The 52,824-nt window shown below is 46.1% G+C and overlaps 3 protein-coding genes across 4 annotated transcripts; 1 reads left to right on the top strand and 2 right to left on the bottom strand.

Annotated features, from left to right (window-relative positions):
* Nucleotides 1-22,341: 22,341 nt before the first annotated feature.
* On the top strand, nt 22,342-25,609 carry LOC136533367 (tubby-like F-box protein 11). Of its 2 annotated transcripts, none has more exons than XM_066525924.1 (6): nt 22,342-23,050; nt 23,785-23,872; nt 23,974-24,097; nt 24,222-24,398; nt 24,608-25,076; nt 25,331-25,609. In XM_066525924.1, exons 1-5 carry the CDS (start codon nt 22,700-22,702, stop codon nt 25,068-25,070), a joined length of 1,203 nt encoding a protein of 400 aa, XP_066382021.1. In that variant the 5' UTR covers nt 22,342-22,699; the 3' UTR covers nt 25,071-25,076; nt 25,331-25,609. The 2 variants fall into 2 exon arrangements, with proteins under 2 accessions (XP_066382021.1, XP_066382020.1); XM_066525923.1 differs by having other exon boundaries at nt 22,344-23,050; nt 25,334-25,608.
* Nucleotides 25,610-44,189: 18,580 nt separating this feature from the next.
* Nucleotides 44,190-46,149, bottom strand: LOC136533371 (inactive beta-amylase 9-like). Its single transcript, XM_066525928.1, has 2 exons — nt 45,333-46,149; nt 44,190-45,240 (listed from the first exon to the last, which is right to left on the bottom strand). Exons 1-2 carry the CDS (start codon nt 46,044-46,046, stop codon nt 44,362-44,364), a joined length of 1,593 nt encoding a protein of 530 aa, XP_066382025.1. The 5' UTR covers nt 46,047-46,149; the 3' UTR covers nt 44,190-44,361.
* Nucleotides 46,150-48,472: 2,323 nt separating this feature from the next.
* LOC136533368 (zinc finger protein CONSTANS-LIKE 13-like) lies at nt 48,473-51,533 on the bottom strand. Its single transcript, XM_066525925.1, has 4 exons — nt 50,792-51,533; nt 50,427-50,660; nt 48,961-49,358; nt 48,473-48,879 (listed from the first exon to the last, which is right to left on the bottom strand). Exons 1-4 carry the CDS (start codon nt 51,338-51,340, stop codon nt 48,786-48,788), a joined length of 1,275 nt encoding a protein of 424 aa, XP_066382022.1. The 5' UTR covers nt 51,341-51,533; the 3' UTR covers nt 48,473-48,785.
* Between the last annotated feature and the right edge of the window lie 1,291 nt (nt 51,534-52,824).

Genomic DNA, 52,824 nt, shown 5'->3' with positions numbered 1-52,824 from the left:
CTAACGTAGAGTGGAAATTGCATGTTCCATATGTTGGGCCCGCCAGATTCCGGCTTCTTCAGAGAGACAAATTCAAGTTGAATTCTGAACTCTAGCTGAACTCTGAAGTTTCATTCTAGGCAAAGTGTTTCGGCAGCACGGCCAAAAAATAGCATCCAGAGTATGCACAGAGATCACATGTGCATCTCCTTCCACCTTTCGCAGAGAACGGACAGTGACGTTCCCTACACCTTTCGGCCTTTTCGGTAGGCTAGCTGGGTTGGCTGGTGCTGGGCTTATCAGCCCGCCGTTTGGCAACTCAGTCCCAGCCGCTCCAGCCGAGCGGCTGGTGTTATAAGCTGTAGCGTGCGTCGGCATCTCTCACTTTCTCCCCTTTCTCCCGTCGGTGGCTAGGGTTCCCCGCACAAGTGCCGCTCGTGATCGTCTCTCCGCATGTTTCCCGGCGGTCGCCTGCGCCGCATCGCCGGGCACCGTCGGTGGCCACCGGATCCGGCCGCGGCCGCCTCTCTACGCCGTCCTCCTCGCGGGGGCTGCGGTGCTAGTGACGTCCGCCTCCTTCCCCGACCCCGCCTTCATGGACGGCGCCTTCGCCCAGCAAGATAACCCCCGAATCCCACGCCGCCGTCCTCTCACCTGGCCGCCTCTAAGCCCCAGCTGTTCGTCTTGTAGTTTGATCCCCACGCGGCTAGGGTTTCCCCGCAATCTCGCCGGGCCTCGAAGACAGTGCTCTCCACCTCTCTCTCCGGACCCCGCCTCCATCAACGGTGACTCCCTCCAGCACGGTAAGCCCCCCGGAACCCGGCGCCGGCACAGTCTCACCCGACCGAATCTGAGATCCAACATGTATTCATGTCTTTTCCTGTATGTGTAGGATAGAAATCCCCAAATCTTGTGAGATTGAATGTACGTTTATTTGAGGAAGTTTCTGATATGTGTTAGAACAGCTTGTAATGAATTTTACAGATTTGCAAATAAATGCAAGGAATTCCGGCTGTGTAATGAATTTGCGTTGTTATTTTTTTGTTTCTATATTACAGATCTGCTCTACCTACAGATCCATGTTTTAGCTTACTATACCGTATGCTCCACCTCCGCCTCCCACTGTTTTCGAGGCCAATCCATGTTTTAGCTTACTATACCGTATGCCAATCCATGTTTCCAAGGCCAAATCAAGTTGCCACAGTGCCCATCTAAGATTGGTTCTATTTATGTTGGCTCTTTTTCAAATGATGAGAATGAGAACCACTACAAATCAATCACAGTCTCACCTTGTCACCCACACACTTTGACTGGGATTTTGTGGGCACTGTTGGAGTTGGTATAATTCTAATGTCGACCATTGGGTCCTTTGAGTATATTTCTTCTCGTTGCGGTCCTATACCTTGTAGTTATATAGTTTATCCGTAATTATTGAGCTAGGAAATTGGACCCAAGCATATTTTGTAGTAACTCTTGGCCTAAGGGACCTCTACATCAAACTGACATGGTACATGTCATCCTTGTACATCTGATGTGGTTGTTTGCTTTCAATCAAAGTATACTAGTAATTAATATATTTAATGCAATGTCGAAGGTAGTATGATTATGCAAGCAAATTATGTATTCCCTTCCTTTCTTTTTTGCTTGTCGTCCTATAATGTGCACCTGAACTTTGCAAACTAAACATGGAAGTATGACTAATGAATTAACAGCACTACTGTTCCATTGGTCAAAATGTGAGACAAGGAATTTTCTGTTGATATTCTATTTTCATATTATGTTTCACATGACACATTTAATGTTCTTCACCACTACAAATGTTCTATTTTCATATTATGTTTAACATCTTACAAGTTGCTCTATGTTTGCAATGCAGACATTTCAGGGACGTTTCGTCCGGTGGTGACGAACGCTGCCCAAACTGGCAGCGTCGTTGACTTTGTCTTGCTCTCCACCTGCTGGCAGCCATTACAACCTCCGCTCAAAACGCCGCAAACAGATCTAAAAGGCAAGTTCTCTTTTCCGTCGCCCACTCTTAGCTTTGCGTACTGGAACTACCCTCCGTATGACATAACATATGCATCCATGTATATAATCCCTTCGATTGTCGATCATTGCATCAGATGAGCCAAGACCGTGCTTGCTGGGATGACAGAACTGTGGCAGAACCGCCTAATCTAATGCCTCATAGGAGTGCTCGTCTTCCATTAGACACTAAACACTCGAGGGAGAATACCAAATTACTCGGTTCCGTCGAGCACACCCCAGGGGAGAACCCGAAAATCCACATTTTTGCCATCAGGATCACAAATGAGAGAATAAAGCTTACAACATTTAACCATTTCTTACATCACTTTTAACACAACATCAGAGTATAATATTTATTATTATAACAGCGGAATGTAGGCGTATTATCAGAGTTATGAATCATTCAATTAAACAGCGCAATATAAACATGTGAATAGAGTTACAGCGGAAATAAATATCTAAAGATGACATAAGGAAGTATTGAAATATAAACTATGACAACAGATTATAAAACTTTCGTTTATAAAAGCATTTAGTGAGAGTTATAAATAAAGACTACGATCGCAGCGTAAAGGAATCCTCGCTGAGCCCACCAGGAGGTATCCATACACAAGGGTTAGCTCTAGCATCCACCTGTCACCTGCAACAGGAGGAATAAAACCCTAAGTACTCAATTGTACTCAGCAAGACTTACCCGACAGGAGGAAAAAAAAAGACTCCAAGGATATGCAAGGCTATCTGGCTTGTGGGCTTATTGCATTTGCAGGAAGCATTACTAAGCGTGCGTCCTTATATTCGATTTTTATTAATAGCCACATTGGTTCATTAGCTAACCATTCTATGTAAGCACCTGTGCTACTTTTAAGCAGGTGGTAAGCAACTAGATTTTCTTTTTCCATCTTCCATCTTTCAGCTTTCAGTTCTTACCATGATGCTAAACCGTAGACAAGCCGTACCGGATCGCCCGATGATTCGCGAATCAATGCCCCCAGCTGGGTACCCTGAAAACACACACCCTACTTGTACCCCAGGCACAAGCAGGACCAACCCATCACTCTCCTGTCCTAGGTGTCCAGGTCCCCGTCCAAACTAGGACTCTAAGCCCCTGCCCTTGAGTCCCAGACTCAGTACGGTGCAAGGACCTTCTCCACCAAAATAAAACCCTGACAGTCAGTCCGGAAAGAGCCAGATCCGCGATAAGAGAGCAACAAGTCTTCCAAGCGCCCATACACAAGTATGTGCTCGGAATAATAAGTCTGTGACTTGCCTAAAATCTTATACAACGAATGGTCCTTAACCGACCAGACAGGAAACAACGGTGTAACCAAGCTATGACCCGCATCCGCAGCGACACAACTTCTTACACCCACCAATGCCCAAACCATATCCCTGCCCGGTCACTATTTTTCCTTTCCACCATTTTATATATTCCAAGTGATAATCATATAGTAATATATTTCCTATATCTCACGAGTGACAGGCAATCACTCGACTTCTATCGGGGTCCTATAGCATAGCAATCTACATGATCCTGTCATACTAGTAAGACTCATAGGATAAAGATATATATGCAAGTGGGTTTTATTCAACTCCTTAAAACTTAATGCACAAATATAATTTAAACTGCAGAAAAGTAGGGGATATGCACTGGGGCTTGCCTAGGTAAGATATATTAAAAGTTAGTATCTGCATCTGCCGATCATCCATCATCAACTAAACAGAAAGCCCATTGCATCATCTCCTGAAGAGAATACCATTACACCATCTTCGGATTCCCAATCATCCTTCAATTGATCCGTTGATCTATCATCGTACCTATATAAGATGCAATGTGATGCAAATGCAAAGACATAATTAATCGACTGCAATCATGACTCGTAAAGTACAATTTACGCCTCTCAAGCTAACGGGCTCGATCTAACGATGACCGTACTTAGGCTACATATACCCATCGTCGGATAAGGCATATTTCCCAACAATTATTTTAGTTATATAAAACTAAGTTGTTTCTTTATTTTATTCTATCGACAGATTCAACATTATTATCAATTCATCATAATAATTCCTACAAGTTTATCTTCTAACAATATTCCACGCTTTAAAATAATTAGAGCAACCCTAAAAACATATGGAGCCTATGCGAACGAAATACCCTATCAGATAGACCATGATTTTAGAAACTTAACGGAACTAGTTTGGCATTTTTACGATTTTTCTACGATTTACTTTGAATTTTATAAGTTTACTTCAGCTTAATTAGAAAACCCTTAAACAAGAAAAGGGGTCGGTGGCCTCTACTGGCCCAGCAGCCCGGGAGCATGACGGCCCAGGCGGGGGAAACCAGCGGCCGGCCCAGCAGAGCGTGGCGACGGCGCAGGTGGCCCAACGGACACGCGGCCAGCCCACGCACAGGAGCCAGCCCAAGCGGGGGGCACATGGCCCAGCAAGCCGACCTAACGCGACGGTAGCCTATCGGCCCAGCGCGGCCTGCCCACAGACCGGCCTGGCGATTTATGCGAAAATGACCCTGCTCTATTCGCTAATCAACCCGAGGTCCATACCACTATTTATATGAGTCTCGTAATTTACACCTAGACCCTCGAACAATCTCGTATTTGCGTTCCTACGTCCTCACCTTCTCACCTTCTCCTCTTCACAAGAATAGAGCACTGCCAGGAGATCCGGTCGGCGACCAAATCTGACCGTGAGACCATCGACGGCGATGAGGAGGAGGCATCGCGGCATGACCGCTGCCGGGTGTATCCACAGGTGGGCACAGCACGGCCGAAGGCAGAGCATGGAGCTCCGGCCACGTGCGTCGGCGCTCGTGACCGAGCGGCTCCATGGTGCGGCATGGTGGTGACGCGGGACGATGCTGGATGGCCACTGTGGTGGCGCGGCCACGACGAGGACGGCGGACATCATAGCCACGGTGGTTACGGGCGGTGAGGTGCTGTGGCTGGGAGCACGGGAGGGTGGCTCCGGAGGAAGGAAGAAGCAACAACGCTGACTGAGGGCGTGCGCGCGCGTGGGAAACCGGAAGAGGCAGCGGCGAGCGCTGCAGCGGGACGACACGGGTCCCGACGGGGCAGCAGGTGCTGCGGCGGCTCAACGCGCAGCCATGGCGCGACCGGAGGGAAGAGCCATGGAGCAGCGGGCAAAGCTGCATGCGGTCAAGACTCGCTCGCGAAGAAGGAAGAGGAAGGCACTGGAGGCTTAGCGTGGCCATGGCGTGCTGCAGGGCAGCGGGCGTGGTGCACACCGACTGGCGTAGGCAGGCGGGCACGGTGGTGGTAGCCATGGAGCAGTAGGCCAACACAGTTCGTGGGCCTACGCACTCGCATGCATACGTGAAGAAGGCGAGGCCGGCGGTGGATGCACGAGCGACAACGGGCCGGCCCACGACAGGGCGCTGTAGTGCTCTGGGCAGCGCGATCAGTAGCGGCTTGTTGCCTGCGCGCTATGGACAAGTGACAGTGGGCGTGGCCTGAGCTGATGCTGCGGGCTCGCACGTGCGCCAGGCGGCGGAGAGAGTGCCGGCGCACGGGGAAGGCGCCGTGGTGCTACGGCGGCTAAGAGCGGGGAAAGGAGGGCAAGCTGGGGAGGGGCAGAGCTATAGGACCCGCATGCGCTCATGCGAGGGAGAGAGGAAGAGCCAGCGTCGAGCAAGCAGAGAGAGGCGAGGGAAGTGGAGTAGTTTGGTCCGGCTTAAGGCGTTCGAGGCAGCAGACTAGAGCACCAGGCAGGCGTAGCGTAGAGACAACGCAGAGACAGACAGAGACCACGGAGGCAACAAAAAACAAGCGCGCGAGAGGAAAAACGACGAGCCTGGTGTAGTGCAAGGTCGGCAGGGTAGCATGGCGTCGGGCGCAGAACCGAGAGACATGGACGAGATGACTCAACTCGACGGGACGCGAAGACAGCAAGCAAACAACAGCGACCGACCAGCTAGCTCAGTCCATCACAAGCGTCGTACCACGCATATTATATTCAAAGTTGATGAAAGATAACCATGAAAGGAAAACGCTAGCGAGAGTTCAAGAGGCTAGCTCTCAGCGCACGATTTCCAACCACCTCTGTGTCACTGCTCTCCCATCATTCTAGACTAGGTGTACTGGAGGCTTCAATAGTGCATGCCTGCCTTGCTATGTGATATATGGCTAGTAGCGTGTTCATGGTAACAATGGCATGCATAGTTTATAATTAAGGAGATCATAAGCCATAGTGACCATCTATGGATCAAAGTCACCGTGGCAATAAAATTCAAGATGTTGGTAGGCGAGCTAAAAGACCAGTGGTACTTTCGTTATTATTTTAGCTCTCAATTATTCATTTAACGAGCCGACTATTATATTTTTGTTTATAAACATTGTTTTCACGTTCAATCCAACAGAACAAGCCATTCGCCATTTACTTGCTAGAACCGTTATTGGACACTACTAAATATTTCTATGCACTGCGTAATTTATCTTGAGCGTTTATTTGAGTCCACAAAACTAAGTCATATAGGATTTGCTTATCGCATCAAGTACCTTTTAAATAAAAGTTCCGAGAAACTCGTTTCGAAAATTTTATTAGGCCTAAAACACGGTGCTAAAAGTGATCGTAACACCGGGGTGTTACAACCAACCCCCCTTAAAAAGAATCTTGTCCCATGATTCGAAACTGGAACTAGAAAAGGGGAAATGCGATTACATTCTGGAGATCAGGGATTACACGAAAGATTACACGACTTCGGATACTAAACCACACGGGGATCTAGGGATACATGGTTAAGAGCAACTTGGTACAACCGAGACCTACTCTAGAAGTCGAGATAGACGAGGACAATGGAGAAACAACAAGAAGATGATTATCCAAAACATGGCATAGCACCATATGGTCCAGAAATAGGACTCCTAGAACTCAAACATCGTGAACCATAAGACCAACTAACCAAAGGGAACTTGAACTTCTTCGAAGAACAAAATCATTTTTCCTCCTCAGATTACACCATCACCTTAGACTGACGAGCCTAACTCCACGAGTGACGACTGGATCTCGTAGCTCTACTCTGAATGCGAGGGAATGGGATGAAGAAGAAGAGCAAGGTCCAAGGGGATTTTATAGAGGCGAACAGAGGTGGGGAGCAACACACCAGAGGTGGGTGCGGCGGGGGTGGGATACACAGGCGGTTCATGCTGTGGAGATAAGATTGAAAACATGGTGCGCTTCTTATGCGAGTGGCGGAGGGGGAAATAAAGGAGAAGAGAGGGGGTCCGCTCGACGAGGCAGGCGTGCGGGCGATCGTGTCACCAAAAGAAGAAGGAAAGGAGAGGGAAGGGGGTCCGGTACGAGGGACAAGGCATGAGAGTCGAGAGTCGATCGGATGCTAGGAAAAAGGAGAAGCGCATAGTGCACAAAGACAGCGAGCACTGCACGATGCTACGGCCACGCGAAAACGGGATGCTACAAATCCCGACATAGGCGGCGTTTGTAGGGCACGCAGCGAAATGACCCAGCATGCGTAGCGTGGTCAACTAAGCACATGGCTTAGGACAAGACATCCACTCAGACTTTTCAATTACTCCTGACTATCCACTGCTAACTTTCCTTACTACTCTTCTTTTTTTTTCCTTTACTCGACCACATCCGGCTTTCAAGTAGACTAAGACCATGTCATACTTTCTTCCTCCAAAACCACCTCTTGTTTACCTTGAAAAAACACTTCTGCATCACCTATTATGGATTTCCCGTTTGAACACCTGAACATTTCCAAGGAGAAAATTTATAGCAAAAGTGGTATGGCGGTGTAACTTGGTACACGTACTTGGTCAACAACCTCGATACCAGCGCGTGCCGAGCAGCGTCACATGTGGTAGCTGTTTTATAGAGAGCCCTCGGTTTCGTCGTGGCACCATAAGCTTTTAACCAGGCAACTATTACCAACTTACACGCCCTGAAGGTGGTGGGGTCATAGACCACAGAGTAAGAGGAGTATTGCAAGGGAAAATTCAAACAACAAAGGTTCCCTCCACAACAAGGGACAAGGAATTCAAATCCAACAACGGATTTGTTTTAAAGAGATTCAAGTGTTCTGCTGGGACATCTACAATTAGTCGATATAGTGTCCAATATTATCCAATCACGGCTGACCTGCTGGCATTTGAATGTCAACTTCTCTTGTAACTCACTTAACATCGCCCTTGAAAACTTGGAGCACATCTAACGAGACTTTAAAGTAAATGAACGTAATAAACACAGTGAAATAATTAAAATGCATATTCCAACGATCTTATACGGGTACAGCGTATAGGCATTTAGGCTCCATTCACGACATAGCATTCGCCTACGGTTAGACGATCTCAACCACTACGGATGACGAACAACAGGCAAGAGTACAATACCGGAGGATAGCAACGAAAAACACTACTACTACGGATACACTATCCCAAGACAACTAATCTACATCTTCTCGGGGCAACGGCTGAGCGAGAGGAACCAAGGGCTCGACTTCTGATACTTCCGAGGGTGGAGGTACCGGTGGTTCTACATCACCGGTTCTCCTTCTTTTGGGCGGGTGGATAGGGATCTCCTCCAAGATTGGGGCATCCTGCCTATCAACAGCCAGTGCCCTCCACCTAGCCCTAGTGAACAGATAGGCCTCACCCAGCTGATGGATATGCCAATCTTCAGCCTCCTTTAGAGCTTCCTCCATGGCAGCCTCCCAACTCTCAGCAGTTGTAGTATTGGCATGCGCTTCGATGAGCTGCACCTAGAGCATCCGGTTGAAGACCTCGGCCTCCTCGACACGCCGAAGGCACGCTGAAAGGTCCTAATGGCTAGAGGGGGGTGAATAGCCTAATAAAATTTCTACAACAACACTTAACCAAATGGTTAGATAATTATGAGGCGAAGCGAGTGTTGCGCTAGCCTACTCAAAATGCAAGCCACCTACCACAATTCTAGTTTAGATAGTGTCAATTCACACAAGATCAATGACACTACCCTATGTTAGTGTGCTCTCAAAGGCTAACTAAAGAGCCACACCAACCAAGCATGCAAGCTCTCACAACTAGCTACACTAAAGAGCTTGTCAACTAGTTTGCGGTAAAGTAAAAAGAGTGATCAAGAGGGTTATACCGCCGTGTAGATGAATGAACCAATCAATCATGAAGATGAATAACAATGATGACCAATCACCTTGGAATCAATGATGAAGACAATGATTTTTGCCGAGGTTCACTTGCTTGCCGGCAAGCTAGTCCTCGTTGTGGTGATTCACTCACTTGGAGGTTCACGCGCTAATTGGCTTCACACGCCAAACACTCAATAGGGTGCCGCACAACCAACACAAGATGAGGATCACACAAGCCACAAGCAATCCACTAGAGTACCTTTTAGCGCTCCGCCGGGGAAAGGTCAAGAACCCCTCACAATCACCACGATCGGAGCCGGAGACAATCACCACCTCCGCTCGACGATCCTCGCTGTTCCAAGCCATCTAGGTGGCGGCAACCACCAAGAGTAACAAGCAAAATCCATAGCGAACCACGATCACTAAGTGCCTCTAGATGCAATCACTCAAGCAATGCACTTGGATCACTCCCAATCTCACTATAATGATGAATCAATGATGTAGATGAGTGGGAGGGCTTTGGCTTAGCTCACAAGGTTGCTATGTCAATGAAAATGGCTAAAGATGTGAGCCACAGCCGGCCATGGGGCTATAAATAGAGCCCCAATCAAATAGAGCCATTATACCCCTTCACTGGGCAAAACGCGCTCTGACCGGATGCTCCGGTCATACTGATCGGACGCTGGCCCTCAGCGTCCGGTCGCCCGATGGACGCCACGTGTTATCACCTTCAAACGCTGTTCGTCAGATTCCAACGGCTACGAAGTTGACTGGATGCTCCGGTCAAAACTGACCGGACGCTGAAGCCCCAGCGTCCGGTCGTTTCCAGTAAGCTTCCCGAGGCATGTTTTTTCGACCGGACGCGTCCGGTCCACCTTGACTGGACGTAGACCAGCGTCCGATGCTCAACCCTACCCACTATGCCATCTGACAGCTCGACCGGACGCAGCCCTTCAGCGTCCGGTCGCTGAGTGACCCAGCGTCCGATCAGTAGACCGACGCCAGTATCATTTCGATCAACTCCATTTCAACTCTAACTTCTTCACCCTTGCTCAAATGTGCCAATCACCAAGAATTTTGCATCCGGCGCAATAGAAAATAGACATTTCATTTTTCCAAAAGCGCCGAATCCCGCCTCGCAAGCTCAGCGGGAGAGAGAGAGGGACCCAAACCCATCTCAACCCTGCAAACACCTTGTGCACATGTGTTAGCATAGTTTCACAAATATTTTCAAGGGTGTTAGCACTCCACTAGATCCTAAATGCATATGCAATGAGTTAGAGCATCTAGTGGCACTTTGATAACCGTATTCTGATACGAGTTTCACCCCTCTTAATAGTATGGCTATCAAACCTAAATGTGATCACACTCTCTAAGTGTCTTGATCACTTAAAATAAAATAGCTCCTATGGTTTATACCTTTGCCTTGAGTTTTTTGTTTTTCTCTTTCTTCATTTCAAGTTTAAGCCCTTGATCATCGCCATGCCATCACCATTGTCATGCTATGATCTTCATTAGCTTCTTCTACTTGAAGTGTGCTACCTATGTTATGATCACTTGATAAACTAGGTTAGCACTTAGGGTTTTATCAATTCACCAAAACCAAACTAGAGCTTTCACACGTCCCCAGTTCCAAGGCTTGATGGCCATATGGCTCATCTAGAGCAAACAGGTATGTGGTCAAGTGCACCATGGTGGGACTGTCCTCATGCGCATCCCGCCCTTGCAAAGCCTCCATGCGAGTCCTCCATACCCGTCGGTTCCTATCCAAAGGTGGAAAGAACCGCATGGGGGGTACGGGCAATGGGCTCCTCATAGATCTAGCAGAGGTACTACAAGGCTTTGCGGGCCACAACCTAGTAGGTGTCAGTGAAGCTAAACCCGGTGGTGGTCACACTTCAGGCTTCAGTGAGGTCGGGGAACTCTTCACTCTTCCCGATGTAGACGGTAACCTCATATCGCTTGGTGCCATGTTCCTCATACTCATGGCCCTCATACGCAGGATGATCTTTGACTCCGAGCTTTTGTAGGGTGGCATGCAGGATTCTAGGAAAACCCTCAATGTTCAGGTAATAGGTACTAACTCAGGCTCCTGCCATCTCTAGCGCTGGTTGCAAGGAAGGCTAAGCGAAAAGCTGGCTCAAGGAAAAGCTAAGCGAGCTAAAGTGCGTCGAGTGGTGATACCAATAGCTAAGTCAGGCTCTACTTATAAAGGCAGAATGTTCAGTGGTCCTGGCACGGTTCACCAGGGTTCCCGTGTGGGGTCACTATGACGAATCGACTAATTTCCGCGCGTTCGAGGTGAGCGATGTGCGATGCCATTCCTGACTAGTACGACTGTAGGGCATGGGTCCTACAAGAGCATAGAAAAGGGGTATGAGGAGACATGGGTCACGACTGGCACGAACCATGGGCGAACACAAAACATGAAGCCATAGTGCAGACCTAACTCTAGGATAGGAACGAGTCAGACGTGCACAATACGACACGCGTGACACCTATGGATGGCGTATCTATTAGCAATACGGCACTACAATGCACCAACAGGATATGCATGAATGCACATCCTATACGTCCTTTCACTGTTGCCAACATATAGGGCAACCGTTCTCAAATTTCTAGCACAACGTTCTCTCCCTATATCTAGTCGATACTATCGAATTATGCTCGAGTTAGTGTACCTACAGAAACTTGATTAAGTCTACCTGAGTCAGCAGAGTGCCATCTATCATGGATACATAACCATAGTAATAGGGCTACTCATATAACTTCGCATACAAATGTCCTAACTTTTTGCAAAAATGGGTTGTCAAATCTTAGCTTAGAAAAGGTTTTCGAAGCCTTATTTCCTCATTTGCACTCTGATACCACCTGTGGCAGAACCACCTAATCTAATGCCTCACAGGAGTGCTCGTCTTCCATTAGACACTAAGCACTCGAGGGAGAACACCAAATTACTCGGTTCCGTCGGCACACCCTAGGGGAGAACCTAAAAATCCACATTTTTGTCATCAGGATCACAAATGAGAGAATAAAGCTTACAACATTTAACCATTTCTTACATCACTTTTAACACAACATCAGAGTATAATATTTATTATTATAACAACAGAATGTAAGCATATTATCAAAGTTATGAATCATTCAATTAAACAACGGAATATAAACATGTGAATAGAGTTACAGCGGAAATAAATATCTAAACATGACATGAGGAAGTATTGAAATATAAACTACGACAACAGATTATGAAACTTTCATTTATAAAAGCATTTAGTGAGAGTTATAAATAAAGACTATGATCACAGCATAAAGGAATCCTCGCTGAGCCCACCAGGAGGTATCCACACATAAGAGTTAGCTCTAGCATCTACCTGTCACCTGCAACAGGGGGAATAAAACCCTAAGTACTCAATTGTACTCAGCAAGACTTACTCGACAGGAGGAAAGAAAAGACTCCAAGGATATGTAAGGCTATCTGGCTTGTGGGCTTATTGCATTTGCAGGAAGCATTAATAAGTGTGCGCCCTTATATTCAATTTTTATTAATAGATGCATTGGTTCATTAGCTAACCATTCTATGTAAGCACCTATGCTACTTTCAAGCAGGTGGTAAGCAATCATATTTTCTTTTTCCATCTTCCATATTTTAGCTTTCAGTTTTTACCATGATGCTAAACCATAGACAAGCCGTACTGGATCGCTCGGTGATTCACGGATCAATGCCCCTAGCTGGGTATCCTGAAAACATACGTCCTGCTTGTATCCCAGGCACAAGCAAGACTAGCCCATCACTCTCCTGTCCCAGGTGTCTAGGTCCCCGTCCAAACTAGAACTTCAAGCCCCCGCCCTTGAGTCCCGGACTTAGTGCGGTACAAGGACATCCTCCACCAAAAAAAAACCCTGACAGTTGGTCCAGAAAGAGCCAGATCCTCGACAAAAGAGCAACAAGTCTTCCAAGCGCCCATACACAAGTATGTGCTTGGGATAATAAGTCTGTGACTTGCCTAGAATCTTATGCAACGAACGGTCCTTAACTGACCAGATAGGGAACAACGGTGTAACCAAGCTATGACCCGCATCCACGACGACACAACTTCTTACACCCACCAATACCCAAACCATATCCTTGCCCGATCATCATTTTTCCTTTCCACCATTTTATATATTCCAAGTGATAATCATATAGTAATATATTTCCTATATCTCGTGAGTGATAGACAATCACTCGACTTCTACCGGGGTCCTATAGCATAGCAATCTATACGATCCTATCATACTAGTAAGACTCATAGGATAAAGATATATATGCAAGTGGGTTTCATTCAACTCCTTGAAACTTAATGCACAAATATAATTTAAACTGTAGAAAAGTAGGGGTTATGCACCGGGGCTTGCCTGGGTAAGATATATTAAAAGTTAGTATCTGCATCTTCCGATCATCCATCATCAACTGAACAGAAAGCCCATTGCATCATCTCCTGAAGAGAATACCATTACACCATCTTCGGATTCCCAATCATCCTTCAATTGATCCGTTGATCTATCATCGTACCTATAGAGATGCAATGCGATGTAAATGCAAAGACATAATTAATCGATTGCAATCGTGACTCGTAAAGTACAGTTTACGCCTCTTAAGCTAATGGGCTCATTCTAACGACAACCGTACTTAGGCTACATATACCCATCGTCGGATAAGGCGTATTTCACAACAATTATTTTAGTTATATAAACCTAAGTTGTTTCTTTATTTTATTCTATTGATTTAATCCTTATTCGGAATAGGGCCTCATTATCCATTTAGCAAACCAATTATTCTAGAACTACAAAAACTACGGTGAGTACCTAATATTGCTAGGAACCTACTGTAAAAATTTCAGATTCAACATTATTACCAATTCATCACAATAATTCCTATAAGTTTATCTTCTAACAATATTCCACGTTTTAAAATAATTAGAGCAACCCTAAAAACATATGGAGCCTATGCGAACGAAATACCCTATCAGATAGACCATGATTTTAGAAACTTAATGGAACTAGTTTGGCATTTTTACGATTTTTCTACGATTTACTTTGAATTTTATAAGTTTACTTCAGCTTAATTAGAAAACCCTTAAACATGAAAAGGGGCCGGCGGCCACTACTGGCCCAGCAGCCCGAGAGCATGACGGCCTAGGCGGGGGGAAACCAGCGCCTGGCCCAGTAGAGCGTGGCGATGGCATAGGTGGCCCAACGGACACGTGGCCAGCCCACGCACAGGAGCCGGCCTAGGTGGGGGGCACATGGCCCAGTAAGCTGGCCTGACGCGACAGTAGCCTATCGGCCCAGCGGGGCCTGCCCATAGACCAGCCTAGCGATTTATGCAAAACCGACCCTGCTCTATTCGCTAATCAACCCGAGGTCTAGACCACTATTTATATGAGTCTCGTAATTTACACCTAGACCCTCAGACAATCTCGTATTTGCATTCCTATGTCCTCACCTTCTCCTCTTCACAAGAACAGAGCACTGCCAGGAGATCCGGTCGGTGACCAAATCTGACTGTGAGACCGTCGACGGCGATGAGGAGGAGGCATCGCGGCATGACCGCTGCCGGGCATATCCACAGGTGGGCACAGCATGGCCGGAGGCAGAGCGTGGAGCTCCGTCCACGTGCGTCGGCAGTCGTGACTGGGCAGCTCCATGGTGCAGCATGGTGGTGATGCGGGACGACGCTAGATGGCCACTGTGGTAGCACGGCCACGACAAGGACGACGGACATCGTAGCCACGGTGGTTGCGGGCGTGCAGCGGCGTGGCCACAGCTAGATGCGGGCGGTGAGGTGCTGTGGCTAGGAGCATGGCAGGGCGGCTCCAGAGGAAGGAAGAAGTGGCAGCGCTAACTAAGGGCGTGCGCGCGTGTGGGAAACCAGAAGAGGCAGCGAGGGTGCTGTAGCAGGACGGCATGGGTCCCGGCGGGGCAGCAGGTGACGTGGCAGCTTGACGTGCAGCCATGGCACGACCAGAGGGAAGAGCCGTGGAGCAGCAAGCAATGCTGCACGCGGTCGGGACTCACTCGCGGAGAAGGAAGAGGAAGGCGCTGGAGGATCGGCGTGGCCGTGGCGTGCTGCAGGGCAGCGGGCATGGTGCACACCGACTAGCACAGGTAGGCGGGCACGGTGGTGGCAGCCGTGGAGCAACAGGCCAACACGGTTCGTGGGCCTACGCGCTAGCATGCATACGCGAAGAAGGCGAGGCCAGCGATGGATGCACGAGCAGCAGCAGGCCGGCCCACAGCAGGGCGCTGTAGTGCTCCAAGCAGTGCATTTAGCAGCGACTTGTTGCCTGTGCGCTATGGCCAGGTGACGGTGGGCGTGGCCTAAGCCGGTGCTGCGGGCTCATGCGTGCGCCAGGCGGCGGAGAGAGCGCTGGCACACGGAGAAGGCGCCATGGTGCTGCGGCAGCCAAGAGCGGGGAAAGGAGGGTGAGCTGGGGAGGCAGAGCTACAGGACCCGCGTGCGCTCGTGTGAGGGAGAAAGGAAGAGCCAGCGTCGAGCAAGCAGAGGGAGGTGAGGGAAGTGGAGTAGTTTGGTCCGGCTTAAGGCGCTCGAGGCAGTAGATAGGAGCACTAGGCAGGCGCAGCATAGAGACAACATAGAGACAGACAGAGACCATGGAGGCAGCAGAAAACAAGCGTGCAAGAGGAAAAACGACGAGCCTGGTGCAGCGCAAGGTCGGTAGGGTAGCATGGCGTCGGGCGTAGAACCGAGAGACATGGACGAGATGACTCAACTCGATGGGACGCGAAGGCCACAAGCAAACAATAGCGACCGACCAGCTAGCTTAGTCCATCACGAGCGTCGTACCGCGCATATTATATTCAAAGCTAATGAAAGATAACCATGAAAGGAAAACGCTAGCGAGAGTTCAAGAGGCTAGCTCTCAGCGCATGATTTCCAACCACCTCTGTGTCACTGCTCTCCCGTCATTCTAGACTAGGTGTACTAGAGGCTTCAATAGTGCATGCCTGCCTTGCTATGTGATATATGGCTAGTAGTGTGTTCATGGTAACAATGGCATGCATAGTTCATAATTAAGGAGATCATAAGCCATAGTGACCATCTGTGGATCAAAGTCACCGTGGCAATAAAATTCAAGATGTTGCTAGGCGAGCTAAAAGACCAGTGGTACTTTCGTTATTATTTTAGCTCTCAATTATTCATTTAACAAGCCGGCTATTATATTTTTGTTTATAAACATTGTTTTCACGTTCAATCTAACAGAACAAGCCATTCGCCATTTACTTGCTAGAACCGTTATTGGACACGACTAAATATTTCTATGCACTGCGTAATTTATCTTGAGCGTTTATTTAAGTCCACAAAACTAAGTCATACGGAATTCGCTTATCGCATCAAGTACCTTTTAAATAAAAGTTCCGAGAAACTCGTTTCAAAAATTTTATTGGGCCTAAAACGCGGTGCTAAAAGCAATCGTAACACCGGGGTGTTACAAGAACCTATTCTCTGCTTCTTGACCTAATCATCAAGCAGAAAGACCTCTGTCACTGGAACACCACTGGTCCAACCTCACTAGGGTGGACCAATGTCGTTCGTGGCTTCAACGAAGTCACAAGGCTCGAGTACAATAAGAAAATGTGCTAGAACAAGTACAACGAGCTAAAACGTTTGTATTTCAAATGGCGCGATGAACAGACCCATACTGGCCTAGGCCGTGATCCGTTTACTGGAGAGGTTACAACTGACCCCGAGTGGTATGACGCTAGCCTCGGGGTACTAACTACATGCTTTTCCTTGACTTTTTTTTAGCAATTAGGTTCCCACTAACTCAGTACTAACTTTGCCATCACTTAAACACGTGCAGGAAAGTAGCCAACCCGCTAGAGACAAGTTCAGACGCCCCCAATGATGTGAGCAACTGATCATGATTTTGGAACGCACCCCACGTGATAGGGGTGAGTTGCTATCGGCGAGGGGCCATCAACCCATGTGATAGGGACAAGTCACTCAGTAGTGGAAGCCCTCACACTCCTCCATCCTTATCGGACGAGCTGGTCTTACCACATAGTGGTGGTCAGCCCTCGAAGAGAGTCCATAGGGAATATTCTATTAACAGTCCTCGTAGTAAGAAGAGTAGCCAGACTCCATCCATAGAAGACTACCTTGAAGACCTAGACCACATTATTAGGGAGGCTAGATCCTAGAAGGCCCGTCAAAGCACTGATGCTCAGGAGTTGGCCTAAGTCCATGAGATTCTGTTGCAAGATGGTATCAACGAGACTGATGTAGTATTCGTGCAAGCCCTAAACCTTTGCAACAACATGCTCCGTCGTCAGGCTTTTCTTAATATGAAATCTAAAGAGGGCCAGTTGAACTAGATCAATGTGATGTGGGGGTTCGTGTGCTCCACAAAGTCCCAGTGATCAGCACATTTGTTTAGACTGCGATTTTTTCTACTTTTTTCTATTTTCCACCATGTGCATGTTGAGTTGATTCTATTTGTTGTTTCGTTATGTTCGTTTTGTTTGTTTAAACAAAGACCGTTGCAGAGAACTAATGTGCATGTCGTTGTCTCGTGTTTTGAATAAAATATTTGTGTCATGCTGTGAGCATTGTAAGACCTTATGCATGTATCACTTTCTCTTGTTCATTCCTTACATATATTTGTCTAAGGTGGTTGTGCCACCTACCTAGTTTAGGTATCTTGACGTGTTCACTTATTAGCAAATGTTTTTTCCCAATATATGCATTAGCATCTTACTGATTTCTACCCATTTGCGGGTAGCATAATGAGCAGCACTGATGAGTCATCGTACAACGATACTTTCAGTGATGGGCCGAGCACTGTCACCTTGGCGAAGGCAGCAGTCATCCTTCTAAGGTTGAAAGGTATTATGTTGTAGCAAATGCCTGAGGTAAATCCTCCTTGTCCCATTCCTAAGCTATCTGGAGCCCAATAGATGCAGCTTATCCTTGCCGACCAAACCAAATGTATAGACAATTTGCGCATGACGTGTGATGCCTTCATGCATTTGCATGACACCCTGCTGCCGTTTGGCCTACCGGCAACAGATAAGTGTACCTTGGTAGAAGCTCTAGGCATGTACATCTGGACCTGTGCCCACCAATTTGTAAGTAGAGAGTACAAAGGTAGGTTTAAAAGGTCTTTAGATACAGTTAGCAGAAAAATAACATCTGTTGCAGAAGTCATGTATAGGTGGGTAAATACTGTCTTAGTGCCAGCAGATAGGAACTACGCACGCGTAAGCCACAAACTTGCTGCATATGCACCATGGTTCGATGGATGCATATGTGCTATAGATGGCACACACATAAAGGTTGAGGTTAACCGTAAAGCAAAGGCTGATTTTTTCAATAGGAAAGGTGAAACAACAATTAATGTTTATGCCATCATGGATATGGATGGCTATTTCACATATGTGGGGGCCGAGAAGGTAGGTGCATGTCATGACATGGCGGTGTTGAAAGACCGTCAGGGCAACGGTTCATTCCCACACCCCCAGTAGGTTCGTGATGCCTTGATGTTCACATTCCATAATTGTTTGCTTGTACTAGATGTTTTAAAGCATACTTCTGTTTAATTTGCTATGGCAGCTGATGCCTATATATTGTCTCCTTAAACATTTTGAAATTTGATTTCTCAATATGACAATACAACATATATGAATTCTCAATACAACAGTGCTGATGTGTTTCTGTTCTCTATGGCTTACCCAAATTCTGCTGCCCCTTTGATGTAATTTGTTATGGCACTTGATGCCTACATATTGTCTTCTTATTAAACAATTTGCAATTTGATTTCTCATTATGATAATACTAATATATGAATTCAATACAACATTGCTGATACATTTGTGTTCTCTATGTCATATTAATTAAGTTTAGGATTGCGAATGATGAGATTGTCATGACTGTACGTAGTAAGTGAACTGTTGACATGACTAATTAGTGAACTGTTGTCATTTTTTGTAGGCCGGTACTACTTAGCAGACGTGGGTTACACGAACATGCAAGGTTACATGACACCCTTTAGAAATACAAGGTATCATATCAACGATTTAGGGTGTAGATTTGCAGCAGTTGTAGAGGGAGAAAAAATTCAACTACATTCATGCGAAATTGCGAAATGTCATTGAAAGGAGGTTTGGGGGGTTGAAAGAACGTTGGTATATTCTAAACGGGGTGCCTTACTGCAAGAGGATAAAGCAGGCTATGATAATTATTTCATGTTTTGCTTTAGAAAATTATTTGTGGATGCGTAAGTACGGAGTTGATCCACCTTCGTATGAGCAGCCGGAGTGGGTTGAGCTAAATCGGAGAACCCCAATCTCTAGAGTTAGGGAGTTAATATCTATAGTGGTGTGGAGTGGTGTCTGATTTAGGAAAGTTGAGGTAACGCAGCTGCTTTTTATCTGCCTGTTGTTTATAGTACTTGGGCTCCTGGCATGCATGAGCTTTTGGAAGCTATTTCATGGTTGGAAATAAATAAGATACTTTGCAATTTAGCATCTATGACCAATACAAGTGTTCTAGTTATGGACTTCAACTCTATGAATTGTAAGATCATGTTTACTGCTCGTACAAAGCTTCATGCATCATCAATCATTTTTATGCATACATGCCTGAATGCCATATTGTGTATCTTATTTCAGGGAACTCTATGCTGTATCAATAGTTGATCCTTTCCCAACAATAGTAACTAACCTTTTGGATTCAAGAAAATTATAAGAACCTTTCCTTGCCAGTCCTGTTTCATTAATATTTTCGATATTAGCATCTAGGAGGACATGGTTGTTTATGTATCATGATGACTTGATATAAACTGATTGGGTTCATGTTCTTCATATACCTATTGTTAAGTGTCTGTTGGTTCAAACAGCTCAGGATATTGTAAGTATGGATTTTCTTTGTGCATACTGAGTCTATGCTTTCAGGTCAAGATGTTTGCACTTTAGAGCATTTTAGTTTTTGCAACATTGAACATAAGTCTCTTTATTCTGTGCAATACTCTATTGTCCTCGGATAATGATAGCCCTTGGATCAATGGTGCACCAATACTACTTTCTTGCACTTTGAGTCCATCGCTAATTTGAGTGTAGTTGCTCTTCACCTAACCAAGTGTTCTTATGAACTTAGGAATCTGAGGTGGAATAACCTTCAAGATGTGCTTCCATCTGAAATTGGTGAACTGAAGAAACCGACACTTATAAGTTCATTTTTAGAATGCACTTAGTTTATGTGGATACATAAATGTTCACTTTTGATTTTTCTAAGTGTTATTGGAAATTTTTAGGTATTAGAGCTTCAATAACTTCAAAGGCGAGATTCCAGTGAAGCTTGCAAACCTACATTCACCATGAGCCTGTTGTTGTTGCTGTTGCTGTTGCTGTTGCTGTTGCTGTTGCTGTTGGTTGAAACTGTTGCATTCAGCATGAGATTGCAAACCAGCATCTAGCATGAACCTTGTTGCAAAATGTAAATTATTGGTTCAAACTGTTACTGTTGGATCTAATTTTGAAATCAGCGTGAGCTAGAAATGGTTGGTAGTTTGAATCATGAGCTAGAACTGGCTGGAAAGCACCTGTTCTTGCTGGTGCCATTATTTGAACTTTTGAAAACCAGTTGTTGGCTGGAGCTTGGAATTGGCTGGCTGGGCTGGCTTCTGCCAGCCAATTCAGCCCTACCGAACATACAGTTTGTTTGGTAGAGCATCAGCCAGCCAATTCAGCCATGCCGAATAGGCGGTTTGTTTGGTAGGCTCGTAGCTCTGCATGAAGACGGACTGACTGAGATGTGGATTTTGATAAAAAAGAAAACGTGGTTAGCTGGATGTTGCAAGTGCAGCGCTTTAATAAGAGGTGTTTGGATCCAGTGACTAAAATTTAGGAGGTGTCACGTAAGGGTGTCATATGGGGTGTTCGGATACTAATAAAAAAATAAATTACATAATCCGTTAGTACTCTACGAGACGAATTTATTAAGCCTAATTAATCCATCATTAGCATATGTTACTATAGCACCACATTGTCAAATCATGGACTAATTAGGCTTAAAAGATTCGTCTTGCAAATTAGTCATAAACTATGCAATTAATTTCGTAATTAGTCTATATTTAATACTTCATACATGTGTCCAAACATCTAATAGGACAGCGACAAAAGTTTAGGAGGAGCAATCAAACACCCCTAGATGTTGGAACAGTAGCAGGAGAGTTTTCTACCTCACCATCAGCTCAATGATTAACAACTCCAAACTGTCACAGACAAAGAGGTCTTAGGCCCAGTTTAGATTGCGAAAAATTTGGCAAAACGACACTGTAGCGTTTTCGTTATTATTTGGCAATTAGTGTCCAATCATAGTCTAATTAGACTTAAAAGATTCGTCTCGTGGATTTCGTCTAAACTGTATAATTAGTTTTATTTTTTATTTATATTTAATGTTTTATGCATGCGTTTTTATATTCGATGTGATGGGGAATCTCGAAAAATTTGGTGTTTTGAGAGGAAACTAAACAGGGCCTTACTCCCGGCTGTCCAGCTTTTACGGTTCTGGAAAAGGTTATGTTATCTTGCAGTGCTGGTTTTTGTCCAGTTTGATTTCATAATAATAGTCTAACAACTAGCATCCATTCTAGCAAAATTGATAAGAGATGAAATAATTCTTTAGCCAAATTCACGGCTAGCTGTTAGCCTATTAGCGAAAACACAAGTAGTACTAGTAGCTAACAAGAACCAATATTTTATTATTATTGTTAATCAAAAAGGTTTCTTGCTGGTTGATGATCGACACTCAGAGAGCTTAGTCAATCGTCATGTCATAATCATCATCAGATTATAATGGCAGATCAACCAGCATTCGGAGTTTGTGAAACTAGTGCTACGGAATGGTGGGCTCTTTCGGTTGACGGATTCGTATTGTTGCTGATTTATAAAGAAGTATCACGGACTAATTTGTATAAGAGAAAAATACTATTCAATCGTATAAGACAAGCGCGAGCCCAACGAACATGCTTAGATTTTTTATTTTCTGGTGCGCTTTCACACGCTGTTGATTGATTGATTGATTGAATGAAAGCGATAGACTGTTGGGTGCCCAGCTACAGCTACAGCTACAGCCTACTGGCCTACTGTTACCTTTTGTTCCTCCAGCTTCCTTCCCTCTCCCTCACGCGCAGGTAGTGAGATACCCCATGGAGTCATGGCCAAGGAAGGCTCCACGTCCTTTGTCCGTGTCCACGCGCAGCCCCTCAGCTCACAGGCCCAATTCTTCCCACGTCCATATCAACACAGCAGCTCAGGAAGGAAGCTTCCCATCTCCCTCCCTCCCTCCCTCCCACCGCCTGCTATCTGAACTCAATGGCCTGAACCCTGTCTGCCACAGTTCACAAAAAAGGTTCCATTTCATCGCCCAATGCCTTGCTTCGGTTGAAAGCCGCGCGCGATATCCGCTGCTGCTTTTGTGGAGTTCTTGAGGGGACAGACCGTAGGCAGAAGAGTTCTTGAGGGGGCGGTGGTGGTTTTGGCGAGGAGGCCGCGCGCGAAAGGCAGGCGATGCCTTTCAGCAGCATGATCCAGGAGATGAAGGGCGAGATCGGCGCCATCTCGTCGCGCGGCCTGCTGCTGTTCCGGTCGGACCGGCCGGGGGGTCACGCCGCCGCCGGGCGAGCGCCGGCAGCCGCCGAGCCGGACGAGGCGCTGCGGGAGAGCTGCTGGGCGCAGGTGCCCCCCGAGCTCCTGCGGATGGTGCTGGTCAGGGTCGAGGACGAGGAGGCGCGCTGGCCCGGCCGCAGCGCCGTCGTGGCGTCCGCCGGCGTCTGCCGCTGCTGGAGGGCCGTCGTCAAGGAGATGGTGCGCGTGCCGGAGGAGTCCGGGAAATTCACCTTCCCCATCTCTCTCAAGCAGGTTAATATGTGTTCGTTATTAGTCTGGTGCTTTGGAAAAAGTTGTTTGTGTCACCTGATTTTTTTTCCCACCTTGAGTAGTCATTGTCAGTGATGGTATTTGCCATACCGCATTCATCATTTGCTAGGGTCAAAGCCTCCATTTCCAGGTTGCGTGTGTGACCCTTGGTCGTCACTGGAAGATATCAGGCAGAATTCCGTTGTTGGTGTACTACCTACCTAGTCATATTTGTTTAATTTTCAGTTCTTGAGTACAAGGGTTCTAGGAGAGTTCTGTTGCTCTTCATGTTTTTATCGATAGGTTGTAAGAAGTCCTTCAGTTTCTTTTGGTTCTGTTTCTGGTTGGAACCAGGTTCTCCAGACTTCGGCAGAGGTCTGGGCGTGGTTTTAAACTGCCCTGTATTGAATTTGGACTTCTGACAATAGTTAAAAGGCCGGGGTGTTTTACCCTGGAACTCTAAAAAAAGAAAGTTCTTGAGTACGATGGTTAGGTAAGTCGAGATACTATTCTCTACTCAGAGGAGATAAAATTAGTAGACAATTCTTTATGATTTCTTTCGTTAAGTCGGTTTGCTTAGAATCAAGTATGCAAGGTCAAATGTTACTTTAGGAGCTAGTCGACTTGTTTTTACAGTTGGCTCTGTCGAAACGTTTGAGGTTTCTTTGACTCTGAAATTTTGTTCATCGATTTATTTTGGTTTTATTAACTTGCAATTTCAAATCTGTAACCTGCAGCCTGCTCCAAGGGATGCCCCAATTAAATGTTTCATTAGGAGGAACCGGGTGACTCAGTCATATTCTCTGTGCGTTGGAGTCACTGATGGTATGCTTTTTTCACCCCCTATATGTATGACTCTTGAACAAATACAGTGTGGATGTCATCATTGTTGATGGACACTGTTTTTTTTTTCTTTTGCTCTGCAGCGTTAGCTGATGATGGGAAATTTCTACTTGCTGCACGCAGAAGTCGTAGGCCCGCAGGCACTGAATACCTTATCTCGCTTGATGCAAAGAATACATCAAAAGGTACCTACATTGGCAAGCTAAGGTGAGCATTCAAGAAACAGTGTCTGAAATTCAAAACTTGCTCTGTTTTTTCAATGCCGTGCATCGGATCAAAAGTATGGCTATGACAGAGACCTCGGTTTACCATATTCTTCTCTGTTAATCAGATCAAACTTCTTGGGAACAAAATTTACTGTCTATGATGCCCATCCACCTTGTGCCGGAGCTGTGGTTTCAAAGGGTCCGTCTGCACGCATGATCGGTTCAGCCCAAGTTTCTCCTGGGGTGCCTGCTGGAAATTATCCAATTTCGCACATTTCTTACGAAGCAACTTTTGGTTCTAGGTATGGCAAACCATGTGGTAGACATTTATTCTTCCAATGTTAGGTTCATATTTCTTTCCAAGAAAACGTTCTGCTATGAATGGACCATCATGTGAATACATTTTTTTATGAGAATTACAAATACTGCAACATCATTTGATTTTTTATGAGAATTACAAATACTGCTCAGACCATCATGAGAGTTGTAAAGTTTGTCCAATGTTTTGCAGGGCGCCAAGAAAGATAAACTGTGTCATGGATTCCATCCATGTATCAGCGATTAAAGGAGGGACTGCTCCCATGCAGACTGAATTTCCATCTGTTAACTCCAACTATTTTGCATCAGTTCCATTCTTCAGGAAATCAGGTCGTCTGGATAGTTCAGGTGTTCAGCTAGCCACTCAGAATGAAGCTAAGATTGTGCTGAAGAACAAGTCCCCCAGATGGCATGAACCGCTGCAGTGCTGGTGCCTGAATTTCCATGGGCGGGTCACGGTTGCATCTGTTAAGAACTTCCAGTTGGTGGCTTCAGGCGAGAGTGATCCGAATAACCAGGATGATGACGACGTGATACTCCAGTTTGGCAAGATCGGGAAGGATTTGTTCACCATGGACTACCGTTATCCGATATCTGCGTTTCAGGCATTTGCCATCTGTCTGAGCAGCTTCGATACCAAAATTACTCGCGAATGAGTCAAGGTACGATTTTTCCTTTGCTGATAGTCCACTTTAGAAGCTGCTCGCACACTCTATTTTTCTTTCTAAATGCTGTCCATCACCGGCATGACGTTTCTATGGTACTATAGCACTGTTTTCTGTGGCACTGCTCAGCACTCTTTAGTCAAGTCATTTTGCTTGGTCCTTAATTTGTGCTACAAATCCTGTACGACTTTATTTGTGGGACGGATGTTCAACCTGCACCATTTTATTTACTTTCTTGTCTCATTTCCCAGCAGGTGCAAGGCAGGTGAACCAGCAGATAAAGCAAGAGAATAGCCTAATCTAGGCTTACCTGAGCTTTAAGTCGGAGAGTTTGGTGATAACTAATCATAGTAGAGCTGAATACTTCTTCTGTTCAGTACTACCGTGATGTAAATAGCAATCTAGCTGGAGTGGTTTGCATTGAGGGTTGGCTAGTGTGAACATCTGATCGGAGTATTGCACTTTGGATTCAGCGAACCTTATATTAAAAGAAAAATTGGTTCTATATCATTGAAAGAACCGCATTTTCGGAAAATACCATTGAAACATCTTATGGCGCGTCTGGTTCTCGTTTCAGAGCAGCCTGGCCCGTCTCCTAGAGCCAGGCGCTGAGCAGCCAGGATGTGCGCATGCAACCACAGACTTTGTTTGGTTGGCAGGCCCTGTGCTACCGCCCTGCATGCGCGTGACCGAGCAGAGCCAGCAGAAGACGCCCACGCTGCACCGCACCGGCCAGGCTCGCGAGAAACGAGTTGTGATTTCGTTTCCCGGGAGCCAGGCCAGGGAGGCAGTTTTGCACCGGCGGAGCCAGGCCCAGGTAGCCATATCCGGGCAACCAATCAGCCCAAGCCTGCATCCCACGGGCCTGGTCAAGCCATATCCAGGGAACCAAACGTGACCTTAGACGTGTGAAATACCATTGAAAGAATAACTAGCATTCTGTCACGATTTGGAGCCATTCTGTCACGATTTGGAGCCTTCTCCTTCACATGTGCTGATCTCTCCTTCTCCTTCCCAATCCCATCCGCTGAGAATCAGTGCACAACAGCACAAGCCCCTCCCCTTCTGCATGAGCTTCGGCTTAGAAAGAGTCCATGCACACAGTGGCGGATGCACGATGCGGGACAAGGGGGGGCTAAAACAATGAAGATGTTGATTTGCATGAAAACTTAATGGTGAAATCAAGCTTTTGCTACAGTGATTAGGCTTGAAATCAAGCCATTAGGGGGGGCTGGAGCCCCCCCAGCCCCCCCTTTGGATCCGCCGCTGCATGCACACGAGCAGGCGAGTCACGAGTGACGAGCAGCTCGCACGACCAAGGCAAGGCCGGCACCGCGCGGATGGGTGATAAGCAGGGATGAAAACGGTACGGATATTTTCTGACCGTATTCGAAACCGAATTCGTTTAGAGGGGTTGAGATCTGTCTGTATTCGAGTCCGGATATCCAACATCCGATACCGTATCCGTATCCGAATACTCAAATCGCATATTTATGATGTCGATATCCAATCGTATCCTATCCGACATAGTTGACACTATCCGTATTCGAATCCGAATCCGGACAGAAATATAAAAACAAATATAATATCGGTGATATCCGTCCGTATCCGATCCGTTTTCATCCCTAGTGATAAGCAGCTCATGCGACAGGGCTCCGGCTCCACCTCGTCGACAGCTCCAGCTCGTGCGAGGGCGGCGGGCAGCTCGGTGAGGTAGCAAGTACGGCGGTCACGGTTGTGATAGTGGGTGCACGGGCGCAGAAAACAACAAGGCAGACTTGGTTCCTCGATTGTTCGGTTTGTTCAGACCATAAAAGTGAGGCCAAAACCAAGAGCCGAACTTTCCAAACCTTAAACGACACTCCTAGTGCCCGAACGCTCGGATTCAGGGGCGCGTCAGGACACACCTCGGGCCCGTCCAAGTGTCCCGCCCCCCACGCACGAAACCACGCCCCCACCCTCCCGCACGAAATCACGCACGGAACGCCCCCCTGCCCCGCACGGAACAGTAGACTCGTTTCGATCCCGACCAAAACAACGGAGCACCCTAGCCCCTCGGGTCCATCCGACTCGGGCGTCACTCGCCAGTCGTGGCGGCCCGTCCCACACTCGCGCGCGGGCCGCCATCCCGCCGCGCCAACCGTCCCCTCGCCATTTCGTCGCGCCGCCCATCCCCTCGCCGTGCCCCACTAGGTGCGTCGCATCCTCACCGCCCTCCCATCACAAGTATTACTTGTTTGCAATATCAAACAAAGCACAATGCGAGATGCAACATCAGAACAAATCTACAGCAACATCAGAACAAAGCGCCTACAACTACAGAACAAAACTACTGCAATGCAAGATGCAAGATCAGAAAAAAACTAATGCAACAAAAAATATTACTTGTTGCAACACCATAACAAGGCTACTGCAACAAAACACAACAAAGTGCAATGCATGAAAGCAACATCAGAAAAAAGACTAATGCAACAAAGAAAATTTACTTATTGCAACAGCAAAACAAGGCTACTGCAACAGCAGAAATAAAAGTGCAATGCGAGATGCAACATCAGAAAAAAGAGACTAATGCAACAAAGAAATATTACTTGTTGCAACAGCAAAATAAGCCTACTGCAACAGAGCTCGTCGGAACCCTAGCCACCGCCGCGTCCCTCGGATCCAGATCCAGAGGAGGAGGAGGAGGATGTGGCGGAACCGCCTGATCTAATGCCCTCTACAGAGTACTTGTCTTCCATTAGACCCTAAATACCCAAGAGAGTGCACTAAACCACATTGTTTCGTCGAGCACACCCAAAGGGAGAACTCGAAAATCCAAGTTTTCGTCAGGATCATAAATGAGAGGATAAAGCTTACAACATTTTTAGCCATTTCTTTACACCACTTTATTACAACATCAGAATGGTAAACAAGATAACTACGACAATGGAATAAAACATGTGATCAGAGTTTCAACGGAAATTAAGTTTACTTGTAAGCTATTGAACATTAAGCATGAGACATAATTATATACATGTGAGGATAGCAAATCATAAGCTTTTCTTTCCAAAACTTTATTCGTGAAGGTTATAATTAAAACTCTATGTCCGTAACGTAAGAAAACCCTCGTTGAGCCTACAAGGAGAACACACAAAAGGTCAGCTCTACCAACATCCACATGTCATCTACAACAGGGGGAATAAAACCCTGAGTACTCGATTGTACTCAGCAAGACTTACCCGACAGGAGAAAAATAAAATACTCTAAGGATATGCAAGACTTATTTTGGCTTGCTGGTTAATTGCATTTATAGGAAGCATTACTAATAGTGCATCCTTATGCTCAGAGTTTTTAGCAGTTATTTTTAGTTAATTAGCTAATCATTCTAGGTAAGCACCTATGCTCATTCAAGCATGTGGTAAGCAATCAGAACCATTTTATCACCTTCCATGTTTCAGTTCTTACTACGGTGCTAGACCATAACCAAGTTGTACCGTCTTAAAAAAACGGTGATTCGCGAATCAATGTATCATAGCTGGGTACCCCGAAACACACGCCTCGCTTGTACCACAGGCACAAACAAGACCAACCCGTTCCACTCCTATCAAGGGGTCAAGGTCCCCGTCCAAACTTGGACTTCAAGCCCCCAACACTTGAGACCCAGTATCAGTATGGTGCTTAGACCTCCACCTAATACCTACCCCTAAAAGTCGGTCCAGAAAGAGCTGGAACCCATGACAAGAGAGCAACAAGTCTTCTCACTCACATAAGCAAGTATGTGTTCAGGATAATAAGTCTGTGACCTAACTACCATCCATAGCAACGGATGGTCCTCATTCGACACAGGCGGAACAAATGCAACCGGAGCCTCGCACGGTTGCCTAACCAAGTCCAAATCCAAATCCAAAGCACAGTCCCGCCCGGTCTCCAATTATCATCCATATATATTTCATGTGATAGTTATATGATAATAAGAACAATAATGTCTTTTCTATCTCTCGTGAGTGACAGATAATCATCCGACTTCTACCAGAATCCTTTAGCATAGCAATCTATATGATCATGACATACTAGTAGAACTCATAGGATAAGGATATATATATGCAAGTGGATTTCATTCTAACTCCTTAAAACTTAATCCACAAGCATAAGATAAAGTGCAAAATAATAGAGGTTATGCAACGGAGCTTGCCTGGGTAAGATATAACCAAAAGTTAGCATTCCATCGTAGTGACCCGATCATCAAGGCACCATCCTTTCTGCTACTCCAGATGACTCCGGAAGACGTCGTTGTTCCTATTATACACGTGGATGCATCGCAAAAACGTAACTAACCAACGGCAACCGTAACTCTTAAAATACGTTGACGCCTCTCAAGCTAATGAGCTAGCTCTATGACTAACGTACTAGGCTATGTATCCACGTTGTCGAGTAAGGCGTCGTTTATCGAAAAAATGTTTTAGTTCTATAATCCCAAGGTGTTTCTTTTACTCCATTTCATTGATTTAATATATATTCGAACTAGGAGTCATTAGCTATCTTAGCAAACTAATTATTATAGAGATACAAAAATTACAGTGAGCACCTCATAATATTAGGAAGTTCCTGTGAAATTTCCAGAATTAACACTAGCACTGATTAATCATAAAAATTCCTACAAGTTTATATCTTAACAATATTAAGCATCTCAATTTAATTAGATAACTCCTGAAAATACTATAAAACTATATGAATAAGATATACTAGCAGATAGATCATGATTTTAGAAACCTAACAAAATTAGTTTCATAATTTTTGGTCCACTATACAAATTTATATTGAATTTAAAAATTTACCTTAGAAACGAAATTAGAAAATGCTTTAGGAAAAAGGGAAAGACTGGCCACCAATTCGGCCCAGCCGCCTGCTGCAGCACGCACGGGGCGTGGCCAGGCGCTAGCAGGCCAGCCCAACTGGCCCGCTACGCGAGTGTACTCGCGCATTTAGCAACTTATCAGATTACTACGCGGCGACTCCGCGCACTATTGCACTAGAGACAAGTTTTGGATCGAGCACCATCAATATCCTTACCCACTCACTAAGTCGGTCCCCGACGCCCTGCACACGACGGCGTGGCTCCGGCCGACACTACACACCTACGTCGGATAATGGAGCGAGGCACCAGTCAAACAAGCAGGCCAACGAGTATCACGGAGCCAAGACGAAACCCTAGGCGGCGATTAGAAGTTAGACGGTGACTGCTAATGCACTGCTTGCATCGGCGGACCAACTACCACGGCGACGCGAGCGTTTCGGCGAGCCTATGCCCCCATGGACGGGTAGAGATAGTGGAGAAGCATCAATAGCTCACCGTGGTGCACACTATGGCAATGGTCGAAGCAGGGGAGGGCTGAGGTGGTCCGGCCATGTGCGCCCAAGCACGACAGCGACATCCTGAGGCGGACACCGACGTGTCACCACACCGTCGATGAGTGCCCTGGACAAAATAGCACGAGCACCGGATAGAGGGAGTCAAGGCGAGTTTGGGGTTACGAGCAATTGAACTGCTATCAACCCTACGGGCCTTACCCCCAAACCTACCGGCTCAGCGGCGCACATGACCGGCGGTGAGAAAAATGCCAAATTGCTGGTCGATAGTGCTCGGCCAGGCTTGAGGGGAAAGAGACGGCTAGCCAACTTCCTAAGCTACCCAATGGAGCGAGGAACTATGCGGCGAAGCCCGCTGACGCTAGGAGGGAAGAAGGAGCGGTGGCCCTGTGCATGGTGTGGTCGTGGAGAGGACACACAAGCGAGCCCGAGCAGATTAAGATGGGGTGGTTCCGATCGATTACGGCAGCACCAGCACGTGCGCCCAGATGACAAGACATGGAGGCTTGGCGCGAAGCGCTTGGAATGTAGTGGCAGGACCCGAGCGGGGCTCATCGGCGTCGGCTAGCGGAGGCCAAGCGAGATAGAGAGGCATCACCATCACCACTGTGACCAGGGTCAGTTGACCTAGACGCGGCGACAGTGGTACATGCCCGGAGGCTCAACACGGTAGTTGAATCGGGGGGTGGGGCAAGCGCCACGTTGGTCGAGCGACGACAGTTGCAGCATCGGCTCAACCCAGCACACGGCACGATGGCTAGCCACTCGAGCATGGCACGCTCACGAAGCTGCAGCAGAAGCCAGGACGCATCCAACCGAGACTAGCCAACATAGGGCCAGGGATGTCGCGTGACACCGATCGGGCGCACGAGCTGGCTAGCAGCAATAGCCTAGCCACGGCTTGAGCTCGGTGCCAGCAGCGCTCGCGTGCGCACGGTGACCATGGACTCAGGTCGAGCGACAACAACAGATGATGTGCACGTGTTTGGACTCAGGCCGAGCGACAGCAACTGATGACGTGAACACATTTGAAAGCGAAGCAAAGGCTGCTGATCAACACGACCGGAGTTTAATCAATTCCACTAACCTAAAGCTAATACTAACACCCAACTGGCGAAGTAAATCGCACGTCCAGAGAACGATCAGAGAGGGAGATAGAGAGGTGCCAACATGAGTTCATTACGCTGAACGCGGGTTCACGAACCGAGCACCAAATCATGGTTTACAATGCGTTCTAAGGAGGTTTGGGCAAATTTAGAGCGGACAACGTGACATTCAACACAACTTCGACCTACACCATGCTCAAATGCTTACTTAGAAGCAACCAACGGTATAAAAACATGGATCTAGTGTTTAAATATTTTAGTTAGAATTTAAATGTCAAAATGTCGTTGTCTACTAGCCTTCCATACTTCGAAAAGTTAAGGGTTTCAGTTGGGGCTAAGTAGCCATTAACTCTTTTGTCGCAATTTTTAATAGGTCTAAACCTTGTTAACTTCAACTAACAAATACTTCATGTAATAGTCCATACTTTATACTAAACCATAGGAACAAAATATTTAAGCACTATTTAATTATTTTGCTCAATATAATTCGCAAAAAATGGCACTTTAATCACAAGTTCAACTTGATTTTAATTTTAGATTTGATTTTTTTGAGCTCCCAAGAACACTAGTTAACAACATTAATTTTCCAAAAGTTAAAGTTGTATTTTCATCTACTAAACTAGTACTTCAATTTTTATTTAAGTACTAAATACAAGTTATATCTTATTTTTGTTTATAGAAATTGTTTTTCGTGCCAAATAATTAAAACTACTTATCCTGTTTTCTTGTTAGGATTTTCATTAGCATTTTTATGCACTAAGTAAATTAACTTAGATATGTATTTGATTTCTCTCAACCACTAAAGGTAGGTCGTACACGGTTTGTTTATCATTTCATGCGTGATTTTAAAATTTTTAACTCGAGAACTTGTTTTGCTAATTTCCCTAAGACCTTAACCTAGGTGCTAAGCAAGCTCATAACACTAGAGGTGTTATAGAGGAGGAGGAGAAGGAGGAGAAGAGATTAGATCCAGAGGAGGAGGAGGAGGAGGAGGAGGGCTCAGATCTAGAGAGGACCCACCAACCTCGTCGGAAGCCGCTGCCATCGCCTTCCTCTCTGGTGGCATGGAGGTCGTGGAGGGGAGGGAGGGAGGGAGGGATGGAGGGGCTGCAATGATCTAGCGTGCGAGCGCTGCAACCCATAGAAGGGCACGCGGCGCAGCAGCGAGAAAGTGGGTACGGAGGAGCGGGCGAGCGACTGGGTGCGGCGGTCACTGGATGGGATGGGAGTGGGTGGGGGAGTCGAGTGGATAAGGCGAGGCGTGCGGTCGATCGAGTCGTGCGGGGCCCATCCGGACAGGACGAGCGCCCGCACGGTATCATTATCGAACCTTAAAACCGAAACCGACATTTCGGTTTGGTTTTTGTTTTGGTGTAAATTTGCCTAGTCTGATTTTTTGAGTGAAGCAGTTGCGTGGGTCGATGAAAGCTCTAGTTTGGTTTTGGTTAATTGATGAAACCCTAAGTGCTAACCTAGTATATCAAGATGATTATGAGATAGGTAGCACTACTCCAAGTGATGAAGCAATGGCGAAGATCATGACAATGGTGATGGTCAAATGCTTAAACTTAGAAAAGAAGAAAGAGAAAAATAAAAGGCTCAAGGCAAAGATATAAAATGTAGGAGCCATTTTGTTTTAGTGATCAAGACACTTAGTGAGTGTGATCACATTTAGGATAGATAGCTGTACTATTAAGAGGAGTGAAACTCGTATCAGAATGTGGTTATCAAAGTGCCACTAGATGCTCTAACTCATTGCATATGCATTTAGGATCTAGTGGAGTGCTAACACCCTTGAAAATGTTTGTGAAAACATGCTAACACTTGTGCACAAGGTGATACACTTGGTGGTGTTGGCACATCTACAAAGGAGGTGGTGTTTGTAGGGATTCGGCGCTTTCGGGAAAATGAAATGCCTATTTTCTATTGCGCCGGATGCAAAATTCTTGGTGGTTGGCACATTTGAGCAAGGGTAAAGAAGTTAGAGTTGAAATAGAGTTGGTCGAAATGATGCTAGCGTCGGTCTACTGACCGGACGCTGGGTCACTCAGCGACCGGACGCTGAAAGGCTACGTCCGGTCGAGCTGTCAAAAGGCACAGTGGCTAGGGTATTGCACCGGACGCTAGTCTGTGTCCGGTCAAGGTGGACCGGACGCGTCCGGTTGAAAAAATATGCCTCGGGGAGCTTACTGGAAACGACCGGATGCTGGGGCTTCAGCGTCCGGTCAGTTTTACCGGAGCGTCCGGTCAGCTTCGTAGCCGTTGAAATCTGACGAACAGCGTTTGAAGCTAGTGACGCGTGGCATCCATCGAGCGATCGGACGCTGAGGGCCAGCGTCCGGTCAGTATGACCGGAGCGTCCGGTCAGAGCGTGTTTTTGCCCAATGAAGGGGTATAACGGCTCTATTTGATGAGAGCTCTATTTATAGCCCCATGGCCGACTCAAGAGAGTACTCTTGCATATTTTCATTAACATAACAACCTTGTGAGCTTAGCCAAAGTCCTCCCACTCATCTCCATCATTGATCCATCATCATTGTGAGATTGGGAGAGAATCCAAGTGCATTGCTTGAGTGATTGCATCTAGTGGCACTTGGTATTCGTGTTGCACTGCGGATTTCACTTGTTTCTCTTGGTGGTTGCCACCACCTAGACGGTTGGAGCAGCGGTGGAGGATCGGCATGAGTCAGTGATTGTTTGTGGCGGCCTTCGGTGATTGTGAGGGGAGTTGTACCTTCCCCGACGGAGTGCCGAAAGGTAACTCTAGTAAATTGCTCGTGTCATTGAGTTACCTCACTTGTGGGTCGGTTCTTGTGGTGTCCTATCGTATGGACGAGGTTTGTGAAACACCTCTTAGCCGCCGAACCACCAAGTGTTGGTCGACACAACGGGGACTAGCGTGTTGATAAACACGTGAACCTCGGGAGAAAAATTGGTTGTCTCTTGTCATTTGCATTCTCTTAGTGATTGGCTTGATCTTCATCTTGTGATTGGTTCATCTCCTACACGGTGGTATAATCACCCTACTTGCTTGTTTACATTCTTGCAAACTAGTTGATACAAGCTCTTTAGTGTAATTAGAATTGAGAGCTTGCTTTGTTATTTACATTCATCTAGTTGAGCTCTTTAGACTAGTAAGTTTGTGTGCCTTATTTAACATTGCAACTAGAAGTGTCGGATAGGTGGTTTGCAACCCTTGTAGAGCTAGAGCAAGTTTGTATTACGCTATTTGTCATACTACTCAAATTGCTCTAGTTGATTTATAGATTTTTAAATAGGCTATTCACCCCTCTCTAGCCATACTAGGACCTTTCATGTGGTATCAGAGCTGTGGTCACCATTTAATTAAAGGCTTAACAACCTCGGTGTCAAATTATGGCTCAAGTTGTGTTCAATCATGTGGGGGGCAAACCATCATTCTTTGATGGCACATGCTATGGTTATTGGAAGAGAAAAATGAGGATGTATCTTGGTTCAATAAATGATCAAGTATGGGAAGTGATCGAGAATGACTATGCTATCATTGATCCCGATAATCCAACAAATCAAGATAAGATCAACAAGCAATGCAATACAATGGCTCTTAACACCATATACAATGCTATTGATTCCAAGGTGTTTGAGCAAATCAAGGATTGTGATAGAGCAAATGATGTGTGGAAGAGATTGGAGAAAACATATGAGGGCACACCGACGGTGAAGAGTGCCAAGTTGTATATCCTCAAGGATAAATTGATAAGCTTCAAGATGAAGGAAGATGAGAGCATTCCGAAGATGTTCCATCGTTTGCAAGTCATTGTCAATGACTTGATGGTATTGGGAGAAAAGATCAAGGATGATGATGTCTCCCATCAATTCTTGATGTGCTTACCTCCAAGATTTGAGATGTTAAGATTGCTCATCATAAGAGGAGGATTGAAGGACATTACCCCTAACCAAGTACTAGGTGATGTCATGACATAAGAGACATACCATGTGGAAAGGAAGGGGGATGACAAGGAGGACAAGAAGGAAGAAGAGGACAAAAAGAAGAAAATCATAGCTTTCAAAGCTAGTTCATCATCATACAAAAACAAGGGCAAGTTCAAGAAAGAATCAAGTGATGATGAAGATCTTAGTGATATTGATGATGAGGCTATGGCTCTCTTTGTGCGCAAGATGAGCAAGTTCATGAATAAGAAGGGCTATGGTGCAAGAAAAAGAAGAGATCACACAAAGAGCAAAGAATATGTGAGAAAATGCTACAATTGCAAGAGCCCCGATCATGTTGTAGCAAATTGTCCCTACAATAGTGATAATGATGAAGATGAGAAGAAGAAGCACAAGAAAGATAAGAACGAAAAGAAGGAGAAGAAGGAGAAGAGAATAAACTTCCAAAAGAAGAAGAAGGGTGGAGGCTATATAGTCACATGGGATAGTGATGGCTTATCGGATAGTGATGACTCTAGTGATGATGGCAAGAAGTCTATCAAGAGAGCACTAGCAAGCATCGCCATCAACAACAAGCCCTCCATCTTCGACACTTCATCAACATGCCCCATGGCAAAGCCTACCAAGGTAAAATATGATGAGAGTGACGATGAATGTGAAAGTGATGCTTGTAGGAGTGATGATGAGGATGAGGAGTACTCCAAGGAGGAGCTCTTGGACATGTGTGAGCAAGTGCATGCTTGCAATGAGATGAAGAGAAAGGAGTGCAAAGAATTGCGCAAGAAAGTACAATTTCTTGAGCAATCCTTTGATGAGCTCAATGCCACTCATGAGGGGCTAGTGGATGCCCATGAGAAGCTTGGCAAAGCTCACTCTAAGCTTGAAAAGGCTCACTCCTCTCTCATTGAGCAAGTCAAGAAGGAGGAAGCCAAGAAGGAGCAAGTGATAGTAACATATGATGTGGGACTAACATGTGATCTTATTGATGAATCTTTTCATGAACCCATTATTGTTGCTCCTACTAACACTTCTTGTAGCACAATCATTACTACTCCACCTATGAATAATACATCACTAATGGTGGAAAATGAGAACCTCAAGAAGGAGGTGAATGGGCTCACTCGTGCCTTAGGCAATGCCTATGGTGGAGATGCTCGCTTGCTAAAGTGCTTGGGTAGCCAAAGGTTTTCTCTCAACAAAGAGAGATTAGGCTATACCCCCAAGAAAGGCAAGGCGGCCTTTGTCACTTCCAAAGCTAGCTTTGTGAAGGGCAATGGTCGGTTTTGCAATAGATGCAAGCAAGTTGGGCATATAGAGCAAAATTGCAAGACTAACAAGAACAAGCTACCTAATGTATCATCAATCATATTTGATTCTTGTTATATGCTTTATAAGGGTGCCAATGGTGTGAAGGCTAAGTTCATTGGTACACCGATTATGGGCCCAAAGAAGAAAGCCATTTGGGTACCAAAGACCTTGGTGACTAACCTACAAGGACTCAAGCAAGTTTGGGTACCTAAAAAGAATTGATCTTCTTTTATAGGTAAATTATAAAGCCGAAGGAAGGCATTGGGTGCTTGATAGTGGGTGCACACAACATATGACCGGTGATTCAAGAATGTTCAATTCAATCAATGAAAGCAAGAGCAATGGGATTGATAGTATCACATTTGGTGACAATAGCAAAAGCAAGGTCAAAGGGCTTGGTAAGATTACGATATCCAATGATTTGAGCATTTCCAATGTGCTACTAGTAGAGAGCTTGAATTTCAACCTATTGTCGGTAGCTCAATTGTGTGATCTTGGTTTCAAGTGCATATTTGGTGTGGATGATGTAGAGATCATAAGTGTAGATGGCTCTAACTTGATATTCAAAGGATTTAGATATGAGAATCTATACTTGGTTGATTTCAATGCTAGAGAAGCTCAATTATCAACATGTTTGATCACTAAGTCTAGCATGGGTTGGTTATGGCATAGAAGGCTTAGTCATGTTGGAATAAAACAATTGAACAAGTTGATCAAGTATGACTTAGAGGCTTAAAAGATGTCACATTTGAAAAGGATAAGCTATATAGTGCATGTCAAGCCAGAAAGCAAGTTGGTAATACACATCCTAAGAAGAGCATGATGAGTACATCTAAGGCATTTGAATTGATGCATATGGACTTGTTTAGACCAACCACATACACTAGCATTGGTGGAAACAAATATAGATTTGTGATTGTGGATGATTTCACTAGATACACATGGGTGTTCTTTCTTGTTGATAAGAGTGATGTGTTTGCAACATTCAAATCATTTGTCAAAGGCATTCACAATAAGTTTGAAACAACAATCAAGAAAGTTAGAAGTGACAATGGTAGTGAATTCAAGAACACTAAAATTGATGAGTTGTGTGATGAATTTGGAATTAGACATCAATTCTCGGCCAAGTATACTCCTCAATCAAATGGGCTAATTGAAAGAAAGAATAGAACCTTGATTGATATGGCAAGATCAATGTTGAGTGAGTACAATGTGAGTCATTCATTTTGGGCCGAAGTAATCAACACGGCTTGCTATTATAGCAACCGACTCTATTGTCACTCCATGATGGAGAAGACACCCTATGAGCTATTGAATAGAAGAAAGCCCAACAAAGCATACTTTCGGGTTTTGGATGTAAATGCTATATATTGAAGAAAGGCACTAGATTAAGCAAGTTTGAAAAGAAATGTGATGAAAGTTTCTTGCTTGGTTACTCCACTACTAGCAAGGCTTATAGAGTTTGGAATTTGGCTAGTGGTACTCTTAAGGAGGTTCATGATGTGGAATTTGATGAAACAAATGGTTCCCAAGAGGAAGATAAGAATCTAGATGATGTAAGAGGCACTTAATTGGTCAATGCAATGAAGAACATGGACATTGGTGATATAAGGCCTAGAGAGGTGATTGATATTGAAGATGACAAGAATCAAGTGCTCTCTAACTCAAATATGCAAGCAAGTGGTTCTCATGATCAAATCCAAGCAAGCACTAGTAATGGCAATGTGCAAGATCAACAAATGGCTAGTTCATCATCTCAATCAAGTGATCAATCAAATGCTAGCAATCAAGTGCAAGTGCTTCAACCAACCAATGTTGCAAGAGATCATCCATTGGACACCATTATTGGTGATATTTCAAGAGGTGTGCAAACAAGATCAAGATTGGCATCATTTTGTGAGCACTTCTCATTTGTGTCATCCATTGAGCCTAAGAAGATAGATGAAGCTTTGAATGATGTTGATTGGGTCAATGCTATGCATGAAGAGCTAAACAACTTCACAAGAAACCAAGTATGAGAGTTAGTTGAGAGGTCTAAGGGTCATAATGTGATTGGAACTAAGTGAGTCTTTTGGAACAAGCAAGATCAAGATGGGATAGTGATAAGGAACAAAGCAAGATTAGTGGCTCAAGGTTACACTCAAGTTGAAGGTCTTGACTTTGGAGAAACATATGCCTCGGTTGCAAGATTAGAAGCGATTAGGATCTTGTTAGCTTATGCTTATGCCCACAACATTAAGTTGTATCAAATGGATGTGAAGAGTGCATTTCTAAATGGGTATATCAATGAGCTTGTGTATGTTGAGCAACCTCCCGGTTTTAAAGATGAAAAGAAACCCAACCATGTTTACAAGTTGAGAAAGGCTTTGTATGGATTGAAACAAGCACCAAGAGCATGGTATGAGAGATTGAGGGATTTCCTACTCTCTAAAGGATTCAAGATGGGAAAGGTTGACACCACTCTCTTCACCAAGAAGCTTGGGAATGACTTGTTTGTAATGCAAATCTATGTTGATGATATCATCTTTGGGTCAACAAATCAAGAATTTTGTGAGGAGTTTGGCAAGATGATGGCAAGTGAGTTTGAGATGTCTATGATTGGAGAACTTAGTTACTTCCTTGGTCTTTAAATCAAGCAAATGAAGAATGACACATTTGTTAGTCAAGGCAAGTATATCAAGGACATGCTCAAGAAGTTTGAAATGGATGAGAGCAAAGCTATTAGTACACCAATGGGGACAAGTGGAAGCTTAGATAGTGATGCTAGTGGCAACATGATGGATCAAAAGATGTATTGGTCTATGATTGGAAGCCTACTCTATATGACCGCATCAAGGCCGGATGTGATGTTTAGTGTATGCATGTGTGCTAGATTTCAAGCCTCACCAAGAGAAAGTCATTTGAAGGCAATTAAGAAAATATTGAGGTACTTAAAGCATACACAACATGTTGGATTATGGTATCCCAAAGGAGCAAGATTTGAGTTGATTGGATATTCAGATTTCGATTATGCGGGATGCAAAGTTGAGAGAAAGAGCACAACGGGCACATGTCAACTATTGGGAAGATCACTTGTATCTTGGTCATCAAAGAAGCAAAATAGTGTAGCACTTTCAACCGCCGAAGCAGAGTACATTTTGGCCGGTAGTTGTTGTGCACAATTACTTTGGATGACTTTGGAATCAAATTCAAGCAAGTGCCATTGCTATGTGACAATGAAAGTGCCGTAAAGCTCACCAATAACCCGGTTCAACACTCAAGAACAAAGCATATAGATGTCCGTCATCACTTCATAAGAGATCACCAACAAAAAGGAGACATTTGCATAGAGAGTGTGGGCACCGAAGATCAACTTGCCGACATATTCACTAAGCCACTTGATGAGAAGAGGTTTTGCAAGCTAAGAAATGAATTGAACATACTTGACTTCTCCAATATGTGTTGATGCACCCCATTATATGACATGCCTCTCCTTCGAGCAAAGCAAGGTAAAGTTGATTGACATGTCATCCATTCATTACTAAGGACTTGTTTAGTGCATCTAGTCATTCCTATCATGTCCTAGGCTTATTCATGAAAATCAAATGAATTTGATGCTTATATGGTACCACTATTGCTTGTATGTTTGAAATGATCTAGTGGTAGCATATGACATGTTTGTGGGCTTGTAAACCTAGTGTGTGATTTAGAAAATGAGCTATAAGTATTTAACTCAACATGGTACAAGATAACCCTTATTTGGAGGTGTGAAGAAGCTTGTCCTTGGATCAAACCGAGTTAAATATCTTTTGCAAGTAATCTAGATTGAACCAAATTGGGAAAATGATCCTCATTTCACATGATTTCACCTCAACCTATCGATAATTTGAGCTCACCTTTTGTGCTAATTGTTGACAAAGGAGGAGAGAAACAAAGATATGAGTGATAGGGGAATATTGGACATAAGGGGAGAGATATGCTAAAGGAAAGGGATCAATTAAAATTTTGAGCACACAAGTAGGGAGAGCAAGCTCATAAACTTGTATGATACATTTGAATGAACATTTCATATATTTGCTCGCATGGTACAAATTCTAAGTTTCAACATCTATGCTTGTGTGGTGTATGCTAGTTATAGGTTTGAATGATGAAATGAAAAACTAGCATGCATAGGCTAAAGGTAACTAGACTCATGCTCACATTATGAAAACTAGACCCTTGCTTTTAATATTGATCTAATGGGGGTATTCTAGTTTTTATGTATGTCTAGTTACTAATGATGCTAAGGATGGTATATTGGTGCACTCCGATTGGTATCACGCTTTAAAGGTCCATCTCTTATACCTTAGCATCACTTGGTAGAAATTGACTCCTATATTTCCTATCTAAGCTTATATGCAAGCTACAATCCAAACTCTTAGCACATATGTAGGGGGAGCAGTTACTACCATTTAGAGTTCATGAAACTTGTCCATATCCTTTACACATGGTAAATATGCTTGGGCAAGCAACATGGATTCAAATAAACTTTAATTTATATCTTTATATAAGGGTTGTCATCAATTACCAAAAAGGGAGAGATTGAAAGCTCTAGTTTGGTTTTGGTTAATTGATGAAACCCTAAGTGCTAACCTAGTGTATCAAGATGATTATGAGATAGGTAGCACTACTCCAAGTGATGAAGCAATGGCGAAGATCATGACAATGGTGATGGTCAAATGCTTAAACTTGGAAAAGAAGAAAGAGAAAAATAAAAGGCTCAAGGCAAAGGTATAAAATGTAGGAGCTATTTTGTTTTAGTGATCAAGACACTTAGTGAGTGTGATCACATTTAGGATAGATAGTCGTACTATTAAGAGGAGTGAAACTCGTATCAGAATACGGTTATCAAAGTGCCACTAGATGCTCTAACTCATTGCATATACATTTAGGATCTAGTGGAGTGCTAACACCCTTGAAAATATTTGTGAAAACATGCTAACACTTGTGTACAAGGTGATACACTTGGTGGTGTTGGCACATCTACAAAGGAGGTGGTGTTTGTAGGGATTCGGCGCTTTCGAGAAAATGAAATGCCTATTTTCTATTACGCTGGATGCAAAATTCTTGGTGGTTGCCACATTTGAGCAAGGGTGAAGAAGTTAGAGTTGAAATAGAGTTGGTCAAAATGATGCTGGCGTCGGTCTACTGACCGGACGCTGGGTCACTCAGCGACCGGACGCTGAAAGGCTACGTCTGGTTGAGCTGTCAGAAGGCACAGTGGCTAGGGTATTGCACCGGACGCTGGTCTGTGTTCGGTCAAGGTGGACCGGACGTGTCCGGTCGAAAAAATATGCCTCGGGGAGCTTACTGGAAACGACCGGACGCTGGGGCTTCAGCGTCCGGTCAGTTTTACCGGAGCGTCCGGTCAGCTTCGTAGCCGTTGAAATCTGACGAACAGCGTTTGAAGCTGGTGACGCGTGGCGTCCATCGGGCGACCGGACGCTGAGGGCCAGCGTCCAGTCAGTATGACCGGAGCGTCCGGTCAGAGCGCGTTTTTGCCCAGTGAAGGAGTATAACAGCTCTATTTGATGGGGGTTCTATTTATAGCCCCATGGTCGGCTCAAGGGAGTACTCTTGTATATTTTCATTGACATAACAATCTTGTGAGCTTAACCAAAGTCCTCCCACTCATCTCCATCATTGATCCATCATCATTGTGAGATTGGGAGAGAATCCAAGTGTATTGCTTGAGTGATTGTATCTAGTGGCACTTGGTATTTGTGTTGCGCTGTGGATTTCGCTTGTTTCTCTTAGTGGTTGCCACCACCTAGACGATTGGAGCAGTGGTGGAGGATCGGCACGAGTCGGTGTTTCTCTTGGTGGTTGATAAACACGTGAACCTCGGGAGAAAAATCGGTTGTCTCTTGTCATTTGCATTCTCCCGGTGATTGGCTTGATCTTCATCTTGTGATTGGTTCATCAACTACACGGCGGTATAATCACCCTACTTGCTTGTTTACATTCTTACAAACTAGTTGATACAAGCTCTTTAGTGTAATTAGAATTGAGAGCTTGCTTTGTTATTTACATTCATCTAGTTGAGCTCTTTAGACTAGTAAGTTTGTGTGCCTTATTTAACATTGCAACTAGAAGTGTCGGATAGGTGGCTTGCAACCCTTGTAGAGCTAGAGCAAGTTTGCATTACGCTATTTGTCATACTAATCAAATTGCTCTAGTTGATTTATAGATTTTTAAATAGGCTATTCACCCCCCCTCTAGCCATACTAGGACCTTTCAGTCGAGGCCAACCAATGCCGTCAAACAGCGGAAGTAATAGACTGCTACATTTTGGAACGGATCCTCACTTTCAATGGTATTTTACGGACCGGTAAACTTTCCTATGGTATTTTCCAAATGTCACGAACTTTCGATGCTATGGAATCTATTTTCTCTATTTGAATTTGAAATGGCCCCAGTTCGGCAGCGAAATTTACCCTCGAAAATAGTAGCAGTAATTTTCCAAATGTCACGATCTTTCAATGCTATAGAACCAATTTTCCCATCATACATGTGTGTATCTATATCTATGCAACCCTGCTATTTGAATTTGAAATGACCCCAGCTCGGACAGATCTAGCGCGGGTGCCGGGGGCTCAAGCCCCCCTACATTTGCAACCTTGATACACTAATAATTGGATCATCTTGCTCTTCTCATCATCTAAATTAGTAGCAGCGGAAAATTCCCTAAAAAATAGTAGCACTATTTCACTTTCGATTCAGTGTTGTTTGGCCATCTCACTGTGATACTATGGCCCTGTTCGCTGGGAGGAATTTAGAGGAATCTGGAGGAATTTGTGAGAGAGTGAACAGTGGCAGTTCGGCGGGTAAGAAAATCAGCCGGATTCACTGTGCACGGCTGATTTTCACTGTTCACTCTCTCACAAATTCCTCCAGATTTATCCAGATTCCTCCAAATTTCTCCCAGCGAACAGGGCCATAGTATCACAGTGAGATCATACTTTGTATCTGTCTATGCAAGTATCTATCTATGCAACCCTGCTGTTTGAAATGACCCTTGTAAGGTGCCAGAAGCCATTTCATTACATTCCCTTAAGTATATACAAATGTTGAAGATCTTTTTTTTTTTTGAAAGATCCGGCACATAGCCGGCATATATTAATAAGAAGAAAAGATAATTACATGCGCAAGCAGCGCAAATAGCTTCCCAAGTTTGACAGAACGGACTACTCATACTCGGGGTACAACCAGAGGCCATAACAACTTGGCCTCCAAAAGCACCGAGTGTTGAAGATCTGATTTCTCTTTCGTTCTATGTTATATCGTCGACGGAGAAAACTTGACTGAAAGTCTAAAATATAGCATCGCCATATAATATAAATGGTCTCAAGTTGAGACAATATATTAACAAGTAATAAAGCCTCCAAATACAAAATAAAAAACGCCAAAAGAAAAATGCATATGGGATTGCGCATTTGCAACCCTGATCCACTAATACTCAGCTAAATCTAGTAGCGAGAAATAGTACCAGCGGAAATATTATTTGCAAGTATTTTGGCACTCTAAATATAATGAGACAGCTGACTGAGGCATGGTGGTGATGAGTTGAAACTTCAGGCCACCTTGGCCTCCGTGGCTCTGGCATTGCCTGGCACAGCCATGCCGCGCTCCTCGTCGTCCTCGTCCCACTCGCCGCACACGACGCTGCGCACGAACTCCATGAACTGCGGGAAGTGGTCGGGCGAGAAGAACTCGGCGCCCATGCGCTGGTACGTGAAGTGGCAGGGCCGCATGAGCTCGGTGGTGAGGATGTTGCTGCGGATGCGCGAGAAGCTGCTGGTGTGCGTCATGACGAGCGACGCGTTCTCGCCGGCGATGCGCGCGCCGTGGCGGCGGCACGCGTTCTTCATCTGCACCAGCAGCGTGTCCGGGCTGGACCCCGTGCTGTGGTGCTGCTTGTTCATGCACACGTCCATCCCGGGCACCACCATGGTGCAGCCGTGGCGCGCGAACATCTTGGCCACGGGGCTGTACCCGTTCTTCTGGTTGCTCTTGTAGAATCCCGCCGCCGCCTCGGCGGGGCGCGACCGCGCCCCGTGCCACCAGTGCATGAACGGGATCTTGGCCGACAGCTCCACGGGCTTGCCTCCGAACACGGCGTTGGCCGTGCCCAGGACGCGGTCGCCGTGCCCCACCAGCTGCCCGGCGTACCACGACAGGAAGAAGTCGCCGTAGGTAGTCTCCCAGGAGCCGCCGCGCTCCCTGAAGAAGCCGCACGAGTCCGGCGAGTCGTGGTACCGCGGCGCGTCGTGCGGCCCCGCCAGACCCCACATCGCGTGGCCTTCCTCCACGGCGTGCTGCCGCAGCTGCTGGAGCATGTACTTGTCGTAGCACTGGAACTCGCCCATCCCCGTGAACTTGCGGGCGTCGCTCCCCGGCGGGTACGACGGGTACCGGAGCACGCCGTGCGCGCCGAGCCCTACCGTCACGTCCTGCAGCGCAACGAGAAGCGCGTGTCCGTGAAACACTGGCCACGCATGCATATGCATGCAATGCAACAACCAACGGAATGCATGTATGTTACGGTGATGGTGGAGTCGAAGAAGTCGTCGAACGCGACGGCGAAGCTGCGGAAGAAGGCCTCGTAGAGCTGGAGCGGGGACTTGCCGTGGAGCACGGGGAGGTCGTCGATGGCGAAGGAGAGGCACCCGTCGTGTCGGCCCCCGGATCGGTCGGTGAAGAAGATCTCGGGGTCGTCGGCGGCGACGCCGCTGACCCAGGAAGGCAGCGTGGGGACGCCGGCGCCGGGCGTGCCGTGGGTGCGGAGCGACACGCGGAGGCTGAGGCCCTCGGCGCGCACCATGTCCGCCACGGCCTGGTACCCGGCCCAGCTGAACCTGTCGGGGGACTCGGGCTGCGCCACCGACCAGAACACCGGCAGCTCCACGCCGTCCGCGCCCAGCAGCCGGACCGCCCGGATCCCCGCCGCGATCGCCGCCGCGCTGTTCACCGTCGCGCCGTCCGTGACGGAGTCGATGGGCAGGCCCACGAACAGCCTCGCCGGGGCCGGGTCGTCCACCTCGTGGCTCTTGCTGCTGTGCTCGCCGGCGCCGAAGAAGCGGCCGACGAGCCCGGCGGCCCTGAGGTCCCTGCTAGCGCTGCAGCCACCATGCCGCGCCGGTGGGAACGCGACCCTGTTCAGCGTGCGTGCAGCACCCGGGCCCCGGGTGCCCTGCGGTCGGCGCGTCGCTGACGCCGACGCCACCTGCGTCATCATCATCGCCGGCACGGTCTCCATGGCGATCGACCAAGCTGTCCGGCGGACAGAATGTCTGTACGTGCGTGCGTGCGCGCGCTGCACGAGCCAAGGCAGAAGGAGGGCGAGAAGGGGACGTGTCGCGGAACGCTCGCTGGCCGGCTCGGTTGCTTTTTGCGTCCCCTGGCGAGTATTTATGGGTGGCCGGAAATGGACGGGGGAAAGGGAAAGGGGTGGCCGCGGCGCGCGCGTTGGCAGCCGCAGAGCTCGGCGTGGACGTGCGTGCGTCATGGTGAGGTGGGCCCCCGCGCTCCGGGGTCCGGTGGCTTTAAGCCGGCCGGCTGACTTATTCTGACACTCACAGAAGCACTGTTTACGTCCTGTTAGAACAGTATTTTTCTCTCACAACAATCAGCCGGAACAGTATTTTTCAGTCCTGTCGAACAAGCTCCATTGCCTTGTTCGATGTTCGGCGACACAGCCGACGGACGATTCAGGGCGTTTTGGCGCGTATGATTAGCGCGGTTTTTTCCTCTCTTTTGTGGATTATTACATATAACAGGAGATTCGCGATTGGAAGTGAGATGAAGCCACTAAACATACGATGCGACTGTAATCCATCACGTAATGTTTATTTTTCTTCTTTTATTTAGAACATTGCAAGCTTTTTCTAGCCATGAAACTCTTTTTTCTATTATTATACTGGAACAAATATAAGTATGTTTCAGAAAAAATGGATATAAATTTCTGCCGTAAAACGGGCGAGTAAAAATGTCCGGTGCTGCTACTCCCTTCGTTATTTTACATATTTTATTAGCTTTGTTCTATGCCAAACATTTCTAGCTTTAAACATTAATTTATATAATATATGTAGTTTTACAAATGTGAATTGTATTTTATGAAAATATTGCTTCTAGTGATTCAAAAATACGAATCTTATGTTGGTAACTACTCTACAAATTTTTAACTGTGAACCTACTTGGGACGTGTTATGTTACTGGTATTGTTACGCATAAATTCATGCCCGTAGCAAGACTGTCTATGCCAGATTACACACTATGGGTGTGTTTGGGGGCCGGAAGAGTCGTTGTCATTTTTAAGTAGCTACCAATTGTGGATCCTCTAAAACGGCTCTAGCTTTTCCATTTTTACTGAAAAGTGGTTTTCTCCTTCTACTAAACCGTTTGGTAGGGCTCCTCCGAAAGAGTTGGAGCCGCCAGAGAGAAGCCCTACCATACAAACCCTATATATAAAGATACAAATGACTCGGGACATGGAATTGTATATGTGATCGATGATTTCTACCTAGATCCAATCTGTTGCACGCACGTGCTCTTGCACAGTCGCTCTAAAGAATGTAATTTTAGATGCATTTTTAGTTAACACCTCTAAAGTTTAACCAAATATATACGTAAAAATATTTCATATTATATTATTTATTTATAGTTAAAATACCTCAAGATCTTTAGTGAACGGAGGGATTTATCCAATTCCAGCTACACTGAATTCAGCTTGTACGGTTCAAGACTTTACGAAGAACTGGGCTGCAGCCCACCATGCATATCTTTCGTACGAGCTAGTTCTAAGCATATGATTCTATATTCTAGATACGGAAATTGCTAGAGATAGAAAATCCAATATTCTAAGCAGCGGCGAATCTAGACTAAACTGCTGTCGGGGTCACACAGATTCATGAACTCAATTTAATGGGGTCGTAGCTAGCCGGAATACGCGGGGTTCCACTGATTCGTACAAAGTTATCGGGGTCGCATAACCCCGACACATATGCACGGGCTTCGCCGCTGATTCTAAGTACCATTCTTTTCGGTTATTTGGAATGAATGTTAAGGTGTACATGCACGATGTCATTTTATCCTTGTTACACAATTTGAGATATCATTTTATTCTAGGTGTCATTACTGATGGTGGTGTTAAGGTATGGAAGATAAGCACGCATGACAATCTCGCTGATATGCCGACAAAGTTTGTTTCCGGAGCTAATAAGCTATGCTAAAGCTTAGTTGATATTAAAGTTTAAATCCTAGTGACTTTTGAAGTTGGTGATTATTTATTATTGAAGTGAGTTGTTGATGATGCTTCACTGGGTACAAGATGGAGTTTGTTAGAGCACGGTCCGAATTCTAATGTAGTAGTGTGTAGACGCCTGTATGGCGTGCGGTTTGGGTTACGTGACTAGTAGACTCGTTTCCATGTTTTAATGTAGTCAGTTTTGTTGGTCCTCTTATATACACCTTTTGTAAACTGCACGGGAATAGAAGACTACTCATCTCATTTCCTATATTTTGTAAGCACACCTCATATAACGAAGATCGTCGATCCATGCCAGTGGTTTTTTCTTAGGTTTTTCGTTGTAAGATTTTTTTTCCACGTAATAATCTTTTTTCTCATGTTCAACCTCGATTCTCATCACTTCCTAACACACACTTCAAATCGAGATGAAACTTGGTGGTGGAGCCGTGTTGAATTAAAGGAGTGTGCGAGAGTAGGCGACATAAGAGGAAGCACGGATCGGCTCTATTCACCGTACAGTAGACTAGTACAGTACGAGTAGTTGATTTATTTACTCAGTTCTGCTGCCCGGAAGCACAGTGCGTCCTCGTGACCGGCAGCCGGCGGCAACAACACGTGCGAGGCGAGCAGAGCGAGCTGCGAAACCAACCAAACAACCCACGAGAAACGCATGCCGTCACTAGCTAGTTCGTTCGTCGCCGTCGACGACGTACGGCTGATCGAAGGAGCTCCCGCATGCACGCGCGCGTCTCAGACCTCGCCGGACTTGGCGAACCGCCCCTTGATCCGCATCCGGCCGTCGGCGCGGGCCTTGCGCGACTCGTACCGGATCTGCTTGTCGAACCTGCAACGTGCGAGAGCAGCGAGCGACATGCATGAGAAAGGTGCCGACACGCGTGGCGACGACGACGGCTCGATCGCTCACCTCCTGTTCTTCCGCTTCTCCTTGTAGCGCGAGATCACCGTGCCGCGGTCGGGGTAGGCCACGTCGTAGCCGCCCTTCTTCTCCATCACCAGCTCCGGCACCGGCACCAGCACCGCCGGCGCCGGCGCCGTCGTGGCCGGCTGTGGCCGCGGGGCTGTCTCCGCGTCTGGCTTCCCGCTGTTGTCGACGTCGGCGGTGCCGCCGCCGCCAACCCCGCCGTGGCTGAGGGTGACGACGCTGGTGGGGCAGATCTCTGACATCTCCACGAACGTGGACAGGCACGGCTCGGTCGGTGCCGGCGCCGGCGCCGGAGCCAGAGCAGCGTGCTCGCGCGCCTCCTCCTCCTCCGTCCGGCACGCGTGGACGTCGCAGCCGGTCGCGATCCACGATTCCTGCTCCTGTGACCAAACGAAACTACTGCAACTGAGGAGACGGCTGATCAAGCTGATTCTTTCCGTTTTAGCCCTGCTACTACCTACTACATCTACTCAAAACCTGAAATATCTTCTTGCCTTTGCAATTGCAACGTTGTACTGAAAGGGTTTGTTGGCAACTCACATTAAAACCAGAGTTCATAGACCGTACACTTGTTTGTTGGACGCAGTTAAGGTGGTGTTTGGTTGTTTCTCCTAAATTTTAGTCATTGTCCCATCGAATATTTGATACATGCATGAGTATTAAATATAGACTAATTACAAAACTAATTGCATAGTTTGCGACTAATTTACGAGATGAATCTTTTAAGTCTAATTAGTTCATGATTTGACAATGTGGTGCTACGGTAACATGCGCTAATGACAAATTAATTATGCTTAAAAAATCCGTCTCATGGAGTACTGACGGATTATGTAATTTATTTTTTTTACTAGTATTCGAACACTACGTGCAATATCCTCCCGATACACCTCCTAAATTTTAGTACACTACGTGCAATATTCTCCCGATACACCTCCTAAATTTTAGTCACCGGGTCCAAACACCACTTATACCTATGTCCCATAATGGTCACTGTTCATGTCGTTGCATGGAAATTTAATGGGGTCCTATTGGCTAGTTTCACGGCTCAGACAGTCGGCAACTTTCATGGTGGTTTTAAAATGGTTTCAGGTGTTTGAATTTTTAGAAAATTTCAGACATAATCTTACACGGTCAAAAGGACAACTCAAGAGACAATTCACTTTTTCCCCTACTATCCTTATGTTCCCTTGGTTTATAAGTCGTACTTTTTCAGCTGACAAACATTATTTTTCTCTCACGACAAATCAGACAACGGTACGTCTAGCCATGGCTTATCAGCTAAGCAAACAGGGCATATATATAGCCAATTAAACAACATCGACAAAATTGCAAGGTTGATAGGATCCATTCGGTTTAGTTTGGGGTTAATAAATCAGAGTTAGTAGATAGATACTGTAGCGTACAGTGGTGCGTAGAGAAGTGACTGAACAGTGAACACTGAACCAAACCTCAGTGGAAGGCACAGCTGCGATGGTTGCTGCATCATGCCAGGCGGCGTCAGCGTCGAGAACCCCGAAGTCGGCGTGTCCAATGGCAAGCTCCGGCGACGCCCATGGAGGCAGCTGCTCGCCGTCAGCCGGCTCCATCTCTGCGCAAGCCGCCGCCACCGCTGCCTCCAACTTGGCGAGCTCACCCAGCTGCCGGATGACCTCGTCAGCCATCTCACCGCTGGAACTCCGGTTCTAGCTCACCAGTCACCAAATCAAGACAACCATTAGAGAAGAGGAAAAATAGTTTTTTTTGTTCGTTCTTTTTGCCCGACAATGAGCCGTGGCTGTTGTAGCAGGCGGTGGCAGCATCGGCAGTACCGTACCTTTGGGGACAGCGGCGTGAGGAGCGGCTGGAGGCCGTGGCAAGATGTGGTGGGAACGATCACGTCCTCCAGGCGGAGCACCTGGGGCTCCTCCCAGGCGGAGGCGGGCCACCACGCGCCTTCCCCGGCAGCAGCCGCCGCCGCCTTCTCGTCGTACCCGGCGACGCCGAGGATGGCCGCGAGCTCGGCGATCGAGGGGCATCCGGCGTACCCTTCCACGGCGCCACGGTCGTGGTGGAGAGGCTGCGGGTCGCCGCCGTCCCGGTGCCGCCCCTCCTCCTTCGACCCAAAGTGGCAGTTGGTGCAGAGGAAGCTGCCGCCTGCGGTGGCGGTGGCGGTGGCGGTGGCGGCGGTGGCGCGGCAGCCGGTGCAGAGCGGCGCCCGGACGTGGCAGGAGGACACGGCGTTGGCACCGTGCACGTGGCGGTCGCACGGCAGGCACAGCATCGCGGAGTCGGCCCGGCAGTACACGACCGCCGGCAGGCTCGTGCAGGATTCGCACGCCGGCGCCGGCGCCTCCTTGCCGCTGGCTGCGTCCGCGGCGGACATGGGTTCCACTTGCGACAAGACCCGGGGGAATCTGGTTGAGAGGAGGAATGCGAGCGCGATTTGCAGTGAGGAGGCACAGGATTGATGGCGCGAAAGGGAGAGATGCCGATCGAGACGTTACAGCTCGCACGATCACCCTCACTCGTCGCTACTCTCTTCACATGACTCTTGTAGTCTCGTGTCGCCCGACGGTGCGAGTGCAAGGCCTCTATGATTGATGGGATCCATGCCTAGCAAAACTACAAACATTCATGCCTCGTTTGGTAGGATTTCACTTCACTAGTGAAGTTATTTTTTTTTACTTCAGCTCCACGAACAGTTTCACCGGTGGAGCTGAAGCGGTTTTGATAAACCATTTGGTAAAATGGCTTCCCTGTGAGAGCATGTTTTTAGGGGCCTGGAGGAGCCGGAAGAAACCACTTTTTTTTTGGCTCCATCCCACCCCAAATCACTGTGAGAGCATGTTTTTAGGGGTTTCACCAGTGAAGCTATTTCACTTTACCCCGTTTGGCAGAAAACGGCTTCAAATGGCTCCTGAAGCCGGTAAAAAAGTCTTACCAAACAGGACCTTAATAGACGCCGCGGTGGAGAAGAGAGTTGGGGGAGGTACAACACAACCTACCACGGCCGTTTGATACCAACGTGGTAGGATTGTTTGGTTCCTACTTCCAGGTCATGATACTCCACAGCAGTTTTAGACAAGTGTAGCTGGAAAACTTAAAAGTTACATTTTACCGTGGCCATGTTTAGTTTTCTTAAATTTCAGAATTTGGCACTATGCAAAAAGAAGATTTCCCATCACATTAAACTTGTGGTACATGCATGGAGTACTAAATGTTGACGAAATCAAAAACTAATTGCACAGTTTAGTTATACTTTGCGATACGAACGTTTTGAGCCTAATTAGTCAACGATTGGACAATTATTATCAAATAAAAACAAAACGCTACAGTAGCTACAGTATATGTCGAAATTTGGCGGCGCCGATTCAGCGGCCATCTAAATATGGCCCGTATCTAAGAGAATCTAGATTTTTTTTTAACTCTATACACTATATTTTTTATTGTCTAAGTTTAGTTATCAACCAAACACTTAATAATTTGGTCAAAATTGTCCGACATAAAGTGTGGCTAGCAACTAAACATCCCCTAATTATTAGGGGCTAGTAAAAATTAGTCACACGTGATCTTAACAGGAGAGCTGACAACAGTTAGGTTATTTAAGTAAAAAAATGAAATCGGTGGACGATGAGTGTTCCACCTAAACAATTTACCATTGTTAGTGCAAGGCACCATGTGCGAAGCATAGAGGGAAGATGTGAGGATGACAGAACTATCCTAAATAGAACATCAAAGATCAACTTCTTTGACTCATCCTAACTCCAAATAGTAGACGCGACTATGCGAGCACTGCATCACGGACCAGTGCTATCACCAGACTTTGTCCAAAACCCCAAAAATTACCTAAATCTTTGACTTGTTATT

The sequence above is a fragment of the Miscanthus floridulus genome, unplaced genomic scaffold (genome assembly GCF_019320115.1).
Source record: "Miscanthus floridulus cultivar M001 unplaced genomic scaffold, ASM1932011v1 fs_871_2, whole genome shotgun sequence".
NCBI classification, from domain to species: domain Eukaryota; kingdom Viridiplantae; phylum Streptophyta; class Magnoliopsida; order Poales; family Poaceae; genus Miscanthus; species Miscanthus floridulus.
The sequence above is the reverse complement of the archived record's forward strand: the minus strand, read 5'-3'. Positions and strand labels throughout refer to the sequence as shown.

Bases quoted from the DNA above. Each gene is read 5' to 3' on its own strand.
- LOC136533371 (XM_066525928.1), bottom strand. From the start codon at position 46,046: ATGGAGACCGTGCCGGCGATGATGATGACGCAGGTGGCGTCGGCGTCA. The intron at 45,241-45,332 runs GTAACATACATG...GTTGCGCTGCAG, and splicing joins TCTTCGACTCCACCATCACC to GACGTGACGGTAGGGCTCGG.
- LOC136533367 (XM_066525924.1), top strand. From the start codon at position 22,700: ATGCCTTTCAGCAGCATGATCCAGGAGATGAAGGGCGAGATCGGCGCC. The intron at 23,873-23,973 runs GTATGCTTTTTT...TTTGCTCTGCAG, and splicing joins GTGCGTTGGAGTCACTGATG to CGTTAGCTGATGATGGGAAA. The intron at 24,098-24,221 runs GTGAGCATTCAA...TCTGTTAATCAG, and splicing joins ACCTACATTGGCAAGCTAAG to ATCAAACTTCTTGGGAACAA.
- LOC136533368 (XM_066525925.1), bottom strand. From the start codon at position 51,340: ATGTCCGCCGCGGACGCAGCCAGCGGCAAGGAGGCGCCGGCGCCGGCG. The intron at 50,661-50,791 runs GTACGGTACTGC...CTGGTGAGCTAG, and splicing joins TCACGCCGCTGTCCCCAAAG to AACCGGAGTTCCAGCGGTGA. The intron at 49,359-50,426 runs GTTTGGTTCAGT...GTTTGGTCACAG, and splicing joins CAGCTGTGCCTTCCACTGAG to GAGCAGGAATCGTGGATCGC.